The sequence below is a fragment of the Mauremys mutica genome, chromosome 25, assembly GCF_020497125.1.
Source record: "Mauremys mutica isolate MM-2020 ecotype Southern chromosome 25, ASM2049712v1, whole genome shotgun sequence".
Classification (NCBI taxonomy): Eukaryota; Metazoa; Chordata; order Testudines; family Geoemydidae; genus Mauremys; species Mauremys mutica.
The window spans coordinates 6,699,349-6,756,109 of NC_059096.1; the positions used below are offsets into that span (position 1 = coordinate 6,699,349).

Sequence of the window (56,761 nt, forward strand, 5' to 3'; positions counted from 1 at the left end):
GCTGGGAATTGAACCCAGATCTCCAGAGTCACAGGCTCTGAGAATAAGACCATCTTTCCTTGGTTACTCGGATGATTAAGACATTTTATTAATCTGTCTGAGCATGTCTCGTATTGACCCCAGGCAGTATGGCCATCCTCTATACTCTCGGCCTCGGGGCTGCTCTCCCATGGTGATCAAGCCGGCAAAAAGAAGGCATTGCCATCCCTCATACTTCAGCCTTTGTGATTCCTTTCCGACTGAGCAGCTAGTCATGGTACACTGAAAGCTGTCGTAAAATTACAAGACATCACATTTCCCTGTCCCGCTCGAATGCTAAGGGTTGTGTGATCTGAGTCCTGTGCAGCCAGTCTGCAGAGAGCCAGCCTAGAGTAAGGTGGGTTGAGCTGGCCCTTAGGGAGCAGCCTGCTTTGTCTCTCTCTGTTTTGGGGTTCTTGAGTGTCATTCTGAATTCCAAGAATAACAGTCATGTTGCGTTGCCGGCTTCCAGCAAGAGTATTTTAGATTTTTACCCAGCTTCTCTGGGTGTATGCTATGAACAAAACACTAAAAGTTGGCAAGAGTGCCCTCTGCTGCTAGCTGCCATCCCAGAAGTCTCCATTCCCAGATCCCGTCCTCTCCAGTGAAGCTGTTGACGATGCTGATAAAGCCGGGGAGCATTTGTTTTCATAACAGCCTTTCGTTGGGATCTATACTGGATCAATAGGCGTCTAGTCAGGAGGTGAAAGGTGACTACATTAGAATACATTTAGTAAACACAATCGTTGGAGCCAGCGAGCAAATGAAAGCAAGAAATCATTGCGAAATAGCCCAGGACGACATCCAGAAGGAGAAAGCTGTGTACGAGAACCTATAAAGTCTCCATCCCAGAGTCTGAATGTGGGGGAAGGGGGCTCTGATGCAGCCTGGGTGAAATGGAAGTGGGCATCAGCGTGGGAGGGAGAGGCTAGAGGTAGGCGGACGGCATGCGTGTGGGCTGAGCTGCACGGGTGTCAGGTGTACATGGATACCAAGGCCCTGTACAGTCAGGGCTGCGTGATGGTTGCTGTGAGCCCAGGAGCAACACTCTCTGCGGGTGTTAATCTGGCTGTTGCTGTCCTTACTCAGCAACAATAGGCAAAGTCACCGGGAGCAAATCAAACCAACAGCCCCGCGTCACGCCTGTCTTTCCTCCGGGAGGCTCTGGCAGGCCACAGGCTGGAGTCAGTGCCTGCTCCCAGCTCCTCTCACCAAGAGGGAGCTGGCAGTCTGCTCCCCCTCCCAGCCAGCCAGCTCCCAGCTGAGCTGGGCTCTTCACCACCCCACTCCCAATTTAACCCCTCCATCCCAAACTGACACTTACTGCAGCTGTAGCTGATCATTACCCTGTTCCTGGCCAGTGTGGGCTCTGCATGCCCCATCACATGCCACGTACAGCTATTTCCACCTACAGGCACAGACACACAGTCCCTGCCTCCTAAGAGCTTACAACATAACGAGACACAGCCCATATATCCCCAGCTTACAGATGGCAACCCCAAATTGTGAGAGATTAAATGACGTGCCCAAGGTTACAAAAGAAGTCTGTGGCAGAGCCAGGAATTGAAGCTGGATCCCATCCCAGTCTTCAATGCCTGAAGCCTGTCTCCTCTCCTGTAAAGAGGGTGTCCCTACCCATGGCTGGGCATAGTCTATGCACACTAGCGGAGAGGTGGGGGTGGGTGGGTTGTAAGTGGAATCGTAGCTAGAGCCTAACAGAATAGTGCTGTATAAAGGAGGCACTGCAGAGAGTATTTAGTATTATTTGTATTATAATAGCACCTTTAAATCTCGGCAGAGGGTCATTGTGCCAGGTGCCGCACAAAGACACTGAGAGACCAGCCCCGTCCCAAAGGGCTTATAAAACCTGGAGAGTCACAACAAAGGTTGGGAGGGGAAACAGAGGCACAGAGAGTAGAAGTGACTTGCCCAGGGTCACACAGCAGGTCAGTGGCAGAGCTGGTGATAGCACCCAGCTCTCCTGGTTCCCAGTTCGGTGCCCTTTCAATAGCCCACACGGCCTCCTTCAGTATAGGGTGGTACGGGAAAGAGGCAGCCATATGTTATTATATGGATCCCGGCCGAACAGCACTGGGCAGCATTAAAGTTTTTGCATTTTCCTTCCAGAACTGACACCTGCCTGAATTTTTCCATTTCCTGTTGGAAATGTCTCCGATTTCCCAGGTTGATTGCCTGGCAGATTGTCACATGAGCCCGGCCTCCCCTCACACAGATCCTCCCCGGTTCCCATCAGAAAGGATTTTTAAAGGGTTCAGGACAGATCTGTGGTTTGTAGGAAGCCTGGTGGGAGCTCTAACAAGACCAGCTCGGACAAGCAGACTCTGTTTGATAGCCAGCAACAATCCTGGCGAGAGCACCCGTGTTTTGAAACGCCTGCCACTGTCATCACGCCAGCAGCAGGGCTCAGGCTAGCTGACAGCCTCGAGCCAGTAACATGGTGTGGGAGGCTGCAGACCGAGGGGAAAGTGCCAGGCTGATAAAGACAAGACATCAAAGCTGGGGATGGGGATAGAATTTTGGCATCTTGCAAGACAGCCAGCGACAGCTGACGCCCAGCGACCATGAGCTCACACTGCTTCATAAGCAGGAAAAGAAGCATAAGATGGGATTCAGGTCTCCCCAGGGGCCACTGAGATCAGACCAGGTGTAGGGAAAATGCAGCTCACCATATCCTCACTGCTCAGTGCTGCATTCCAATGCATTACCCTGTCTGAGACAGGGAGTCGTAATCCACGGTCAAAATTGACTCATGATGTTGGGAGCCGGCTGAGGTCCTCTTAAAGAGGCCTGGTTTTCAGAAGGCCCTGAGCACCCACTCCTTTAAAGGTGGTGGAAGTCGGGCCCTCAAAATTGGAGCACTCTCCGTCGCTAATCTTTTTTGGAAAAAACTCAGTCATTCGCTGTGATGGCTGGAATCCTGCGTCCGTTCTGGGGCTCGCAACTCAAGGAGGATGTTGATAAATTCGAGAGGGTTCAGGGAAGAGCCACGAGAAGGATTAAAGGATTCAAAAACCTGCCTTATAGTGATGGACAAAAGGAGTTCAATCTCTTTAGCCTAGCGAAGAGAAGGTTCAGGGGTGATACGGTCACGGTCTAAGTACCTATACAAGGAATAACTATTTAATAATGGGCTCTTCAGTCAGCAGAGAAAGGTGGAGCAGGCTCCAGGGGCCGGAAGTTGAAGCTAGAAAAATTCAGACTGGAAATAAGATGTACGTTTTTAACAGTGAGGGGAATGAAGCACTGGAACAATTGACAAGGGTTATGGTGGATTCTCCATCACCGACTATTTTAAAATCAAGATGGGATGGGATGTTTGGGTTGTTTTTTTTTTAAAGCTCTGCTCTAGGGATTCTGTTGCGGGGAGTGGGATGTCCTCTGGCCTGTGTTGCACAGGTGGTCAGACGAGGCGATCACATTGGTCCCTGCTGGGCCTTGGGATCTACAAAAATGAGTATCCCAGAGGGCTGAACTCCAAATCCTGTCAGTAAGAAGTGAAAGAAAAAGCAAAGGAGGGCGATTCTTGAAGGAAAAAGGCAGTGGATTTGTGCGTCGGTGGGTTGGTGGAGAGGAGGGGTGCAGTGTGGAAATGGTACCAGAGGAAGAGTACAGGAGAGGAGGACAAGAGACAATATTTTTATTATGCTAAAAGGTACTAAGGGCTGCCATCAGATGAGTCCTGGATCCAAAGACAACCACAGACCTTGTTAAAGCCAGCCACACGGTGACCAAGCCCTTCCTTTCAGGCCCCTTTAAGTGGTAAAAACAGCTGCAGACAATGGTAGATTAACAGGGTTTTTCCCTGGCCCTGCCAGTAGTGTCTGTTGGAGGCAGAAACCCAGGAGAGGTTGTAAGAGTGAAGCAGAGAGGTGGCACTTCCTGGGCACAGAGCTCACGGGAATGGCAGACTTGGGAGCAAGGAAACTGCCTGCCTGATATGTTAGGGGAAACAGGACTTTATGTACATTTTTTGTAAATACGATTACACCAAGAATACATCAGATTCATGTCACCAGCTGAAACAACCTTGCAAGGCCCCAAATATTAGCTAACCGCTCGGGCCAAAGGGACAACATTACACTGAGGCAGGGGGGCTTTCACTGCATATGAGCTGAATGGTTTTTGGGCCCCCAACTCCCTTTGATGTTCAGCGGCGATGGAGGCCTAGTTCCCTTAAGACTCTTTGAACATCCCAGCCCATAGACATTAATAATTATCCACAACCACTTTCACGCAAGGATCTCACACAGCTTCTCAGAGATCAAGGCTTGCAATCACATTGTCAGGTAACAAGTATCCTCGCTTACTTCTGGAGACGTGGAGGGGCCTTGTGGACTAAGCAAAAAGGTTCTGGAGCCAGGAACTCCTGCCAGAGCTGGGCGGGAACTGGGTTTCCTGGGAAATTTCACAATTTCTAAATTTCCTGTGAAATGAAATCTCCCCGCCCACCAGGAACGGTCCCAGATTGAGGAGTCATTAGAGGAGGTTTTGGAACAAACTGATAAACTAAACAATAAGTCACGAGGACTATATGGTATTCACCTAAGAGTTCTGAAGGAACTGAAATGTGAAATTTCAGGACTACTAACTGTCATCTGTAACCTATCATTTAAATCAGCTTCTGTACCAAATAACTGGAGGATAGCTAACGTGATGCCAATTTTTAAAAAGGGCTCCTCAGGTGATCCCGGCAATTACAGGCCGGTAAGCCTGACTTCTGAACTGGTTGAAACTAAATTGAACAAAATTGTCAGACACGTAGATGAACATAATTGTTGGGGAATAGTCAACGTGTTTTTTGTAAAGGGAAATCATGCCTCACCAATCTACTAATATTCTTTGAGGGGGTCAACAAGCATGTGGAGAGGGGGATCCAGTGGATATAGTGTATTTAGATTTTCAGAAAGCCTTTGACAAGGTCCCTTACCAAAGGCTCTTAAACAAAGTAAGCTGTCATGGGATAAGAGGTTCTCTTATGGATTGGTAACTAGTTAAAAGATAGGAAACCAAGGGTAGGAATAAATGGTCAGTTTTCAGAATGGAGAGAGGTAAATAGTGGTGTCCCCCAGTCCTATTCAACATATTCATAAATGATCTGGAAAGAGGGGTAAACAGTGAGGTGGCTAAATTTGCAGATGATACAAAACTACTCAAGATAGTTAAGACCCAGGCAGACTACAAAGAGCTACAAAAGGATCTCTCAAAACTGGGTGACTGGGCAACAAAATGGCAGATGAAATTCAATGTTGATAAATGCAAAGTAATGCACATTGGAAAACATAATCCCAACTATACATATAAAATGATGGGGTCTTAATTAGCTGTTACCACTCAAGAAAGATCTTGGAGTCATTGTGGATAGTTCTCTGAAAACATCCACTGCAGCGGCAGTCAAAAAAGCAAACAGAATGTTGGGAATCATTAAGAAAGGGATAGATAAGACAGAAAATATCATATTGCCTCTATATAAATGCATGGTACGTCCACATCTTGAATACTGCGTACAGATGTGGTCGCCCCATCTCAAAAAAGATATATTGGACTTGGAAAAGGTTCAGAAAAGGGCAACAAAAATGATTAGGGATATAGAATGGCTGCCGTATGAGGAGAGATTAATAAGACTGGGACTTCTCGGCATGGAAAAGAGATGACTGAGTGGCGGGCGGAATATGATAGAGGTCTATAAAATCATGACTGGTGTGGAGAAAGTAAATAAGGAAGTGTTATTTACTACGTCTCATAACACAAGAACTAGGGATCGCCAAATGAAATTAACAGGCAGCAGGTTTAAAACAAACAAAAGGAACTATTTTTTCACACAACGCACAGTCAACCTGTGGAACTCCTTGCCAGAGGATGTTGTGAAGGCCAAGACTATAACAGGGTTCAAAAAAGAACTAGATAAATTCCTGGAGGACAGGTCCATCAATGGCTATTAGCCAGGGTGGGCAGGGATGGTGTCCCCAGACTCTGTTTGCCAGAAGCTGGGAATGGGTGACAGGGGATGGCTCAGTTGATGATTCCCTGTTCTGTTCATTCCCTCTGGGGCACCTGGCATTGGCCACTGTCGGAAGACAGGACGCTGGGCTGAATGGACCTTTGGTCTGACCCAGTGTGGCCATTCTTAGGTTCATTTTTTGACTAAATTGTTCTAAACAAAAACTTTTTTTTTTGCTTTGTTTTGGTAGGGGAAATCCTACCCTTCATTTATTTTTTGTTTAGTTCCCCCCCCCCTTTTTTTTTTCAGTGGGAAAGGCTTTTAAAAGCTAGCAAGAGAAAGGGAGCTTTTGCCCCACAATTTCAAAATGAAAAAGTTCAGGGTTTTGATGTCATGTTTTATTTTGAATTGTCATTAAGAAAACAAAAATAATTGTCAATGAAAACCAATTGTTCCTGTGAAAATTTTTGCTGTAATCCAAACATCACTTTGACACCCACCCCCACCCCCGCAAACTGAGCAGTTCTAATCATTATTATTAAAACTGGAGAACATGCCCAACATCACAGAGCAATTGAGAATAGAATGCAGGATTCCAGATTCCCAAACTCCTGCTAGAACCACTAGACAACACTGCCTTGAAGAAATCTGCGAGTGGCAAGAGCATGGGAGGGGAGGGACCGTGCAACAGAGCAAGGAGACTATTCTCGGTGAACCAATAACATTACATGGAGAAAGCTTTGAACTGAATCAATTCTTCTTCCATATCATGTTTTCTGTTGTCCTCTCCCCCTCTTATTTGGGACAGATGGACCTTTGATCCTTGTGTGGAGTTCACTAGCTCCCCTACTGCTGATTTCACACACACACACACACACACACACACACACACACACACACACACACACACTTGACTGTGTGACATCACAATTAGTTGCGGTGGAAATGGCTATGATGTCAGAACACGAGGATTATTACTTCAAGCGAGAAATAAGCAGCAGGAACAGATGACACCCAGAAGCAAGGGGGCTGCCATTGCCATGCAAATAACCTCATTAATTAAAACAATGGGAAATGTAGAACTTCAGTGGCCGGGGTCTTCGGCTGGGGCTGGGAGCTGCTCCCCATGCTAGACATTTCCCAGATCCGAAGAAGAGATCTGTGTAAGCTCCAGAGCTTGTCTCAGAAGTTGGTTCTGCCGTACTATCACAAGACCAGCTAGTCTGGCGTGCCACCTCCAGATACCCAGTACCACCTCAAACCAGGTGTTCACACCTGCTGTGGTATCTCATCTCCAGACCTACCATCAAGGTCCATTTAATCCCGCTTCCCGATAGGTTACTGCCAGGGCCCCGTGTACTCCATGACATGCTGGTACCTACATTCAGCACCAGGGTCCCTAGACCCTGGCAAACGAGGCACTTCTGGCAAGAGAGGCAATGTCTGCCATCTTGTTTAAAATGGAGGTTGTTAGTGAATTCGAGATGTACAGAGGAGTTGCCAGGGGGGATGAGATCCAGGCCCTGCCTCTGACAGTGGCCACTAGCAGATGCCAGCTCAGAGGCAGGTGTAAGAATCCTGTAGTAGACAAATGTGGGATAATCTGCCCCCCATGAAGGCCTCACCCTAATTTTAGATTAGGATTGAGAGACTGGTTTAGAGATGGTTTTAAAACCCAAAGCCTGAGATTTCTCTCTTTTCCAACTTTTTTTGTAAGTATTAACAGTTCTAAATCCAACTCTCCTTGTTATCCATGTAAATATCCAATCCCTCTTTCATCAGCAGCGATTGATACAATCTGTACAGTGTACTTTGACATCACATTCAATTTCCTTTTCACTACCCCACAGCTTCCCTTTTCAGTGTGGCACAAACACTCATCTTTGGCCATTTGTGTTAGGCCCACAGGCACAATCCCTTAGCGGGTTAAAGAGGGGAAGGATGGTCCAGTGATTAGGAGCACTAGCCTAGAACTAGGGAAACCCAGATTCAATTCCCTGCTCTGCCACACACTTCCTGGATGCCCTTGGGCAAGTCACTTAGCCTCTCCGTGACTGGGTTTCCACATCTGTAATATGGGGATAACTGGGCAGCCTCACAGAGATTCTGTAAGGATAAATGCATTAACGACTGCGAGGCGCTCAGATGAGGGCCATATCAGTACCTAAGATGGATATCTCAAACTCTCACTGCCTGTGGATCCCATGAGACAGACAGTCTTGCCTCTTCCCCACATCTGCTGCTCCCTCCAGCCTCCCTGCTTCTTTCATATTCCCATCCAAGATTGAACAGTATTTCTAAATCTCCTTCCTCCCACAGTCCTTTATCCGTCATGAGACTTGGGGGTCTTCAGATGAGACCCAGGCCTTTAGCACGGACATGTATTATTCTTGGCACCGCCGGCGCATGCTGGAGTGGACGTGCCAGTGAGTTTCCTGCCAGCGGGAAGCGAGCCCTGAAGCCCTCACTGACCTCAGGAGCAAACGCTGGAAACCAAGTGTCCTGGAATCAGAACATCTGGCGGACAGCAGAGACGGCCAAACATTTCCAAAGCTCCACGGCAGACTGGCTGGCAGCGCTAGGTCAGCAGAAGACTGGTTGGTGTTAGGGAGCTTTTCCAGCTGGCTCGACACAGCGGATGCCACTCCAGTGCCCACTTATTTAACGTTGGGGGGTGGCGGGGACGGAAGGGCTATGCTGAACCCTGATTCTTGCTCCGCAGTTCCCCACTTGCTCTTTTCTCCACTCTCCTATCCTCCCTGCTCTCTCCTCCTCCGCAAAGCCCATCCCTGTCACCCCATCCCCACCTCCGCTCTGCTACGCCCCAAGGCCACCCTCTTCCCAGCACTGCAGCAGCTGCTGAACTCCAGGCAAAGGCTGCAACCACAGCAGGGAGAGCAGCAGTGACCCTTAGATGTATTCTCCTCCCCGCATCTCCCAGCTGGCCATGAAACCAAGGTGGTTACTCCTGAGCTGTTGGGAAGGGGGCGGGTTGGAGAAGAAGCTGGATTCTTATTAATGATGCTCATTGTTATTTCTGCAGCATAATATTAATAATAGACGGCTCCCGTTCACCATTTCCTTGGCAAGAACCCAGTTCCCTCACCCCGCCTGAAGCTAGAGCCCGGCCCTGTGAGAGCTTCATTACAGCCTTGTAAAACTACAGCAACGGAGCCGCCTCTCTAATTATCCCGTCATTAGAGGACGCTCGGCCTTAAGTGTTTCACTTGGAACTTAACAACAACATTAGTGATAATGAGCTGGCATTTAACAGTGCACCTTTCATCCAGAGGGGCCCCCAAATGCTTTTACAAGGCTGTAAACTTCAGAAGCGCACTAGTGACGTGCAGCCACCTCTGGGGAGAGGCTCCGCAGCTGTTTACCAGTTGTGTGCACAGAAAGCTGGCCAAGGGAGCAACATGCTTTTGATGGCAGTTGGCCCTTTAAAGGATTTCTCAGGGGTGTCTCTTTCCTCTGCTTCCTCTTAATCTCCCTCCTCATTCTCCTTAGCTTCTATTATCATAGGTGGGTTTTGCACACCTGGGGTCCAAGATGATTAGATCAGAGTAGATCTTGATCGTCTCTGGTACCACGTCACTTAAGGTATGTCTACATGGGAGCTGGATGTGCAATTTCCAGCTTGGGAGGCCATACCCGTGCTCGTTTTCTGTGCTAGGGTGTATCTTAAAACTTGATGGAGGCCAGGTCTAAGGGTACGTCTGTACTGGAGCTGGAAGATACAAGTTCCGGCTCAGGTAGACATACCCAGGCTAGCTGTGATTGAGCTAGTGTGCTATAAATAGCCGCATAGCTGCAATGGCAGGAGGGGTGAGTCACCCTCAGTACAATCCTGTCCAAGATCCTAGGTACGTACTTGGGACAGCTAGCCACGGCTAGGCTGCTATTTTAGCTCAAATCACAGTTAGCAGGGGTAGGTCTACCTGAGCTGCAATTGACACCTTCCAACTCCACTACAGATGTACCCTTAGGCCTCGGCTACAGCGAGATTTAAGACACACCAATGTGAAGCCCTAGTGTAGACAGTTTACAGTGGTGCAGCAGAATTTTCAATAGAGCAAACGGAGCCTACACTAGGGGCTTGCTCCACTGCAGCAGCTACAGCCTGGGCTAAAATGCCAGCGTACACAAGGCTTCAGAAATAAGCACTGAAAATGCCTCACCTCCGACTCCTGTCAATTTCTCCGTGGGCGCAGATCTCCGAGCTGGAGGAGGTCCGGCAGCGAATTATGCAAATTCTGGATTCTAATCTCCAGACCTGTTCAGGCCCCATATCCGCAAAGGTTTTGGGAAAAGCCCCTTTTCTCCGCCTCTTTCCCAGGGTGCCTCTCTTGGACAGGGAGAGACCAGCTGTAACAGGAGCCAAACCCCAACAATTTTGGCTCATAAAGGAGGTGACAGATGGTGACCCGTTTTCTTCATTTCAGCCAACACAGACGGAGAGGAAGGGGGTCAGCCAGAGATGCACACCCCAGGGGCAGGCAGGGGGTGTAGAGAGAAAAGGGATGGGGAGGCCAAACACACAACCAAGCACTTCAAAGTGCGCACGCGCACACACAACCTGTACGTCGAGGGGGGTGGAAGACAAACAGATGCAGGGGAACAACAGGGAGCAGCCACAGGTTGGGGTGGGGACGGGCTCTTGGACAGTGGTCAAGTTTGGCGACAGAGAAAGAGCTGTGATCCTACAGGATAAATGGATGAAATTGCCTGGCAGCTGGATTCACTTTTGGTTAAGGAGCTCCAGATTGTGAAGAGAAAAAGAATAAAGCTGCTAGCTCAGAAGAAAGATAACTCGGTCACCCTTCTCCATCCGTCAAAGGGGAAAGACCGGGACATTAATTGGCAAGCCAAAGGAGCTTCAAAGGGTCCGTTGTTTCCAATGTATCATCATCACCATCCATTTGTTTCTTTCATCCATCAGATTCCAACGGGGGTTATCCCAACTCAGACCAATTCCTTGAGTGAATGACCCCGGGCCTCGGGCTACTCAGAGACCTGGAAAGAGAGGTGTAAATCCCTGAGTGGTTAGTGCCTGGACATAGCAGGGCTGGGGGCATTAGGAAGGGGGAACAATGGAGTCAGTCCAGGCTACTGATCCTGAGTGTCTTGGGGCCTTAGCATACCGGATGCAGGGAGGAGCCTCACGGCCCCCCATTTTGGGTAGACATGAATTCCTAAAGGCGGCATATTGGGAAACTGGTTAACAGTGACACACGATCAATACGGGTGAGGAATTTCCTGGTCCTGCTTGCAGGGCTCTGACAAAGGCCATGTGAACTGGGTCATCTGATTCAGTTTGGAAAAAAACGGGTTTAAAGCAAGGTGGGGTGAGTTGTGCCCTCACCGTCTTAAGGAGCAGCCTGTTTTCTCTCTCTCTGTTTTTGGTTTCTTGGGTGCTATCATTCTGAATTCTAAGAAAGAAAGTTGTGCTACATGGCAATCTTCCAGCAAGAGGGTGTATGTTTTCATCTACTATCTAATCACGCTGTGAACATAACGTTAGACAAATATAACAGAATTATGGCAAATGAGAAGAACCAAGCAAAGGGCATCAGCTCTGATTGCTATTTCCCAGCAAATGCTGGGAAAGCCTAGAATGCCAGGAAAATGGGACCAGGCCAAGATGCCAATTCTAGAGCAAGCACCCCAATGAGCTGGCCAACCTGAAACACCAGGGAAGATGGGGCTCTGCTGGACCTAGATTGCCAAGTTCTTCTTGGTCCAGACATCACTGTGCCACAGCACACCCAGAAAAGGCAGATGTCCAATCAAGAAGCCAGTTCTGGAGTGACGGGGGGGGGGGGGAGGGGCTGGTGCAGACTGCTGGTGACAATCCTAGATCCAGGGGGCCAGGTAAGGTAGAGCTGGGGGCCCAGTATATGCCAACTGCTCTGGGTGTCTGTGGAAATAGCAGGAAAAAAAGAGACAATCCCCAATACAGCTTAGTACCTCGATAGCGCTCATTCATCCCTGGCCAGCCACTCGCTTTACAAGGGGCGACTATCATACACAGCTGGGGGAATGAAGGCACGGGGAGATTAAGGGATTTGCCCAAGGTCACACAGCGAGTCTGTGGCAGAGCTAGGACCCTGGTCTCCCGACTCCCAGCCCAACCCACTAACACCACAGTTGCAGCCGGAGAGCAAAGAGTGGGGAATTATTCCCCACACAGAGAGGAGACGCTACTCACGGCCCCATCCTCTCTTTCCTTGGAAGGGGTTTTGCCTGCACAAGGATGCTGCCTCCAGCTATACTTAGATTGTAAGCCCTTGGGACAAGCACTATTTGTGTATGTACAGCACCTAGCACAGCAGGGGCCTGGCCCATGACTGGGACTACTAGGCGTTCCATTAACACAGCTAAATAATGAGTGAACATCCCCTTTCAGTAGGAGCTGGGGACTACTGCCCTTGGATGTCCATAGGGAACACATACTCACCCGGCATTAACTGAACATCCCGTCTCTCCCCTTCTGCAGCAATGGGCTTTCTAAGGCATCAGGGCCTGGATTCTCCAGCGCAACTGTGACGCCCCAAGAATCATGGCAACATTGGCCTTCTGGACCGGCCTTCCCCAGGGCTGGGAATTTATTGTTTGAAGGAGCCCAACAATCCTGGCCTGTTCTTTATTTTATTGATCCTTGGACGGAGTCCTAAATATTTCCAGCCTCCCCGGGAGGGTTGAATTTTGGCACCGGCAGTTCTTTTTCTGCCGGGAAGTGGAAGCCAAGGGAGTCAGATTGCAGCCTTCACATGTTTCCAGGCCTTTGGAATAGTCTTTCCCACCGAGGAGGAGGGCTGGAACTGTCAGGCCAACTTCTCCTAAACAGAAACACATGGCTGAACTTCAGCTTGCCAGGGAGCAAAAAAAATAAAAAATAAAAATCAACCTGTGTGAGGAAAAGGCCTGGATCAGGGATCGATTAGACAGGGCCAGAGCAAACCTGGAATACGAGAGATTCGGTGGCTCTTGGAGCCGGGGGGGGGGGGGGGGGGAGAAAAATGACTTTCAGAGCACAAAAAGGAGAGGAAATTAAAAACCTTAGTAAAACCATATACTGTTGTGAACTAGGCCAAATGAAGAGTGGGACAGATTTACAGATCTCCAGAGCCGATTTAGGGGGAGTGGTTTGCGTTAAAAATTCAGACACCCCTCCCGGACTTCTTGCACCTTAAGATTCATTGAGACCTATTCCAGACCCCCACTTCTACCCTTATGCACCGATCCAGCAGTGGATCAGAGCCACAAAGAACGTGATGTGATCGGGTAGAACTCAGCAGAGCGGTGCAGAGCGGATGTAATTGACTTTTCACCAGGGCCGGCTCCAGGCACCAGCTCAGCAAGCAGGTGCTTGGGGTGGCACGTCGGGCTCTTCGGCGGCAGGTCCCTCAGTCCCTCTCGGAGGGAAGGACCTGCCGCCAAATTACCGCAGAAGAAGAAAGCGGCGCGGTGGAGGTGCCGCCGATCGCGGCTTCCACCCCCCCACACTTGGGGCAGCACTGGGGCAAGAGGGGCAGTAACCGTAGTCTTCAATGCTAAGGAGATTCTGAGCTGTATTGCCTCCCAGAAAAGGTTACCATAAGTTGGAGCAGTTGGGGGCTGCTCTAAGTTATGCCTGGGACCATTCTGGCCCCTGCAGCAGCCTGATATCTGGGCAGCAAAGGTGGCATAAATCCACCTTGGCCCTGCCCGGATTGTGCCTTCTGTGCGTTCCATCTCTCTGGAGACACAGCACAGAATCCGGCCCAGTGATTGTCCAACAGGAGAAAACGCAGAGCGGACTCCCATGAAACAGTAGCTGCCGTACACGGGCCTTTTAGCTAAATGCCAAGTTCTAGGAGAAAATCCCACCGAAGCACTTAGAATATTTATATTAAACACCCAACGAGTCCATCAGGATTAAAGGCATTGCAGTAAATTCCAGCCAAATTAATAACCATTAGGCCATCATGTTAAAACACTCCTGAGCTGGCGTGCATAAGCCTCGTTGTAAATCATCAGTAGCCAATCCTCTTTTCACAAACAGATCTGTCCATTTGTCAGCCGTGCTTCATGATACAAATTAAAATGTTCGTGTAACATCATACAACAGCAAGGCAGAAACTCAGCAGGCAGTTAGAGCTCCCGCATGGAAATGCGGGCAGCGTCCTGCTATTCGTCATCCTTTAACACGCCACCTACTGGATAGCAGCCTGGGGAGGGACCGCTGACGTGCCACCGCTTTGTTCTGACGCTTTCAAAGTTCCTGGTGGAAATGGTGAAGCAGGCAACTGGTTTTATGCGCAGATAAAGGAGCCTACAAAATTCTACTGCCCCCTTAGGAAGCTGGTTTGCTGTTTTCGATTGGCGAGAAAACTGCTGTAGCCAAGATTGTCCATACATGACTAGTGATTGTGAAGTGCTCAACTTGACAGGCCTTCAAATAATTAAATAAATGAATAAATATCTAGCTCTTATCTAGTGCTTGTCATCAGTAGAGCATATTACAAAGGTGGTCAAGGTTCATCATCCCCATTTTACAGATGGGAAAGCTGAGGCACAGAGAGGGACCCGATTGTCAGCAAGCACTCAGGACCCGCAGCCTGAAAATTAGGTTCCCTTTAAGGTGTCTCAAGTTAGGCATCCAAAACCCAAGGCCACAAAACTGATCACTTTTGAAAATCTCAGCCTGTGCCATTAGTGGTTTCACAAGCATAAGACAGCGCTAAAACGGGCAGGTGGGCCCATCGCTACACATTTGCTTGTGTTACCCTCCTTGTCTTTAACCTTGACTATAAGGTCTCTGATGGCAGGGGCTACCTGATGTTTGCACAGCACCCAGCACATCCTGAAAAAACACCAGAGGATACTTTTGAGCTGCCAGGAGAATGAGGAAGAACGATTTTGTGGAAAAAACATAGTCAGGAGACCTGTGTTCAAGCCACAGATTTGCGGCATGACCCTAGGGCAAGTTACTTCACCTCCCTGGGCTCAGCTTTCCCCCACTTGCAACTCTGCAAGATGCTTAATTCATTGTTTGCAAAGGGCTGGAAGATCCTCAGTGGGAGGAAACAGCAGATGCTCAGTCTATGCATGTTATCGTCATCACAGGTACAAAACACTTGAGTGCTGGTTTTGCAGAAGTGAAAGATGGAAAAGACAGTCGGAGACTTTCAAAGTCAGCTAGGAGAGTTCATATTTTCAAGGGGAACTATGTGGCTCAGACCTCTGCCTAGCTTTGAAAATCTCAGAGCCTACTGTACTTAATCGAGATTATTTATATATGCTAATTGTATGTAACTATTTATTATTATTAGCCCATTCCCCGTCCATTGCTGGATCGTTCCTTCCCCCTGCAGTCTATTCTCCAGCGCTTTCTCCCATCTAAATTAAATGACTCAAGCAACAGGAGCTTCAACACCATTTCTTTGGAGACTCATTTTCAGATACAGTTAGCTGATGGGCACCCGCTTTCTTCAGCTGTTTGACGATGGCTTATCACTCCCCCGCTTCTTGGCAATCTAGTTAGTTACAGTGAAAGCATCAATAGACAGCTTCCATTCCTTAACCACATGAAACCCATCAGGGTGAATTTCGGCTTCCATTGAAGTCATTGGGAGCTTTGTTATTAACTTCAGTGGGGTCAGGATTTCATCCCAGGTATTTAGCGCCCAGAAGAAATTCAAGCTGCAGGTTCCATCATAGGCCAATTGTTCCCAGCAGTTACCCGCTTAGCTCCCAGACCCGCTGCCTCGGCACCAGTCCCCCACTGATGTTTCAGTCCCTCACTTGGTCTAATCCTGTACCTGGTGGGGATTAATCCACCTTTGCAGCATAGAAAATGGAAGACAAACCTGGATCTGCTGGGAGCTCCCAATAATCTAGGAGCAGAATTTCTTAAGAGGGTCTCTTAAGCAAAGGCAGGTTCCCACTTGGACAGATGTTTCCTATAAAAAAAACACAAAATAAGAAACATAAAAGCTGTAGAAATATGGAGAGCAAATCCAATTAAGTTCAAAAAAACATTTGCTGGGTTGGAAAAGGTCTTTAGTTAAGCAACCAGCATAGTATTTCTCTCTATTAAAACAACTAGAGGGGAGAGTTTGGTTTCGAGTGCAATGCCCTGTCCTTGAGAGCTGCACTTAGTGGAGTGGGAAAAAAGACAGCTGTTTGTCTGCAGTTCTTTGTCACTTGGAAAAGGAAATGTTAAAATCTGAGCCAAAAAGGGATTTGTGGAAGGAGAAGTACCGAGGTTCGTATTTTTAAAAAATGATTGATTTTTTCTCCCGCAGCTCTTTCGGATTTTGGCTTGGGAGCTCGGATTCCTCTGGGAGCGCCGGCAAAGTGTCGGTTTCACAGAAATGGACAATTTGTTGTTTTAATTCTCTAAAACCTCAAAAGCCGCAATGTGGCTCAGTTCTACAAACTGTTTCTTTCCTGTCTCGGGTCAAAGGTGATAACTGACAGGAGCCAGCCTTGAGCCCATCCCAGGAGCTTAAGAGTGATAAACAAAGAGATGGAGGTCTGCTTATAAATTATGGCCCACTTTTTCAAACGCAACTAGTGATCTTTTGGGGGGGGTGGGGACATGGTGTTGGTGGGGCAGTCTGAGCCACATTAATTTTCTCCCAATGGATGTTCTTTAGTCTAGCAGAAAAAGGCATAATGAGCTCCCCTGGCTGGGAACCTGAAGCTTGAGAAATTCAAGTTAGAAATAAGGCACACATTGTTAACAGTGAGGGCAAGTAGCCAGTGGAACAAGGTGGATTCTCCATCACTTGATGTCTTTAATATATGGAGATAGTTTTATCTCATAGAGCTAGAAGGGACCTTGAAAGGTCATCAGGTCTAGCCCCCTCCCTTCACTAGCAGGGCCAAGTACTGATTTTGCCCCAGATCCCTAAGTGGCCCCCTCAAGGATTGAACTCACAACCCTGGGTTTAGCAGGCCAATGCTCAAACCACTGAGCTACCCCTCCCCCCAGGACTAGGTCTCTTTCTAAAAGCTGTGCTCCCGCTCAACTGGAAGTTACGGGCTTGATGCAAAGATCATTGGCTGAGGTCCTCTGGCCGGTGTCATGCAGGAGATCTGACTAGATGTGAAGCCCAGACAGGGACCATTATAACATCTAGGCATCTGTGGCAGTCTCTTTCTGAAAATCAGCTCCCTTTAAGGAATCTCAGGTGGCGCACCCAAAATGTGATGGCCCCCCAATGTGCCAGTAGGTCTGCTTTTCAGAAGTGACAAGGAGAGGGTGAACAGTTGTGAATCACTGATCCCTTAGATTTAGTAGGTAAATTAGCTAGGGGAGCTTTTGGCCTTGAAGGCCTCTGTTGCTCACCAACTTGTCCATCTATCTCCTAAGCATCCCCACCTGTTGAGCTAATGAGCTAACTCCTCCTCCTTGGCATAGGCTACATCTACACTGTCCTTAAAACCCCACAGCTGGCCCATGCCAACTGACTTGGGCTTGCTAGGCTGGGGCTGTTTAATTGCGACGTAGCATTCGGGCTTGGGCTGCAGCCCAAGCTCTAAGACCCTGAAAGGTGGGAAGATCCCAGAGCTCCAGCTGCAGCTTGAACCTGAATGTCTACAGAGCAATTAAAACAGCCCCTTAGCCCGAGTCCAGTAAGCCCAAGTCAGCCGGCACGGGCCAGCCGCAGGTGTCCAATTGCAGTGTAAGCATACCCATAGACGTTAGAATCCTAGAAGCTCCTTGAATTATAGATACCAGAGATAGGCATCTTCTATCTGAACTTCTCCTCCATTACCAGGTCAATGAAGGATTGCTTCCAACCACCACAGTATGTTCTGCAGCAATTTGTCTCAAGAAATGCAGCTTCTGTTGCTTCCCTTGGGAGACTATTCCTCAGTCTGTGATCTCATTATTAGATAGTTGTTCCCCATCTCCAGTTTATCCTTGCCTTTCATTTCAATCAATCAGTTACCAACCGCAGGGAACAATCCTGCATTCACAAGGAAATGGATTGGATGGTCCAATGTTTACAGTGTTGTTGGATGGTTCCCATTTTTATCTTCTGCGATTCATCTCTCTAACTACTAAGACAGAGCGGGGTGAAGATTTTTTGGCCAAAATTTCTTTTTTTTTTGACAAAACGATGGAGATTCACATTGACCAAAACGGTTCATGAGCATGTTTCAATTTCATCAAACGGTTTCAGTTAAAACAGAAAAAAAAACAATTGTCTTTTGTCAAGACTGAGAGGGGACATGATAACAGTTTTCATGTACATAAAAGGTTGTTACAAGGAGGAGGGAGAAAAATTGTTCTTCTTAGCCTCTGAGGATGGGACAAGAAGCAATGGGCTTAAACTGCAGCAAGGGAGGTTTAGGTTGGACATTAGGAAAAACTTCCTGTCAGGGTGGTGAAGCACTGGAATAAGTTGCCTAAGGAGGTCGTAGAATCTCCATCATCGGGGATTTTTAAGAACAGGTTAGACAAACACCTGTCGGTGATGGTCTAGATAATGCTTAATCCTGCCATGAGTGCAAGAGACTGGACTAGCTGAACCCTCGAGTTCCCTTCCAATTCTATGAAGTGTCAAAGTAAATCATTTTCCTAGATTCATGAGCAGGTTTTGGTGCCATTGACAAAAACTGAGGTGTCAGTTGTGGCAAGACACCCTTAGGCAACCTTCCTCAAGTCACCTGCCCTACCGTTGTACCCACCAAAGGTCCACGTTCTCAGCTGGTGTAGATTAGCATTACTCCAGTGGCTGCTACCAGGCCCGGACCACTGGGGCAAAGTTCAGCAGCCCCAGGCTGGTCCGGTTTCCAAGCAGAATGAGTAATTCCACCTTTAGAACAACACAAACAAATATAAACGCCTGTATGACATATAGGCAAGAGGCAACTAATTGCAGCTAAACATGGGCAATCTGAGTGGCTTATAACTCTGAAATGTCTTTGCCTATTAAGCCGAGGCTCATTTCCCCAGTGTCTCACACCCCACCCGGCCTCCTTCATTTGCAGCAGGAAGGTTTAAAAGTCAAGTCAGCCAAAAAGGGAGACAAAGGAAGGGATTCCCGGGAAGCCCTTGAACAAACAGTTCTGAAATCGAGTGTCTCTACTGCCCAGGCAACACAGGGCAGAGGCTGGGTGAGCGTCACTCATCCATCATCGCTGTCTTAAAGCCATATCCACCCACAGGCAGCAGAACTGGGAGGAGGATGAGGGGTGGGAAATGTGCTTTCAACCCACCCATCGCAGCTGTTCCACTTCCCGGACCTGACCGGACTTCTCAGCGAAAGACAAAACCAAGCAGTAAGCGTGAAGGTGGAAGTGAAGGTGTCGGGGGAATGATTTATGCAGTCAGATTTACTGCACATCGGAGGGGAGAAACTAGCCCCGACCGTGGGTGGTGAGTGGAGTTTTGGGGAGGGAAGGTGCAGGGGGCTCCTTGCTTAATGGCAAGAGTAACATTTGTCTAGCTAACCTTTGCGTGACCTGCATGGAATTAAAATGTTTCCTTTTGAAGGAGCTGTCCAGAATTGCACATTTTTGCCTGTGTGCTCTCTCGGCACGTGGTTCTCATGCAAGTGGGCTGGAACAATTTGTATAGTGGGGGTGCACTGCTGAGAGCCATTGACCCAAACTGTAAACCCTGTATCTGATGGAGCCCACTTCAAACCAGGGGATGTGGCAGCCCCCTGCTTCCAGCACCTGTGTTCTCATGTTTATTCACACTCTAGCTTCTGGGAACACAAACAAGCAGCAATTCTGATTCTTTGCCTCTCCTCCCGGGGGCTGCGATGCATCCACCCCACTTGCATTCCAGGGCTTGGATGTGCAAAGGGCCATTTGAATCTGCTTGTGCAAGGGTGACCAGATGTCCCTATTTTATAGGGACAGTCCCGATATTTGGGGCTTTTTCTTCTATCGGCCCCTATTCCCCACCCCTACCCCCGTCCCGGTTTTTCACCCTTGCTGTCTGGTCACCCGAGCTTGTGCCAGAACGCGAGTGTCCATGCGCAGCGCTGGATACACCTATGAGCGTGTCAGGATCCCATATCAAAAAGGGCGCATGTCTAATGGTTAAAAGAAAGGTCTGGGAGCCAGGCTCTGTTCCCAGCATTGCCACTTGGCCCGGGACATTGGACGAGTCGCTTAACTTGCTGTGCCTGATTTTCACGATCTGCACAGGCCTTGATGACAATAGCTACTGAGTAAAAGGGGTGTTTTAAGGCGTCCTTAGCATTTGTAAAGCACATTGGAGACCACTCGCTAGAAGGGGCTATAGTACAGGTGTGAAATACTGCCCTGTTGTACAGCTGCCTCCCAGCAACTCCTGGCCTGTGTGAAGGAGAGTTGTGTGTGTAGCTACGCTCTTGACAGGTACTCGGCCTTTTAATGCCTATTTCTTCCAGCTATGCCTGAGGATACATGTCACCTGAGGCACCTTTCTATGCGTTTTTCATGCCCTTAAAAGCCAGCATTTCCCACGCTGCGGGTTTTTTTCACTGACTCATGAGCTGCTTACGCCTCAGACAATGCCTTAGATCAGTAAAGAAACTAAAGTGCCACCGTACATGGTGCATGGCTCAGCATACATGTGTCTGTCAAAACGTGCATATCTAAACTTGTCTAGCTGTGCTCTGCCTGTGTGTGGGGGACAGGAGGGCTGCCCGGGTCTCAGATATAGGGTTCTTGGCTGACTCATGCTCTGCACCTGTCACTAAGGGAAGTGACACATGGAGCCATGACTTAGGGACTTGCTTTTATGGAAAATACCATGCAAACCTCGTAAGTTGCTGCTAACATTCTGGCAAGCGGCACCCTCCTTATATGGGAGCATAGGCGCCGACTCCGGGGCTGAAGCACCCACAGGAAAAAAAAATAGTGGGTGCTCAGCACCTACCAGCAGCCCCTCCGCCCTGCAATTAGCTCCTTGCCTCTGGTCCAAGTGCCTCCTACCTGCCGGTGATCAGCAGTTCAGCAGTGTGCAGGAGGTGCTGGGAGGAAGGCTGGGGCAAGCCCAGGAGATGGGGTGGGAAGAGGTGGAGCAGGGACTTGGGAAAAGGAGTGGAGTGGGGGTGGGGCCGACCACGGGTTGAGCACCCCCCCTGGCAACTCATAATGACGGTGCCTATGTATGGGAGATAGGTAGCCCCCTTTCATGGTGAGGTCGGGAGGAACAGAGGTAGCTTCCTGCTAAGATTGATAGTTATCATAGAATATCAAGGTTGGAAGGGACCTCAGGAGGTCATCTAGTCCAACCCCCTGCTCAAAGCAGGGCCAATCCCCAGACAGATTTTTACCCCAGTTCCCTAAACGGCCCCTCAAGGATTGAACTCACAGCCCTGGGTTTAGCAGGCCAATGCTCAAACCACTGAGCTACCCCTCCCCCAGGCAGGGGTAAAGTTATCAGAAGTGCCTTAGTGACTTAGGCACAGAACAAAGTTATTTAGGGGCCTGATTCCCAATGATGAGGGCCGTTGGAGCCAAAGTCCTATTTGCAGAAGTGATTTAGCCACTTGGGGGTCTAAGGACATTGACTTTCAATGAGATGTAGGCTCCTAAGTGGCTAGGTCGCTTCAGAAAGTGGGACTTAGACACTTCTGAAAATTTCATCCATACGCTAGTGCAATCGGCGTGGAGCGGGACTGGGAGTGAGGAGCCCTGGGTACTGTTCCCAGCTCTGCACCAACCTGCTGGGTGACCTCAGGCAAGTCACTTCCCCTCTCTGGGCCGCTGTTCCCCCTCCCTCTGGCTCTCACCTTCCTGCGGGAGCGCCTCTTGCTTCCTGTTTTGTACAGCACCCATGCCGTGGCCACCCCACCCATCTTGATTAAGGCTTATAGGTGTTACTGTTACCTAAATAATAGGGCAGGACGGCGAGTGCGGACAACGCCAGCCAGCAAGATCACTGAATGACGCACATGCCAAGCAATTAATCCCCATTAAACAAGCATGCGCCCAGTTCTTTGCTAGGCACCGAGCACCTGCCCTCCTCTCCCCTGGTCACAACAACAAAGCCCTCGGCAAACATGCCAGTAACGCCAATGGAAAAACCCATCCCGCTCCCTCCAAGGTGTGAGTTCAAGACACCTGGCCAACACAGCCCTTTCTATGGGCAACATGATCCCCGGAACGGAAAACGGCTCTGTCCCAAAGATCCACACCCAGTGCTCAGCCAGGGCCAAGCTGCCCCCGTGTTGGGGACAGACCAGCCTGCTGATGGGGTGTGAGCGCTGGAAAGGCCATGCTAGCCTGCAAGCCTGGACCCGCTTCTTCCATGGGCCTGTGCTCTACCAGCCTTCTGCTTGCATTCACTGGCCCTTCGCCATGCTCCTTGGGAAAGCCATGCCTGCAGCCCACAGAGATCTCTCTTGTTCTGAAGCTTTTCTTTCCTCTTCTCTCTTTTTCTCTCTTTTCTTTTTCTTTTTTGGGTACCATATGAAACAAAACATCCCCCCGCATCATCGGCTTCATGGGGAGGAGGTGAACTGCCCCTCTTCGGGGCGGCTAGCCTGCCGGCCCCGCCCCTTCCACCTGAGGCCCCACCCCTGCCCACCAGAGCCTCCCCCCACAGCTGGAGGAGCCCCAGCCGGCCCACCCAGCGCTGGGCCAGCCCCTCCAGCACTGCCGCAGGTCGCCAGCTGGAGCTGAACCCCAACCGGCTTCAGGGTAGAGGGGAAGGGAGGGACGGGCCTCTGGATGGAATATGGGTGGAGTCATGTCCTAGGTCAAGGGAGGCTTAGCCTGCCCTGGCCTTTGATCCCCCCCGCCACAATCATCTTATAGGATCCAGCCAGATGTCACGGGGCTGAAACTGAGCAAGGGGAAATGGAGGGTGAATATCAGAACAAAGATCCCAAACAGTGAGGTCTTCTAGACCGCGGAACAGGCGGTTGTCCAAGGGAAGGATGTGGAAGCTCCATCATTATTTATTACTTGTATTACCATAGCAACTAAGAACCCTCGGTCTGGACCAGGTCCCTGCACTGTGTTAGGTGCTGCCCGAACAGAGAACCAAAAGATGGCTCCTGCCCCAGACCTCTTACAATCCACCTATAAGACAAGAGGCAACAGAGGGATCCAGAGATCGCTTCGTTCCTTTGCAGTTACACACCATAAGATGAGGATAATCAAGTCTTAGGCTTCAGGATATACACCGATGACCGGAGGGGTCGGACAGAAATCTGCACAGCTGGACTGTTACATCATGGGTTGGTTCGGGGGTTTCAGCTCCTCTGAAGCATTGCGTCTTGACTACAGTCAGGGGAACAGATCAACGATGTGGGGGCCAGTACAGCCATTTGGGGGAAGAGATGATCTCTTTTGGTGTTTGCACAGCACCCATCACAACGGGCTCCTCTTCCCATTTGGGGCCTTGGGATGCTAATAAAACAAAAGATTTAATAATAAATAAATAGCAGCAGCAAGAGGAGTGGTTCCAGACTAGATAGACCAATAGGGCAAACCTTCGGGTCTGATATTAAATATCGTACTGGGTAAAGCACTTGATGAGGGATTTAATACTTCTCTCTGAGCACGTGATACTGTCTGCTCTAGGAGACAGACAAACGCATCAGATGGGCCATTGTCTGATCTGGTATCTCCTATGATCCCAAACCCTTGAAAACGCACTAGAGGGAACAGTCTTGCCTTGGTCCCTGGTAGGATTCCCCGCTCCTCCACAACTGCGATCACAGGGTTTAGCTACCCAGCACTTTGCTTGACAGTGCACTAGCTTGCTGCCGTGCAGATCCTGCCACCGCACGCTAAAAGTTCAGTAGCGTGCTTTGAAAATAACCAGTACCTAAAGGGCTTTTCTGGACGTGCCACACCCCCTAGTCCTTTAGCACCCCGTGAAGTTCCCAGTGCAGCGTGCCGTGGAGATGGCAGCTCCAGCATGTGGCGTGCGCAGCGTCCATCCATTTCACCCCGGCTCCCTTCAAAGACAAGTAGCTTCCCAGGCTTGAAACAAAATGCAGATCCCCGCAGCCACTTTTACGAGCAAGGCAGAGGCAGCTGGCTGCCAACACAGTGAGTTTACAGCCACATGATTCACTCCCCCGCCCTACCAGATCAAGGGAAAACGAGGCCATTAAACCTATTAATGGCCCTACTTCAATTCGGGTCCCGTCCCCTCCATCACCTGAGCTAAAGCAGACAGGAGAAAAGGAGCCAGTCTCCGTTTTCACTCTGGCCTCCGTAAATGGATTGGGTGCCTTCAGAGTCCTGGCGTTTATTAGGGTATAAAAGCCTTTAGAATGGAATGGTTTTCCTGCCTCTGAAGGAGTGGCGGGGAGGAGAGCAGAAAGGAACGTGTCCTGGATAACATCCCGGCGCTGAATGGAACAGCTGCTAACGTTCCAGCCTGCGAATGAACACCTAACGGCTGCTCCAGGAAAGTGATTCTCCACTCGAGGTCTGGAGCTCGGTGTCAAGTGGAGGTGAAGCAAGCACTTCATAGGGAAAAGTGCAGGGATTCGACAGGTTTCCCTGGAAATAGTTTGAGAGTCTGCTAGCTGGTCACTCTGGGTACGTATGTCTATACTGCCTAGTAAGCCCATGTGTGCACATGGCTTGCGTTGGGTAAAGAGCAAGACACAACCAAACTGTGATTTTGGCCCTGAATATTACAGGCAGCCTCGCCTCAAAATGTGTCATAGGATCAGAGAATATCAGGGTTGGAGGGGACCTCAGGAGGTCATCTAGTCCCACCCCCTGCTCAAAGCAGAACCAACCCCAAGTAAATCATCCCAGCCAGGGTTTTGTCAAGCCTGACCTTAAAAGGAGATTCCACCACCTCCCTAGTGCTTCACCACCCTCCTAGTGAAAAAGTTTTTCCTAATATCCAACCTAGACCTCCCCCACTGCAACTTGAGACCATTGCTCCTTGTTCTGTCATCTGCTAACACTGAGAACAGTCTAGATCCATCCTCTTTGGAACCCCCCTTCAGGTAGTTGAAAGCAGCTATCAAATCCCACCTCATTCTTCTCTTCTGCAGACTAAACAATCCCAGTTCCCTCAGCCTCTCCTCATAAGTCATGTGCTCCAGCCCCTTAATCATTTTTGTTGCCCTCCGCTGGACTCTTTCCAATTTTTCCACATCTTTCTTGTAGTGTGGGGCCCAAAACTGGACACAGTACTCCAGATGAGGCCTCATCAATGTCGAATAGAGGGGAATGATCACGTCCCTCGATCGGCTGGCAATGCTCCTACTTATACAGCCCAAAATGCCGTTAGCCTTCTTGGCAACAAGGGCACACTGTCAACTCATATCCAGCTTCTTGTCCACTGTAACCCCTAGGACCTTTTCTACAGAACTGCTGCCTAGCCACTTGGTCCCTAGTCTGTAGCAGTGCAGTGTAGCAGTGTCGCCTCAACAGGGAGTAAAGGGTAATCTGCTTTCCAGGAAGCTCTCAGCCCTCTAGATTCAACGTTTCCTAGCAGTGAGAAGAGCCTAGGCCATGAGGAAATTGGAACTGCAAGAGGCATGATGGGGCTTGCCCCATGAACAGCTCTGTTGCTAGAAAGAGAAAGTTAAGTCAGGGTCCGGGATAGCCATACTGCTGGAGCCCTGGATGATATCAACATAAGAACGGCCACACTGGGTCAGACCAATTGTCCATCGAGCCCAGTATCCTATATTCCGACAGTAGCCAATGCCAGGTGCTCCAGAGGGAATGAACAGAACAGGGAATCATCAAGTGATCCATCCCCTGTCACTCATTCCCAGCTTCTGGCAAACAGAGCATGGTTTTGCATATCAAACCCTGCAGCCTCAATGCCACAGAAAAATTCAATCGGGAGTTCTGCAAACTAGGCATGCCAAAGGATCCCATGAGCACAGTGTTCTAGCATCCCCGGGTGCAAAAACAAGGGATGGAACAATACAGGCAGCACTATTATCGCGACCCTGTCTGCAAAATCCCCCAAAACAGCTCAAGCCACAGGAGGAATTGCTTACTGGGGTCAGAAGTTATTGTTCTTCCCTGGCCTGAACCTTGTCTCATGGGTACATCAAAAATAATCACCAAGATCTAATCCAATGCAGTGCAGTGTGCTTTGGGGGCTGGGAGTTCAGAAGGTAATCTGTAAAACCAAGTTCTAATGTGTGGGTCTCGCCACCTTCACTGTCTGTTCATTTTCTTCCCAGCATTTCTGACCACCCAGCCACGCAACCTCACCAACTCCAGCTCCCTTAACAAACACCCATCTTCCCCTCTCCCACCATCACTAGCACCAGATCTGAGCAAGAAGCCTACCTGCATTTATTATTATTATTTATTTATTTGTATTGCCGTAGCGTGTAGGTGCTCCAGTCACAGACCAGGACCCCAGTGTGCTAGGTGCTGTACAACCACAGAACAAAAACCACGTCTGCCCCAAAGAGCTTAAACTCTGTGAGAGAGAGAGAGAGAGAGAGTCAGAGAAGCACAAGGAAATAGTAATAATACCTAGCACTTAGATAGAACATTAGAATGGCCATACTGTGTCAGACCAAAGGTCCATATAGTCTTCCAACAGTGGCCAATGCCAGATGCTTTAGAGGGTGTGAACAGAACAGGAAATCACCACGTGATCCATCCCCTGTTGCCCATTCCCAGCTTACAGAAGCTAGGGACACCAACCTCTACCCATCCTGGCTAATAGCCATTGATGGACCTATCCTCCAGGACCTTTAGCTAGTTCTTTTTTTAACCTTGGCCTTCACAACATCCTCTGACAAGGAGTTCCACAGGTTGACTGTGCGTTGTGTGAAGAAATACTTCCTTTTGTTTGTTTTAAACCTGCTGCTTATTAATTTCATTGGGTGACCCCTAGTTCTTGCATTATGAGAAGGAGTAAATAACACTTCCTTATTTCCTTTCGCCACACCAGTAGATCTCAAAGCACTTTACAAAGGAGATCAGAATCATTACCTGATTTTAAAGATGAGGAAACTGAGGCACAGGGAGGGGCAGTGACTTTCCTAAAGTCAGAGCTAGGATTAGAATGCAGGTCTCCTGAGTCTCAGTTCAGCTTTATCCACGAGGCCGCACCATGTAGTCGATCCTGTGGCTTATTCACTTTTATGCTTCTGCTGACTTGCAGGGTCAAATGAAGACGACATTAACAGAGAGCAGAAAAAGCAAGCGGAGGAGGGATTACCTATGCGCAACACCTAGCACGTGAGGCTGGGGCCTCTAGCTCCTACTGGAATGCAAATATAATCACAAATTAACAGATTTGCTCATAGATTGAACAGCATAGGAATGCAGACACATAGGATGCACTGGACTGGGCAAAACTAATTCTCAGAGGCAGCCCTCTGAGATCCAGGGATAAAAGGTGATTTGTAAGAGCTGTGCAGGGGTGGGTGAAAGTTTTCAGCTGCAACGTCTTTGGATGGGAAATTGGATTTTTGACTAAATGGACGTCGCTACAGAAAAACCTGTGGATTTATTTATTTGGTTGGTTGGAAAAAATGAACACAAAACCCCATTTCTCCCCCTCATTTTTTTTAGCAGTTTTCAGCCACATTCTCTTTTGCAGGTTTTGATTTTTTCAACAAAAAGTCTAAATTTTCCGGGGGTGGGGGAGGGACACCCCTTTCTGACCCACGCTAGCACTATGTATTATTATTATATGGCTCCCAGTCCAGAGCTTATCTTCATTTTGCAGCCAGCGCAGGGAGGGATGGGAACACCAAGGACTGACATTGGCAGCTGAGACTGAAAAGAGACAGAGAAAGGCAGGGGTTGATGGGGAGACAAAGGAAGGAGATGAATGAAAGGGGGCAGCAAAAACCCACCTTTTCTCCGCTTATCTAAAGCCTGAGAGTGTGAAGCTGACTTTCTGGAGGCCACCTTCTGGCTAAGAGAAACAAAAACACACTAATGTGTTTGTTCAGAAAACAATCCCCCGCCTGGACCAGCTCAACCAGGATGCTGGAGATGCAGAATCTGTCCTCCATGGATCAGCACGTCCGTGCTGTTTAATTCAGACAGATGGACAGTTTCCGCTGCGCTTCACTGACAACAGTGGCACTCCCGGGGCTGACAGGACCTGCTCGAGATGGGGAAGAGAAAGCTGTAAACAAATATTGACAGCTTAGCTTCAGCTGTCAGCCCCAGGGGAAAGGGAAGGAGCAGAGAGGGGAGGAGTGGTATTTCTCATTGCAGCCTCCGGCTAGGGCACGGCTATACCATCTCAGCTGCTGTTTGACCTGCCTTGGCATGGTGCTGAGTACCACCACAGAGCCAGCATTTGCAGGGGAGAGGACTGCAACACTCAGCATACGTCTACACTGCAATCGGAAGTGCAAACTGCAGCTCTTACAGACGTACCTGCGCTAACTTTGACCTAGCCAGCGTGGCTAAAAATGGCAGTGAAAACACAGCTGCACGGACCCCAGTATGGGCTACCAAAGCAAGTACGTACCCAGGCTTGTACAATCCATAGGGAAACCTTCACTGCTGCATCTTTACTGTTATAATTAAGGCAGGCTAGCTAGAGCGGGTGCCTACCTGGAGCTGCGGTCATACCTCTGACTGCAGTCTAGACACACTGGATTTTAGGATCACTTCTTCCTGCCCCACTCTGACAGCCCCAGTATTACCAACCCCAACATTCAACTACTTTGAGTCAGGACCCCCAAAAAAGTCAGGAGATTGGCTTAAAAATCATGAGACTTACCAAACTAATTGTACATTCGGGGTCTTTTGTTTGACTTCGGGTTTCCAAACCTCTCGGGTGCACTTGGCCGCACGTTCAGGCCTCTCTCTGCAACCAGGAGAATTCAATACTTTTTTTTTAAATGAAAGCTGAGATTCTAACATAGTCACTTGACTCCAGCAGCTGGAGCTTTAAAGAGACCATTACCTGGCATGAGATCTGCAATAAAGCCCAAGCCTAACCCTATTTTATGCAATTCAACTAGTTTTGGCTGGTGCTGCTTGACCTTATTTAGCAACTAATATGTAACTAGGATGAAATTAAGATGGGGGAATAAAGAATGAATATATGGGAAAGTATTCGCCCTAATAATGAGCGCGAGGAGGGTGCGGAACAGTCTCCTAAGGGAAGTGGTAGAAGCTCAGCATGCGAGAGACATAAAACCACACCAGATTACTCACTTGAAAAAAAAAACGTACCAGAGGGAACAATCCTGCACTGGCCCTCTGGGAACTGGGCTGAATGGAATTTTATTGGTCTTCTCCATCCTTAGCTACTAAGATTCTGCAATTCCAGTACAATGAAAGACAGACAGATACATGAGCTGGTTGCATCAGAGAAATCGTACTGGACCTTTACTCCCCACACTAGAACTGGTTTGATGTTCAGGTTCAGAAGCATTTGGTGAGCTTCCTCACACGCCTACTTACATTTCAAGATGCCCTGAAAAAGGTTGTCCTCCTGAAGCCTCCATCCTGACGCCGCAGTATGCAGAGATTCATCCAAACTTCTGGGGCCCAAAGCAGCCTTCAACTCTTTGAGGTTCACTGCTAGGCGTTTTTCCATTCATAAGAACATAGGACTGGCAAGGACCTTCTGAGTCATAAAGTCCATTCCCCTGCTATTGAAAGCATCCACATTCATATAAACCCATTCATAAATTTAGCCAGCTCCATCTTAAAACCAGGTAGGTTTCTTGCCCCTTCTATTCCTGTTGGGAGGCTGTTCCAAAACCTCCCTTCTCTCATGGTTAGAGATCTTCTTATTTCCAGCCTTTCACTCCAGATCAAATTTCCAAGCTGCTAACTGTAAAGATTTCAGCCTCTTACCCTTCCAGACCAAACTGGCACTGATCACTCTTTGCCCTCCAAGAAACTGACCTTTCTTGTCCAGCTCCAGGAGAACGCAGTCAACCCTTTAACCCTCCCCAACGAAAGTGTCATCCTGTTTGACTGGCAAAGTCCAATTTAATTTTTTGCATTAACATCGTTATCACCACAGGAGGTGTATAAGAAATGCTGATATCTGCAAACTTTACGTCTTGGGGCCATTAGATTGCATCAGTGCATGCTTACCTGGCATCTTTATTAGAGCTGGCTGAAATGTGGGATTTCCGGTTCATAGGAAATGTTGTTATTTCAAAATGTGGTTTTGTTCTGAATTAGCAGTAATGAAAGCTTGTCTCTCTCGCCATCAGAAGTTGGTCCAGCAAAAGATATTACTTCATCCACCTTGTCTCAGTAATAAACGTCAATTTCACTCAGCAGCTGCTGGGCTCCTCGCTGGCCCCCGAGTCCCACACCCATGGACTGTGGGAGCTCATCCCAGGACTTCCACACTTCCTACTCCATGGCAGAGAACCTGGAAACTGGAAGAGGAAGTTCCCCGGCAGCCCACCCGGTGAGTTGGCAGGAAACCAAGCAAATTTCCCATGGAACCCAACCTTTGATTTGCTGAAAGTCCATTGAATCCAAGATGGTTCCAAGAAATAGCGTGGGTTCTACGAATTGGCATTTTCAAACTAAACTGTTTCATCCGAAAATTTCTGATCAGCGCTAATCGTTACGGAGGCGCGACAGTGCTGACTTGGTAGATGGCTCATAAAACGTGAACCCTTTCCTCTCTAGTTTGTTGGTTCAAATCTGGCCTCGTAACCAAAAGTTATTACCCTTCATTTGTTGACCCTGGCATGAAGTCAGCTGGTGAGTCGCTGTCCAATTCCTAATGAATGCACATCCACATCACATGATCTCCCATCCCAAATGGCACTATCCCCACAGAGAGACCAAGGATTGACCCAGCAAGGAGATCAAAGTTCCCTCTCCTATAGGTTTATTGTTAGCGCCATCAGTGTACACACGCTGCTTTACAAGCGAGACAGACAGATGTGAGGCCCTGCACGGAGGAATTAACAAATAAATGATCAAACAAACCTGCCCTGCAAATTCTGCAGTCTACAGATGAAATTAAGAGTGGGGCTAGCAGAGGCAGATGGCTCAAGTGATGAAGTTTGGGAGCACATTAAAAAAAAAAAGGCTGAGAGAGAAAACCCTTGAGAAAATAAAGCACAATAATGTGTGTGTCCCCCCCCCCACTGAACACAAAGAGGGAAAAGAAACCCATAGCATTTCCACGGGAAGCCAGAGGTTTGAAAGGAAATTAACGTGCTGGAGAGATTGTACTGCAGCCCTAGCCTGCTCAGCAAACAGGCAGAAGGGCGCAGGTCCCAAACTCAGCAGCCTTCTCTCCAAACCTGATATTTTCGCGAAAGCCCCTTTGGCACTGATTTGTTTTTCCCATAATTATTTTTTCCCAGAGCATAGTTGCTTTCTGTGTTATTTTTATGAAATGATACTCAGCCTCGGCGGAGGAAGGGAGGTGAAATTAGAGACATCATTCCCTCAGTACGGTGGGGGTGTGTGTGTGAAATGTAAGTCCCTTCATATCAGGGCTGGGAAGCCTCCAGGCATGGAGATGGGGGGGGGGGAAGGTGCTTTTCCTAGAGTCCTTGCTCCTGATGAAAGAGAAGTCAGATCCACAACCACCTTGGAGCAGAAGCAAGAAGTCTCTTCTCTCTACAGTTTTCTTGGACCAAGATTATCAAACGAGCCAATTTGTGGAGGAACCCACAGGGAGAAATAATTGAAACATTCTCCAGCATAGTAAATCATTCTCTTTACTACATTAATGCCTTAAATTTACCTCCATTCCAAAGCACTTTGTCAATTACGTATCTACCAGAACAAACAATGCAGCTGTCTCTGGAGTGGAACATGGGAACTGTTATAACAGTGCATAACCACTCTACACAACAAATCAGTCCTACATCCAGCTGACGCTGCATGGGGAATTTGGGGGTAGATAGAATGTAGCTACCCATATGGGAATTCGGCCAGGATACCAACATAAACATTCCTTTCCTATTTAAAAAAAAATGCTATGGGACCTTTAAGTTGCTACAGGCTATATATAATACCATGCTTCTGAAATAGTTTTTGGCCACCAAACCAAAATCCACCCCCACCCCCAAAAGGGGGGGCATCCCTGGTGGCATAGCACATTTTCAGTAATTCACCATGAAGAAATCCGGCTACAGTTCACTGATCTTCATCTCCACCAGCAGCTAGGTCCGTTGAGGAAGCAGACAGTCCCCCCAGATGTAGCCATACAGCAGCTCCCTGCTGCCCTCTAGAGTCACAAGTCGGGAAGGCCCATCGCTGGCTGAAATCCAGGGGCTTGATTCTGATGTCAATGCACCTCTGTAAGCCAGGAGTTACTCCACTGAAGTCCATGGAGAATCACACTGGCACCAACGAGAGTAACACTGAGTTAACTGGTGGCAAATGAGGCAGTGCCCCATCTTGTCGCATGGTATGTGGGGCAGCATCTGTGGCACGTGACATTTTGCCTCCAGAATTACAAGAGGTCCTTGTGATAGGTCACCTGTATTTTAACAAGGCACTCCCCAGCTGTGTCTCCCCTCCTCTCCCTTTACCTTTATGATAACCCCTGGGGTCTGTGTGTGCGCGCCCTGCAAAGACGAGGGAGGATGCAGGAAGGAATCTATTAACTGGTTTTGCCACTTAAAATCCAAACACGCTCTCTTAACCTTAGCAAGAAGGGAGGCCTAACCACTTGGCAAAGACATTTCATTTACGTGCCATGTGCGGGAAACGCTTAAACTTCATTCACACATGTTACACACCCACATATACACCCACAATGTATATCGAGGACAGAGCACCTCGCTGAAGCTGTGCAATATGAAACAGAGGGTGAAGACGTTGCAGAGGAATCCTGGGATAACCTTCCCAAGGGTTGTTTTTTCTAAAATCCCTGACACCTGTGCAGGCCAAAGGCAACAAAATTGCTTTTCAGAGATTATTTTTTTAATGAGCCCTGTGGATACAAATCTCACCTAGCTGGGATGATTCAGCTGTATCCAGAGAAGGGCTGAATGCTGTCAGAGACAGGGTAATCAGCCCCAAACCTCCCTTTAATCTGGTGGTGGAATTTTAGACAAGGGATTTATGATAACTCCCTCTATTACATCACTGGAACCTCTGGTTAGAATGGGAAATCCAAGGTCCACTGCCAGCTGCAAACCACGAGCTTGATTCTGACCCCATTTAGGAAATCCTCAATGGTGTGTAAGAGACAGATTATACGTGTAAGTCAATTTGGGGAATAAAGAATGTCGGCCATACTTACAGGATGGAGGACTCTATCCTGGGAAGCAGCGACTCTGAAAAAGATTTGGGAGGAACATGAGCTCCCAGTGCAACGCTGTAGCCAAAAGCAATCCTTGGATGCATAAACAGGGGAATCTCAAGGAGGGGTAATTTGACTTCTGTATTTGGCACTGGTGCGACCGCTGATGGAATCCTGTGTCCAGTTCTGGTACCCCCAATTCAGAAAGGATGTTGGCAAATTGGAGAGGGTTCAGAGAAGAGCCATGAGAAGGATTAAAGAATTAGAAAACCTGCCTTATAGTGACAGCCTCAAGGATTTAGCTTAACAAACAGAAAGTTCGTGGGGTGACTTGATTACAATCAATAAGTACCTACATGAGGAACACATATTTGAAAATGGGTTCTTCAGTCTAGCAGAGAAAAGTGTAACATGAACCAGTGGCTGAAAGCTGAAGCTAGATAAAAACAGATTGGAAATAAGGGGTAATTTTTTCCACCATGAGAGTAATTAACCATAGGAACAATTTATCAAAGGTCCCGGTGGATTCTCTATCACTGGAAATTTTTAAATTGAGATTGGATGTTTTTTCTAAAGGATCTGCTCTAGGAATGATTTTGGGGGAGTTCTGTGGCCTGTGTTATACAGGAGGTCAGACTAGATGATCACAATGGTCCCTTCTGGCCTTGGAATGTACAAACCTATATATACACATGTATACATACATACATACATGTGCACACGGTAGACAATGCAGCTAAGGAAACACACTCAGGTTTTATATCCAATATAGTGTGGTGAGTGGACTGGGTCTCTGGAACCCTTTTATTCCTGATTTTGCCACTGACCTGCTGATAACCTGGAGCAGGTCAGCTCACCTCTGTGTCCCTGTTGCTGGGGATAATGACGCTTACCTGCTTTGTAAAGAGCTTTGATCTTTACTGATGGAAAGCACAAAAAGAGCTAGGTGTTATTAACCAGGCTGCATTCCATCAGCCTTCATGTATTTCTTATACTACTGACTCTTTTTGTCTTAATCATGCATTAACTATTCCATCCATCACCTTTAGGAGAGTGGTAATAATTATCCCCATTGTACCAGGCTAGGGCCGGCTCCAGGTTTTTTGCCACCCCAAGCAGCAAAGAGAATAAATAAATAAATAAAAGCCACGATCGGCCGCACTTCAGCGGCTGCTTTACCGCGCCGCTTCACTTTTCAGCGGCCGGTCCTTCCCTCCGAGAGGGACTGAGGGACCTGCTGCTGAATAGCCGCCGAAGACCCGGATGTGCCGCACCCTTCCATGGGCCACCCCAAGCACCAGCTTGCTGCGCTGGTGCCTGGAGCCGGCCCTGACTCAGGTGGTTAAGTGACTTGCCCAAGGCCAAACAGGAGGCTGATGTTACTTCTGGGAAGTTCTAGCTCTCAGCCCTCTGTTGTGACCCCTAGACTGGGCTTCCTGCTCTGAGGAGGATTACAAAGCACATTCACAAAGTCATAGAAATGAGAGATGGAGAAATCGGTCAGCCCATCTCCCCCACCCCAATAGCTAGTGCAGGATTCTTCTCTACAATATGTAGTGCAGAGTCTTGTTTAGTCTTAAATTTTCAAAACCTTCGGGCTGCCACCACTGGCTGGGTGACTAGTCTAAAGTGTAAGAGCTCTCGCTGGCAGGAATTTCTTCCCTCCCCACAACATTCAGCACAATGCCCTCCTCAGCCAGAGAAGAGGAAGTGCGTGCGAGAAACTGGGAGCAAGAGGCGTGCAAGAAGCTGAGAGTGAGCAGGGATACTGCTGGAGGACTGAGAAGTGCAAGCGTTATCAGACATCAGGAGGAAGGTCCGGTGGTGAGGACAAAGAAGGTGTTGGGAGGAGGCCATGGGGAAGTAGCCCAGGGAGTTGTAGCTGTCGCACAGCTGTACCAGGAGGCACTCTAGACAGCTGCAGTCCACAGGGCCCTGGCCTGGAACCCGGAGTAGAGGGCGGGCCCTGGTTCCCCCCAAACCTCCCAACTCCTGATCAGACACAGGAGGAATTGACCTGGACTGTGGCTTCTACCAGAGGGGAAGGTCTCTGGGCTGTTTCCCGACCCACAGGGTGAATCTGTGAGGTGAGCAAATCCACCAATAAGCGCAGGACCCACCAATGTAGAGGAGGAACTTTGTCCCAGTATGTAGAAGGGGACTACTTGTAATGACAGGCCTCTGCATCGGCGGCCCAGAGCCACACAGGTCTTTTCCACTGCACAGTGTATAGGAATTGGGCAGTTTACCTCTAAATATCCCCCTACTAGGCCTCCCTGACTTCTGCTGCAGAAGCCACCAGAACCTAGCAGAGCAGTAGCGTGTATACGTAGGTAGGTCTTGCATGTTTGGATATAGTTAATAAACACAGTTATTTGGATCAACTGTGTCCACATGGTTTCCTCATATTAACGTTGTGTCGAGAGAAAAGACAATACACTACCCCGGTTGATTGCTAAGTCATGTCCAATTTGCTCTCCGCTATTTCCCCAAGGTCATTTTCAGCATCACAGCTTTCCAAGGTCCTTCCACCCATTGCAAGCCCCCACTCCAGTCACCCACAGCGCTTACATACACTTTGGTTTGGTTAAGTTTTTCCCAAGTAAAAGGGATCCACTAGAGGGCAGCATAAACCCAGAAAGGGAACCCATAGCTGGACAATTCTGCAATGATCAATGCATTAAAAAAATAATCCATTGCAACTGACATCCCTCTGTCATCCAGCTACCACTGTTACCTTTGTCAAACACTTCATTATCCATTATCTCTTCGTTACCCAGAACTTGCACTGTTGCCCTCATCCCTCGCCCAAGACCCACAGGAAAGGACCTCCAACCACAAGCCAGGCTTTGCAAGAGCAGAGACATTATTTCGAGCAGAGAATAGGAATCACTGGAGTTTTTCAACAAGCCAACCACTTTCCTATGGGCCAGGCTTCAGCAAATGCTGGCCTAAACAACAACATCAGAATGTCCCACTAGAAAGATCCAATCACTTGGTAAAACCAGACTGCACAAAATGCTAGAAACACGGTATGGGGAGCAATCCTGCACTGGCCCCAGCGACATGGACTGGATGATTACGATTTGCATGACAGTAGCACCTACTGTCCCTTTGTGCTAGGGGCTGTGCAAACACCTAGTAAGAGATGGTCCCTGCCCCACAATGCTGACTGTTGAAATAGACAAGACAGAGAGGGGAAAACAGAAGCACAGAGTGGGGAAGTGACTTCCCCACAATCACACAGGTCACTGGTAAAGCTGAGAATGAAACTTAAGTCTCAAAAATCCCAGGCCAGCACCCCTCCCACTGGCCAGGCTAGCTCTCTTAAGAGTGCTTTTCCATCTCCAACTTCTACGTGTCTGTCCATTTTTAAAATGTCCCCTGTGAGGAGGGTCAAGGCCCCATGGTGTTAAATGGATTCAGCAGGAAAAAGGAAGGAGTATCTTTTTCTAGACATCCGAAGAAGTGGGTATTCACCCACGAAAGCTCATGCTGCAAAACGTCTGTTAGTCTATAAGGTGCCACAGGATTCTTTGCTGCTTTTACAGAACCAGACTAACACGGCTACCCCTCTGATACTAGACAAGGAAGGAGTGTTTGCCATCAGAACTGTCCACGTTACAGGAATCCAGCAGGACTCATTCCAGAAAGCCTCTGACCACCCACCAGCTGGCTCTGCAGATCTGGATTAGACAAACTGGTCCTGAGCCTTGCTCAGCCAGCGCGTTCTGAAAAGCTAAAGGCCTCCATGCTGCAACTCTGCAAACAACAGGTGAAATGATTCGTGATGTAACATTGCACCAGCTCTTCCTGCTTACCAGAGGACACACTCAAAGTCCTCCACTTCCCCTCTCCACGGAACCCTACCAAGGAAAGAGCAGCAATTCGCCATGTAAATCGTAGTGGTTAGAAGCATCAGGAGGGGTAGCTGTGTTAGTCTGGATCTGTAAAAAGCAACAAAGAGTCCTGTGGCACCTTATAGACCAGGGGTGGGCAACCTTTCAGACGTGGTGTGCCGAGTCTTCATTTATTCACTCTGATTTAAGGTTTCGTGTGCCAGTAATTCATGTTAATGTTTTTAGAACGTCTCTTTCTATAAGTCTATAATATATAACTAAACTATTGTTGTATATAAAGCAAATAAGGTTTTTAAAATGTTTAACAAGCTTCATTTAAAATTAAATTAAAATGCAGAGTCCCCCCCCAGCTTGGTGGCCAGAACCCTGGCAGTGTGAGTGCCACTGAAAATCAGCTCATGTGCCGCCTTCGGCGCGTGTGCCATAGTCTATAACAGGGGTAGGCAACCTAACAGAAGTGGTTAGAGACATGCAAGCCATGAGGACAGGGATGAGGACAGGATCATTCACCAGTGCTCTGTCCGATTAAGTTTTAAATGTCACACTTCCACCATTTCTCTTGGAGGAGTATTCAGCAATTTAATTTTTGCCAGGAAGTTTTCCCCCAGGATTCATTCTTGGTTGGATCCCATTGCTCCTGGTTATAACTGCTAGGATCATCCAACACAGTTCCTCTCTCCCCTTTCAGTTTAGAGGGTGCTCTCGCTCACCCATCTCCTTCCTCCAAAAGAAAATCTCAATGCTGCCTGTAAACTCAGCACCAAAACCATAACCCGGGGTTTTAAGCTTCCATGACAAATTGTCACCCTATCTAAACATCGACGACAGGATGACTCAATCCCCAGGTATCAAGGTGAGATTAAAAATGTCCCTTATTTATTCACCTTCATTTAAGGTTTAAAAAGCCACAAGGTTATATACCCTCACATAAGCAGCAGAAAGAGCACCCTGAATGTATGACTAACTTCGCATCTGCTAAAAATTATGCCAGGTCTTTGTCCTTTTTGAGCTCCCCTGGCCCCTTCAGGATGTGCTGCAAGGCTCATCTTTTCTACCTGGATCATGAGGAGGAGGGAGATTAATGAGGATGCGAAGGGAGAGAGAGAGAGGCAACTCTGGTGGGATTGTTGTGGGAGACACTGTGGCTTAGTAGCTAGAGCACTAGACTGGGACTCAGGAGATCTGAGTTTTATTCTTGGCTCTGCCACTGCTCTGCTTCAGTAACCTTGGGCAAGTCATTTCCCCCCCTCTCTGTGCCTCAGTTTCCTCATCTGTGAAATAAGCATAATGATGCCACCTAGATCAACTGATTTAAACCACTGTTCCTTTTTCTCTCCTAGTTGTGCCTGGAAGCAATAGGTGGGGGCTGTTTATTTTACTGGGGAAGTTCTATATTTTTAAAGAGTGTCAGAGCCTGGGATGGCTGCTTTAATTTTGGGATAATATAAATACAAATAAGTGGCTTGGGGGGAATTAAGTTACCTTTCTTCAGTTCCTTGCCTCTTGTGAATTTCAGACACAGGAGGGAGAGGAGATCAGGCCAGAGCTAAAATGATCAAGCATTGGCCATTTAAATGTTATAGAGAAGGGGGTAGAGAAAATTACTACAAAAAAATGGGAAGGGGAGGGTCAAAGTTATGATTGTGCATTGGGGTAGGTTATTCCCTACGCTGATTTCATGTGGTGTTTTCCAAGCCAGTCAGTGATCAGCAGGGCTTACAGCTGAAATCCAAAAGAAATAAAGTCTTGTGAACTTCAAAGGTTTCTCCAGTGCCCAGGTCAACTAAACAAAAACACCACAAAGTTAACTACTGTTCTTTCAAGGTCTCTGGACATTGTAAGATATGATAAACTAAGGTCTACTAGCTAGATCTTATAGCTCTTTATATTTTATGAACAACCGACAAACTAAATGCCAAGCTGAACTGATGCCTACTTTGGACTTGAGCCTATGCACATTGAAGACAATGGCAAAGCTCTCATTGATTTCAATAGTACAGGACCAGGGCTTTCATAGGCAATATATTCACTAGTGGTAGTATTAGGGTAGTGCCTGAAATCAAGGCCTCATTGCACTAGGGGTGCTGTACACACACATAAAAGAGAGACACCTCACCCTGAGGAGTTTATAAATAGACAAGACACGCAAAGGGTGGCAGGGAAAACAGAGGGGGAAGTGATTCCCTCAAGGTCACACAATAAGTCAGACACACAGCTGGGAACAGATCTCCAGACTCCCAGCCCAATGGCCAAGGCACTGGACCGCACTGCTTCTCAAGTCTCTTAGAGGTATAGAGGTTCCATTCCTGGACTATTCACCAGGAGATCATCTCTCTGAATTTACTCCATGCTTATTTTTTCAAATCTCTTCTCTCCCCAGGGCTGCCCCGGGGGGGGGGCAAGTGGGGCAATTTGTTCACTCACTCCGGGGGCCCCGGAAAACTCTCGCGAGGCCCGGGCCCCCAGAGCTTCTTCTGCTCCGGAAATTCGGCAGCAGGGGGTCCTTCTGCTCCGGGACCCGCTTCCGAAGTGCCCCGAAGATCTGCGATGGGGGGTCCTTTCGCCCCGGGACCTGCCGCCGAAGTGCAGGCCCACCCCAGGCCCCCTGAATCCTCTGGGCGGCCCTGTCTCTCCCCCCCCACACACACACTTTATCCACTCTTGTGCAAAAAATAGTTAGTGACAAGGAACAATTCTATTGGGCCCAGTTCTGCATTTCCATACACCTAAGTCACTTACACTCGTATGCAAGGGGAGTGTAAAACACCTCAGAAATCAGAATGACAGCGTTTTATATCCACAACAACAACAAGTCGTCCGGTGGCACCTTAAAGACTAACAGATTTATTTGGGCATAAGCTTTCATGGGTAAAAAAACCTCACTTCTTCAGACGCAGAAGAAGTGAGGTTTTTTTACCCACAAAAGCTTATGCCCAAATAAATCTGTTAGTCTTTAAGGTGCCACCGGACTCCTTGTTGTTTTTGTGGATACAGACTAACACGGCTACCCACTGATACATACCCACAATGTGAGTTATTGCACAAAGCAGTCACAATTCAAGAACCAGTGATTTTAGAGGAAGGTTGTTTTCTTATTATTTAAGCACTGTTTATATTCCCCTTCTGTCCATTCTTATAGAATCACCCCTGAATGAGCCAAATAGCTTCTAAACACCACAGCTACCCCTCCCAAAGAGAGCTGTTTTCCTGCCCTGCAAAAATGTGAGATTTCAAATGTTTTTTTCCCCATCCTGAATGGGACAGAAAAATAGAGCTCAAAAATTTTCATGAACCAAAAACCTAAACAAATAACCTGCTTTTTACTGCAATTAGCTTAAACTTCTGAACAAAAAGTCATTATGAAAATGTCAAAACATTTGGACAACTCGGACTTTTTTCCAAGCCTAACAGTGTCAATTTCTGTGAATTTGCAGATGAAACACATTTGGGTTGAAAAATTCCCAGCCAGTTCTAACGGTGATCATTGAATTCAGAGGTTCATGAATAGGTCCCAGCCAGGTCGTGACTACCCTTCCCTGGCCTTGACGGTTACAGGAGCGCCCCAAACTTTGTTTCCTGTTTTGTGGCCCTAGGACTCAAAGATTGGAAGTCACTGCAGCAGGGCAATGGGAGACCTCCAGGTACTGAGCAAAGAGATAATCCTGGCTGTTGGTATTATCCTGGCTAGGAGGATAATCCGTTATCCTGGCTTTGCTTTCCCCAAACTTCACACACTTCCTTACCTTTCATAGTTCATCCTCCTTTGTTCAGCATTTGCATGTTGATCCCCTGGTGAGCTCCGGCGGACAAAGCCTTTTCCAGCTCACGATTCTTGCCTCCCCCAGAAGTTTCGGGCACTGATGGGGACGCTGGTCTCAAGTCATATTTGGGAGCATCCACACTGAGTGCCCGAAGCCTGCCAGGAATCCTGCCCTCTGGGGGGTCCAGCTGCGGTGCAGGCAGGGAAGGGTTAAGCCTGGAGCTGCTGCAGGTACCTGCCGGTGGGAGGGTGCGAACAGTGCCCGGGGGGGTGGGGGGGGGGTGTTGGAGAGTTTCACAGAGTCTGCCACGAAGCAGAGGGGAGAGATCGTCACATGGAGGGAGCCAGCGGCGGCGGCGGCAGCAGGTGTAAGGGGCGGCTGCTGGCTCCTGCCTCTGCCCAGCAGCAGATCTGGGAGGGAGTTGCCAGACAGATCGTGGGATGGGGGGGCCGTAGGAGCCAGGAGCCCCGCTTATAAGAGGACCAACCCCTCCCCGCCCCCCTTCAGTCGCAGGCACCGCGAGGCAGGAGGAGAGGCACCGGCTGAAAATGCAGCTGTCTCGCTGCTGCCTGCTGCTCCTGGTCCAGGGGAGCATCTCCCTGTTGGTGAGTGATGGGGGGGGGGGGGCAGAGGGAAGCTCCCGCAGGCCGGCTGGGGAAAGGGGATGGGGGGGGGGCGGGGAGAGGCTCTTTAAAAGTATAAGGAGGCATTTGCAAGAAGTCTGAACCCCCCCCCAAAAAAAACAAACTTGTGAGATTGTGCAGCTGGTAGGGGGCGGGGGGAGCGTCTGGCTGATGGGGAGGGGGGCTGCGGGGAAAGGAAAGGAGGCAGCTCCCCCAAAGTGTGGGGAGTTCAAAGACTCGTGGGGCCAATTCCCCCGCCCCCCCCCCGGGCCGAGGGTGGGATGAAGGGGGCGGGGGGCACCTTTCACCCCGCGGGAGCGTGCCCCGCTGTCCCCCCTGCCCGCCGGGGGGGTGGCACAGGGCGCTGAGCCTAGGTGGCTTCCCCCGCCCCCCCCTTCTCCGCCAGGTGAGCGCTGAAAGCCCGCAGGGTCCCACACACGGAGCTGTGTGGCTGAAATCACCACGGCAACCTGACTTCCCGGGGGGGGGGGTAGGTGAGCCACATCTGCATTTCTCACCTGCCTCCCGGCCAGATGTTGCCCCCCCCTTCTGCAACCTCAGCTCCCCTCCCACCAGCGAGACAGCTCCGCGAGGGGGGGTGGGGGGCAGAGAGCCAGCCTAGGGCTGAGATATCGCCAGACCTTGCAGTGGGGAGGGGGGGGGGAAGAAGAGGCGCCCCCACCCCCCGGCTTCAGAACTGGACCTTGCCCAGGACTGGCTGTGCCTCTGCTTGTCCACAGCTGGCCCTGATTCTGTCCCTGTCGCCCACTGCCTGACAGCCACAGCAGCTGGGAGACTGAAGGACCAGAGGATGGGGCTACAGTCAGCTGAACTACAGGGTGTGTGTGTGTGGGGGGGGGATCTCAGTGACTGAGGAAAGGCTATAAGACCCGCATTCTTAGGACAGTAGTTGGTGATTAGTCCATTACATCCAGCAAGCACTAACCCCATCCCCTGCCCATCTCTTCTATGCCCCTCTCCACCAGCTTTAAGCAGAGATCCTGGGGAACTGACCTCAGGTGACATTTTTGGAAAGCTGGAGGGATTAGGTGGCACCCTGAACAAAAGGGCACAGAAAATCCCAGAGGCTCACATGGAAGAAAGCCCGTTACTCAGGACACAAAGGAAGGATGAGTGTAGAGAGACAATAGGGTAGATGGAGCAAGGAGGTTATTCAAAGGAGGATCAGAGAGAAGCATATAAGAGAAAGAGGAGCAGGAAAACAAGAATGAGAAAGAGGGGAGAAGACTTGTGATGACATGTCTAGAGGTAAGTGGAAAGAGGAGAGTACAAGAACAGCGGGAGGGAGAAGATACATCTCTCTTATTCTCTCCTATTGTCCTGTTCAGGTGATCTCTGGACAAAAACAAGGGGAGGATGCGGAGCAAGGTGAAAATGAAGTTCAAGACAGATCCCAACTGCAAAAGAAGAGGGAGCACCTCTCCCCGAAGTCCCTACTAACTCAAACCCCACTGCAGAATTTGACTCACCTAGAGTTGGTCTCTAGTTCACAAGCGTTCTGGGAAGTCCTGGACAATCTCTCTGAGCTGGACCAGGGCGCACACTCTAGAGGACGCAGGGACCCTGTGGCGCAAACAGGCAAGTTTAAGAAAATTTTTGGCTGGGGTGATTTTTATTCCAACATCAAGACAGTAAAGCTGAACCTTTTGATCACTGGGAAGGTCGTTGATCATGGTAACGGTACCGTTAATGTCTTCTTCCGGCACAACTCCACTGGGCAGGGCACTATCTCCGTCAGCCTCGTCCCTCCCACCAAGACAGTGGAGTTTGATCTGGAGCAGCAGATCTTCATTGAGGCCAAAGAATCCAAGATCTTCAACTGCCGGATAGATTATGAGAAAGTGGATCGTGCCAAGAAAACCACACTCTGTACATACGACCCCTCCAAAACCTGCTACTATGAGCACACCCAGAGTCATGTCTCCTGGGTCTGTTCCAAACCCTTCAAAATCATTTGCATCTACATCACCTTCTACAGCATAGACTACAGGCTAGTGCAGAAGGTGTGTCCAGACTATAACTACCACAGTGATGTACCTTATTACCCCTCTGGATGATAGACCTCTTCCATCTCAGGGATAGCCCAGAGACGGGTGTCCTGGGGAAATAGTTTTGTAAGCTGAAGCAGAGTGCAGAGGTCTCTAGAAACCAGAGTTCTGATGCAGGACAGAAAAGGAAGGAGTACTGATTTTCTCTAAAAGCCTAAGCGTTGAAGAAAGGAATTCTAGACTCAGGGTACTGGCGTTTCTAAACCTGACCCAGAGCTGTGGTCTTTAGAGACTGGGCTATGTAGAAGATGCCTGGACACGAAGTACAGAAATCATCATCAGGATTTGGGTTTCTCAACACAAGAATATTTGCCTGGGCCTAGCTCATGTGGCCAAGAAACCAAGGCCTGGACATTGGGTCAAGGGGTCTACAGAGACATGCTTAAAAGCCAAACCAACTGTGGCCTGGATCTAGAGTAAGAGGTCTCATTGGAGATCAGGATATTAAAGGGGACTCATGTTAGTGTATTAAAGATGGCTGTTTGATAGCAGTGGATAACCATGTACTTGGAGCTCTACCAAAGTATGAGCTAGAGTTGACTATCAGGGTCTTATGTGTACAATCTGTATTTGGGAGTGCAGGTGTCTCCAGAGACTAAGCGCTAAAAGCTCAGAAGTAGAAATATTTGGAGGATCCTCTGCCACAACTAGGCAGTAATGAAGAAGGGAAATTAGATTGTCTGGGGATGACAAGTTTCCAGACGAAGTGTCATCTCTCCTTGCTATGGGGTTTTCAGACTCTGTTAGCCACTCCCGCCGGCTGGAGTTTTACAGAATCTCAGCCCTATGGATTGACAGATAAAGAAACTCTGGTCAACCCAGTTGAAAATGCTGGCACAGTATATAGGATTCATGAATTTCCCTTCATCAAATCCATGACCCACATCACGCCTCCTCTCCCCCTTGCATCTGCATTCTCAGTCATGTCAGCACCCCACATGCTTCCTGTTCTCCATTATTTCTCTACCTCCAGCAGATCTCTTCCACCCATCCCTGAGCCCCAAAGCATCTCAGCCCTATATACTATGTAGCTTCTGTATTTTTTTTTTTGGTTTAAAGATGTGTGAGAGAGAGAGAGAGAGAGAGAAGTCAAGTGCTGGCTGTATCATTTATTAAAAAAAATAAAATAAAATCTTGTCCTTGAAATGGAGAATAAAGTTTCCCCAGTGCTAAGAGGGCAGGGTAAGTGTTTTCATTGAGAACCATCTGGTCTTTAAAAGTCTCTCTTCCCTGGCTAAAAAACAAAAATCTTCACAGTTATGAATGAGAAATGCAAAATGCATGATCCAGTCTCCTAATATGGCCTCTCCCAACCCCACTGCCCATATATACTTTTCTGTTCAGGTTCTCCCCTGCATTCATTTTTCTATGATCTGAGCATTGGATACATTTTTATTAGCCTGCAGAACTTGAACTTGTGACCTTTAGCATTTTAAATCAGGCACCGTATGGGGTTTATACGCCGCAGTGGATGTGTGAATTCTGAGTTACTAAACGGGACTTTGTAGCCTCAAATCTCTCTGCCTTTCCCTATACATTAGAACAGGGATGGGCAAACTTTTTGGCCCGAGGGCCACATCGGGGGATGGAAATTATATGGTGGGCCATGAATACTCACGAAATTGGGAGTTGGGGTGTGGGTTCTGGGGTGGGGCCAGAAATGAGGAGTTCAGGGTGTGGGAGGGGGCTTCGGACTGGGGCAGGAGGTTAATGTGCAGGGGGAGGGCTATGGCTGGGGTGAGGGCTCTCAGGTGGGGCTAGAAATGAGGGGTTGGGGGGCAGGAGGGTGCTCCAGGCTGGGACTGAGGGGTTCAGAGGGTGAGAGGGGGATGAGGGCTGGGAAGGGGGTCGGGGCACAGGGGTGCAGGCTCTAGGTGGTTCTTACCTCAAGCAGCTCAGGGAAGTAGTAGCATGTCCCCCCTCTGCCTCCTACATGGAGGCACAGCCAGGTGGCTCTGCACACTGCACCATCCGCAGGCACTGCCCGTGCAGCTCCCATTGGCCGCGGTTCCTGGCTACGGCACGCACAGAGCGGAGCAAGCCCCAGACCCTGCTCCCCGGCTGGAGCTCAAGGGCCGGATTAAAATGTCTGAAGGGCCGGATGTGGCCGCCATGCTGCAGTTTGCCCACCCCTGCATTAGAGCCTCACAAACTTCACTTTGACGCACAGAGTGCGCAGACTGGCATTCTCACAGAAGACCCAGCAAGCTCTCCATTCTGTCCCTTCCCACCCCCACACTATGCCAAGGTCTCACATTACTAAGACTTCCTCACGTCAGTAAAATCCTATCCACGTACATTTACTAGTGTATATGCATTGAAACTGAATGACAGTTAAAGTAGGTTTTGTGACCCAGTGTGGTGCTGTTTTGCTTTTGTTTTTAAATCATGTTTCTTTACCTGGTTGCTAATTCAGAGTGGATCATCTGGTTATTACAGCAAGTCAGCGAGGCTCTATTACACGTATCAGAACATTTACATATAGAGTAACACCGAGAAGCCAGCCAACTACATCCATCAAAAAAGCTTTAGTTGAATAACCAGGAATTTTTACTCTTCACAAACCAGAGCATAAAATATCTTGAAAGCTCAGTTGTAAAAACCAAAACAACAAAAATAAACAGTCATATCATCTGATATTTTGAAAGGATTGCTTTCATCTCACAGGGAGCAAGCTAAGGTACATCCCCAGAAGGTTTCATGCTTCCTCTGAAAAGAAATAAAGAAAAATCTGTTAACCCCTTCCCTCCCACCGTAAGAGGAAAAAAAATACATGGAAGTTGCTCACTTGGAGATATTTCTGAAAATTTTAATTTTCAGAGCATCAAAAACAAACAGCCAGGCTATACAGGATGCAGCATTTTAGAAAGCGATAGGGCAGTTGGTGGTTACTAGGAGACCAGCACCATCTATTATTCTAGATTAGAATCATCTCCTCCCAACTAACCAAGCAACACAAGATGATCAAAAGAGAATTTCACTAAACTAAACGGCAAACAAAAGAAGGTAAAAACACATAAGTTAGATACACATTCTATCAGCTATGTGGCTCACCCCTCTTTGTTCCAACTAGACCCGAATGAGACCCTGTGTAACAATTTATTCAACCAATTGCACCTTATGTTCAAGGAAATGTCTGAGAATACATGGAGATTTCCTTGAATTTACTGAGCTCTATTTTGTTATTTATTTGGTTTGCTCTGCAGCTTACTCTTCAAGCTGTGCTGTGGAGTGGAGACTGGCCACACAATATTGTTCTTGTTCCCGGACTAGATGAGTCTAACACTCATGAAGGAACCTCTGCTGCAAATACATACAGAAAGTTTAAGTTATTTTCTCCATGAATATGTACACTTGAAATACACTATTATTACTGCAAATGCTAACAATAAAAAGTCAGTTCCAGGAACAACAGTGGAAAGCAAAACCAAAAGTCATGCATCCATGACAAGGGGAGTTCATTAAAAAAAATCATAGCAATATTTATGGAATATTTTTGCAGTTAATCATCCATCTCTGTTTATAAGCACAGGCTCCCATCATGCAGAGTAACTCAATGGGAGTGCTGATATCTATGTCTCAGGAGAAAGAACAGCTTTCGATTGCATCTGCTATTGGCTGAGATGTAGAACCATACAGTACATGGCAGTGATTTCCTCCATCTCCAGTATGAAATTCCCCAGTTGGCTAATAGAGTCTCTTCCTTCCCCACCAAATCCTTCTAATTGTTTTAATGAGTCTCAAAGATGCATCTAACTTTTGCTTTGGCTTGTTCAGAAACCCAGCCTCCCAGAATCAATTGGCCCATCCCCATGCCAAAGTCAACCACCCTCGCTCTGCTATTAACATAACTCACTTTTTCAACAGCTGACACTGTCAGAACTCCAGGGGAGAAAGAAGCCAGCTGGCCGCTGCACCAAGGACAAGAAGAATCAGAAAAATCAGAAGCTACTGAGAAACAAATCAAATGTAGTTATTACAGAACAGCAACATGACACTTTTCACTGAGGAAAAAGTACTACACAGAATCACAGGAATTTGAGATGGAGACCACCTACAGCGTTGCCATTTTCTCTCCCCACTACCCGCCACTGATGGCTTTTTCTGTACACTGTAAATTCTCTGCTTCTATCCTGTCCATTTTAAGTGGGTCAAATGACGGGGCTTCCACCATTTCCCTTACGAGACTGTTTTAAAATGAATAGCTAGTACGTCTTCCCCATCCCTGCATTCAGCCTAAACGTTCCTTTGTTTAGTTTCACATCTCACTACTCCTAATTACATCCCATGGTACCTGCCTAAACCAAACCCTAAATCCATCTCCGTTATGGGGGGCATTTAGACCCTTTACGTACTTGTAGATGTTGCTTTCCCTTGTCATTTAATTTTTTTGGTCTTTCAAGTCACCATACTCAGCTCTGCCACTGCTAGCTTTGGATATGTTAAACGGGATATTTATTTGAGACTAAGGGACCGATTATGCAACCCTAAATCATATTTAGTTCCTTATTCTGAGTGGTCTAATTCAGTGTTTCTCAACGACCGGTCGGTGGACCAACACCGGTTCCCGAGATGTCCCTGACATAGTTTAGGAAGGCAGCAAGCTGGTCCCTAGTATCAAAAAGGTTGAGAAACGCTGGTCTAATTGATTACAATAGGACTAGTCGCAAAGAAAGGCCCATCTCAACGGAAGGATGGCATATTCTGAAGCTTAATGAAAATATGGAACCCATTGAAACGCCAAGTCATCGAGACTCTTCAATAAATGTTCTACAAATATTCCAGCCAGATGCCAAGATTTTGAATGAGAAGGAATTATTAGTATTAATTTGTAAGTAAAGGTTTTTTGCCACAAGTGTCATAGTTAATGTGATACGTCTTTTTATAATCCTACAGTTGATGTGTTGCCAGTTCTTATAATTTTATCATGAGTCTTGCAGTATTTGGTGGTTTTTTGCACAACCCTGGCTACAGCAGTCATTTTATTGCCTAAGAATCTCAACTTTCAATTTAAAAATACCAAAAAGTTTCTAGCCCTGATGGTTGCAGGGCAAAAAGAAAAGAAAAGGAAACAAAAAAAAGCTTGAAAATATAACTTCTAACGGCTCAAACACCAACAAGCAAATTAAAAAAGGAAGCCCAAAATTATTTTTAAATGATCCTATTTTAAAAGTCAATATCATTTTTTGTGGAGCCTGACTCATGATTTTTGAACACTTGCGATTGGCGATACTGAAATTGGGTGAATAACTTTCTGGGGGGAAAAATGACTCCCCATGAGCTGCAACTTTCCATAGACTGTGTCAGCATAAAGAGGCTTTGTTTGCTTTTCGGAAAGTTTGACAAAATATCCTTCAGGTACAACTGAATAATCATAAAATGTGAGGAAAAACAAATTACCATATATACTTGTTCATAAGCTGAATATTTTTGGTAAAAAAGTGATGCATCAAAGAGCGGGGGTCGGCTTATAAATGGGTCTACACCAAAATCTGATGATTTTAAACTGTATGGAATCATTGAATTGAATATCTAATACATTGTCGTTTTGTTTACCTGGAGCATCTGCAGGCATGGAGCCCCTCAGCTCCCAGTGGCCGCGGTTCGCCGTTCCCAGCCAATGGGAGCTGCGGGAAGTGGTGCCACTTCCCGCAGCTCCCATTGGCTGGGAACGGCGAACCGCGGCCACTGGGAGTTGAGGGGCTCCATGCCTGTGAGCGCTCCCGGTAAACAAAACGTCCCAACCCGCCAGTGGCTTATCCTGATGGGCCAGGAGCCAAAAAGTTTTCCAACCCCTGAAATATACGGTCGGCTTATGAAAGGGTCATACAGGTTTTGCTATTTTTACCTATCCATTTTGGGGAGTCGACTTATAAACGAATGGGCTAATAAACGAGTATATACAGTGTACTTTTTCCACTTTAAAAACATATTTCAAGGGTCTTTTTCCATGCACTGAAACTGAGAAGTAGCACAACTTCAAACTACCCAGACTGCTGAACCTCAGCAAGGAGTGGTTATGCTAGTTTCATTTTAAATATTGAAAGATTTCTAAGCAGTTAAAAAGTTCACAGAATTTATTAACTTCAATTTCTTTGGGGAAAATGTCCAAGTCTCAGTGGTGGCTGCCCCTTCCATTTTGACCAGGCAGGGGCTGGAGAGCCACCGTTACATTGTACGCTCTTTGGAACAGGAACTGTCTTTTTGTTTTGTGTTTGTACGGCGTGTCATACGTCGCAGTCCTGGTTCAGAATGCGGTTCCTAAGTGCTCCCACAATACAAATCAGGGTACGTGACTGTTTTATATTCTTGAAATATCAAATGGTTAAGAAAGGCTTTGAAGATCTAGAGTCCATGAGAACTGTAGGAAATATATAACCCAATATTTTCATTGAGACTGTTAGCTTGAATTATGAGATCTAATGAATCATCCATATATTTATGAATTGTGTGGTTGTTTTTGTTTTTTTTTAAAAACCTGTAGGTGTCTCCATGAATTTATATTCTTTGCTTCAGTTGTTGCTCTGGTAACTTATTCTACCCATTTATTACTCTGCATAAAGCAGCTATGGCCAACTTTGTTTATTAACATTACCGTAGTGCTTTAAGATCCCAACCAGGATCACGGCCCCGTTGTGTTAGGCACTGTACATACGCACAATGAGAAAGTCCCTGCCTTGAGGAGCTTACAGACAAAATAGACAAAGGGTACAAGGGGAAACAGAAGTCACTTGCCCAAAGTCACACAGCAGGTCAGTGGCAGGACTGAGAATAAAACCCATATTGCCTGATTCCAAGGTCAGAGCTAAACCAGACTCAATTTTTCTAATTGTAAGGCTAAATTCCCCAGTTTTGGTGAAGTGACAAAATGGTGACATTTTCTTTCATGTCATTCTGGAGTGTTCCCTGTTACTTGACGTCATCCTTACCCTCCTCCTCTGCATTGTCTCTAATAAGGCAATATACTTCCTTTTCATATACCACATCTGCTGCAACACCTAGGCATAACTAGGACAGGATTTTATTAAGTCAGTAGCTCAAGAAGCACAGTTCCTGGGCCCTATTCCTGACTATGCTACTGGCTTGCTAAGCGACCTTGGACCAAGTCATTCTGTTTCTGTGTTTCTGGTTTGCCCGCATCTATATGGGGATAATACTCATTTGCTTTCCAGGGATGTGGTGAGGTTTAGAGTTTGTAAAGCACTGTGCAGATCCTCAGTGGAACGTGGGGAATGCAAGGACAATTATTAGTAAAACTCCAAACACTGTGGCTTGTTATTACACACGTCAGACCCGAAACATGTTTGTGTGTTGGAAGTATGGCGTTTGAGCTAAAAGAATGACTATGGCTTCGTTTGCCAATTATACTGAGCTACAGTCCCCACGTATGACTGCTTCCACCGCACAGCTTAACACCAGCTGCTCTCTCAGACACACACACGCTTTCCCTCGTCTTCCCATGCTTTAAACAAACACCAGCAGCAGCAGGTCTCTGATTGTTTTCTCTCCAATTAATGGCCGAGCAGCACTGCTCACTGAGAAAGAAAACGTGATGTCGCATTACGAAAACAATCATCTCATCACTGGAACTTCTTTCTGTGCAAAAAACATACCCATGGTTGGCTAGGATCAGGGTGAAAGAACAATCCTCCTCCCCCACCCCGCCCAAAACCACCACACTCTGACCTGGAAGGTGGGATGTTGCCAACCAAGCCAATTTCTGCGACAGAAAGGACAGAAGTTGACAGTTAAGAAAACAGCCTGTTTGCTGTTTAATGCACTGGTGGCAAGATGGCACCCAGCCAAGTGCTACAGGGATGGGGCATTCTAATCCCATAGGGGAGCTCAGCTTGTACATGTTGTTCTGCAAAATGAGGCTTGGAATCTTCTGGTGGGAGGAAAGAATTCACTTTGTGTGATGGATTCCCAGACCTCACAGAGCACCCATCTGCTACCAGAGTCTCCTCTTCCTGGTGACTTGTGCCCAAAGAGGTTAAGGGAGGAGAGGCTCAGAAATGTGTCCCCTGGTTCTTCCGTTAGGTCCCCAGCTGCACTGTGGCTTAAACAATGCTAGAAATAACGGCTTGAGCAGGTGTTATTAGCAGGATTGTAGCATGGGGTTCCCTTGTTTTCTTACATTGTAAACTGACAGGTGAAGTGTGTGTGTGTGTGTGTGTGTGTGTAAAAATCACCTCTACAGTGATTTTTCAATACAGACATATCCCTATTTAAGCACTTTCAGAGGTAGCAGCCAGCTCTTCAATTGTAACATACGGTCTTGAACAAAGCGGTATGAAAGCTTTGGAACTGATGTGGGTTGGGCAGATCAAGTGAGAAAAAAACTGTCACACAAGAGCTGAAACCTGCCCATGGGACTGGACAAGCCAACTCCAATAGATCTTCAAGGCTCCCGGACAATTAGAATGGGTCCACAGTGGAGCTGCACTCAGCATCCCTGTTTAACTGACATCTGCATCCCTCAGATCTTAGGGCTCCTCTCTGTACTCCAGTACAAACAGACACAACAAGGGGTGAAGAGTGTGTTGCCTTCAATATTCCAGTTACTGCTTAAAGCCCGTTAGGTGTCTGATGGGATCCCCCCGCGATGCAGCCTGGGACTGTGGGACCACTGTGCCCCCTTAACTCTCCAGCCTGGGCTGTCCCTCACAATGCCTTGCTCGTGACAAGCAGCAAACCCCGCCAGGTGCTGTGATCACTCAGAGCCCACACCCAGCTAGATTGCATGAATGCTCCCATAGCCACTCACGAATCACACAGAGAAAGGCATCAGCTAAATCCCCACCCAGCTCCCAGTACTGTACCTCAGGAATATGCTGTCTAATTTAGTAATTGGTTCACCACTTCAACAATGGAAAGTGGACATACACCAGCCTTTGTCAAACCTGAGCAGATTTGTCCCCACACTTCATACCAACTTACTGGTAAAGATAAACAAACAGTTAAACAAATTTATTGACTATAAAAGAAAGATAGATTTGATAGGCAAAACGTCAGAGTTACCAAAATAAAATATAAGCACGCAGTCTAAACTCTCAACCCTATTAGACTGGGCAGCAACTAGATGAAGCAGTTTCTCTCACCCCACTGGATATTGCAGTCCTTAAAATACAGGTTTGTTCCTTAAACCTGGGCCAATCTCCTCTGTTGGAGTCTTGTCTCCTTCTCGGCATCCTGGTTGTTTGCAGCATAGGTGTGGGCAGAAGGGTCCAGTATGTGTCCACTCCGTCTGTTTTATACCCTCAGTCCACGTGCTTGTAGAACACAAGTCCAGGCATGCCTGGGGGCATTGCTGAATCTCTCCAAGCAAGGTCCAGCAATTCCCCTGGTGTGGCCTCATGCTGATGAGCCATTGCATTGTAGCTCCCTTGCAGGACAATGGTTGTTGATGGGTTGATTCATATCCCACCCGGGCATTGGTTAGTTTCCTTGCTGTTGCCTTTGTGGAGCTAAGGTCTGGCTGATTCCCCAACTTACAGCATGTTTTAGTGACCACCATCCAACACAATTCTCATAACTTCATATGCATTAATGATACACATATATGGATAGAGAAATGACTTTCAGCAGGTCATAACCTTTCCCCTGATACCTTACAAGGCATGCTTTAATATATAAGATCATGATTATATTAAAATGAGGAATATGGGGGTTCCAAGATGCAACCCCAAGGTGTTCGCATACACCCTGACTCCTCCCCCACCAGCACTCAGTTAATAAAAGACACTTCATTGTTGGAAGTGCCTCCTCCCTTCACAAAACTAGATGACCTCCCTCTTTTTTCTAACCCTTCCTTAAGGGAGGAGAGGGAAGACCACCACTTCTCCTGCCAAGCCTTTACACCACTTCTTCTGCCAAACCTTTTGACATCTGCTCAATTTCCAGTTGAACAAGCATCGAGTGTACAGTATTGTGTCTGAAGTGCACTGTCTGTGTCTGAATTAGATTGCAAAGCCCTCGGAACAAGGACCATGTCTTCTAGTTTGTACAAAGCATCACAACTGCTGTCAGTGCTCAACGGATCGTTACAACAACTTCAGAAGAGTTGCTTCAGCAGGCGAAGTATCAGAAGAAAACACAAAGAGTGCGAGGCTTTGGGTGGGTGGAGGGGGGGAAGATAGGGAAGGAGAATTCAAAAGAAAAAGCTGCCAAGGAGGAGTCAAGACGGGAGGGATGAAAAACCCATCCTGTTCTTTCGAATTCCACAAGGCACTAACCTCTCCATAGAGGATTCCAGACCCAAAATTGTTTCATAGCATGCACCTGCTTGCACTAAAAAAAACCCCAACATGCTAAATAATTCAGTTTTACTTGTATGCTCTTGAGCTCTGGAATTCTCCCAGCTCCTGAAGCATTTGGACGCTTGTAGTGTTTTGGTGAGAGACTGGCTAAATGATTAACATTTTTCACTGGAGTGAGGCGGGAGGGAGAGTCAATGCATCTGGTCAATAAAACGATCTATGACAGCAGACTGGTTTGTTGTCACTGCTGTTCTCTGCCAAGCTATGTGACGGTCACATCACTGTGGTGACTGACACATGTAGGGAATGGAGATGTATCATGCATATGATAAAAGCAGATAGGGAGGGCTCATGTGTTTTCCATTTGCCAGGCTTATCTGATCTGAGGCAGATGTGTCTCTGCTTTCAAATGCATCAAGAAACACCCACTTTTATCTATTTTCCTCACCAGGAAATATTCTCATCAATTAAAAAAAATTCTCTTCTTTAGGCCGCATCTACTCTCTGGGGACACCAACATAGCTATTCCAACATAATCCCGTGGTCTAGACTCATCCTACAGCAACAGAAGGGGTTTTTCCATCATCCTACAAACACCACATCCCCAAGCAATGATCACTACATTGACAAAAGCATTCTTCTATCAGCCTGCTTGTGCCTACACTGTGGGGATTAGGTCTGCACAGCTACAGCACGAACCATTGAGGATTTTTCACATTCCTGAGTGCCCTAAGTATGGCAACCGAAAAATTTAAGTGTGGACCAAGACCGTCTACTCAAAGCATCTTTTCCTCCAAGGTCGTGTGCCTGGAACTTCTGCGCATTCCTTTATTACATTGTTTTAGCCCAGCGGTTCTCCATTTTCCCTTCCCCTTTTGCTAATTGTTCTGAAAAAGAAAGACCCTCTTCTTGGATCCCACCCTTACCCTCTCTTTTTGCTTCCTGAAAACACTTCATTCTGCAGGCCATAAAGCAATGTTGGACCGAGGGCTAACTATAGGAGTGAAGACAGCACAAGGAAAAACAGCCTGGGAGCCTATCATGCCCGATACCAGCCCGAGAGTTTGCTAGTGGTTTATGAGTTTTTCAGAAAGGCTACCTGAAGAGAGAGGAAAGAAAAAACAGCAGTTGATATTTTCCACCTCATCTCTGACTCCAGCCCACTAAGACAACGGTCTAATGCAGAGATACACTCATTGCTGTCTGACAGATTTACTGGAGGTGAAATCTCCATTAGTCTCTATGACAGGAGCCTCTCTCTGAGCACTTCTTAGCAAGCCTGCACTCAGCTGGAATAAACACAGGACCCAAGCAGGCCTAGCTGCTCTCCTAGCTGTTACCACAAGAAAACGTTGCTTACCTTGCATGTTCCTTTTTTGGATCTCTGTAGCCCTCGGGACGCTCCGGCAGTTTCTATTTAGAGGAAAGCTATTTGCTTCTACGTTTGGTAGCCAGCCTTCTGCTTCCAGCCTCTGTTACAAGACGTTTTGAGCTGGGAGCGATGTCTCTGCTACACTCACTTACTGCTGGGGACACTGGGCTGTCCCCCTATGCCTCTATTTTAAAATTTCTATTTCATACCAGAAATAAGGCATAGAAAGAGCAAGAGGGAGGTCGCCACATCATTGGCTGAAAGCCTTTGGCCCTCAGATTTGGCTAGCACAGAACTCTGTTTCACTCAACCCTACAGAAATAGTGTACTGGCCAAATGTACATCACCAAATTTTATTTTGCAGTATTATCTATCCAACCATCCATTTTCAGGGACAGGTGCACTTTGGACAGTGGCAGTACAAGCTTTCCCCACATTATCTATTGCAAGGAGTGGGTAATGGTCACCATGATCCATGCAAAACTTGGCCTCTCTGCTGCGATTTCAAGGGGACCATTAAGCACCAGCGGGGGTGGCAGTTGTGTGTAACCTATCAAGGACAGAGACCACCAAATTATTTCGGGTAAGCCACTGAGCAGCCAACAGGCACTAAAACAGAGTATCATATACCAAGAACATACAAATATATAATAGTACTCCTCCTACTTACCAATTCTCTGAGCTATCCTGCTCCCCTATTGCTTTCTGATCTAGCGTCTGTTTCTCTTCCTCTCTTACACACACACACACACACGTACATACATTGCCCCTAGATCACGTGGCACAAATATCCGATACTTGTTCACTCACAGGACAAGTTTTCTTAGATCTAAAATTTGGGAGCCATCTTTTTCTGTTTGCAATGAGCTGAGAGTGCTACACTGAGTAGCAGTTGCCATGGCCAACACTAGAGAAAAAACAGAGAAATGTGCCAGCCAAAACAGCTGCAGTTTTTTTAAACTCACAGAACGCTTTCATCTCCTCGATGTTACCCACTGCCAACTCCCGCTCTGTTCACATTCCAGAATACATAATTCTGCGTCATCAGAACTTCCATTCTAGCCCCCGTGGAGAACAGAGCTGGGTCTCAGGTAAGTGGCATTTATTATAGAGCATGGTTTTGCAAAATTAATTCTAACCACAAAGGGTATATGGCATTTTTTCAAAAACCACATCAATATAATAAAAATGCCACTTACCTTAGCTCCAAATAGCCTGGCTCCATGCCATAGCATGGTCGCAGGGATAATTATGACATCACCAAATGATGCATTCTAGGGCGTTAAAACAGCCCTGGAGTTGAATGGAAGGATTTCTGAGGGTGCTGAAATTAATAAAAAGGTTGGTTTAGAAACTCACTGCATGCTAAATGCCCCCTTTTATCTTTATCGTTTGAGGCTTCAGCACCTAGGAATACATTTAGCTCATTAAAGAAAAATTTGCAGTTCAGCTTTGTTTATAGGCCTCAGATAAGAGACTGCTGCTGCCTAATTCAGATTTTACCATCTGCCATACCACATTTGAGATCAGATCTGCAAGTTTGTTTGTTTTTACTTTTGTTTTAAATTGAGCAGGATAAGTGATGGCATTATCTAAGCCAGAACAATGCAGAAGATGGGGGAAAGCCATGAAGAAAAATAAACTTCAGGACCACTAGGAATGGAAAGGATTATAATCAGCAACACTTACAGCACTTTTCATCCACAGACCTCTAAGGGC

At 47.6% G+C, this 56,761-nt stretch overlaps 1 protein-coding gene and 1 long non-coding RNA gene across 2 annotated transcripts; one reads left to right on the forward strand and one right to left on the reverse strand.

The window, feature by feature from the left end:
• Nucleotides 1-26,298: 26,298 nt before the first annotated feature.
• On the reverse strand, nt 26,299-47,404 carry LOC123356561. Its single transcript, XR_006575387.1, has 11 exons — nt 47,268-47,404; nt 46,623-46,714; nt 45,812-46,120; nt 43,048-43,182; nt 42,833-42,926; nt 40,702-40,906; nt 33,099-33,132; nt 28,629-28,715; nt 27,745-27,998; nt 26,873-27,037; nt 26,299-26,351 (listed from the first exon to the last, which is right to left on the reverse strand). It is a non-coding gene; the product is annotated as an uncharacterized LOC123356561 (long non-coding RNA).
• On the forward strand, nt 41,213-44,421 carry NXPH3 (neurexophilin 3). Its single transcript, XM_044999928.1, has 2 exons — nt 41,213-41,324; nt 42,692-44,421. Exons 1-2 carry the CDS (start codon nt 41,268-41,270, stop codon nt 43,418-43,420), a joined length of 786 nt encoding a protein of 261 aa, XP_044855863.1. The 5' UTR covers nt 41,213-41,267; the 3' UTR covers nt 43,421-44,421.
• Nucleotides 47,405-56,761: the final 9,357 nt, after the last annotated feature.

Excerpts from the sequence above, each read along its gene's own strand:
- NXPH3 (XM_044999928.1), top strand. The coding sequence starts at position 41,268 with ATGCAGCTGTCTCGCTGCTGCCTGCTGCTCCTGGTCCAGGGGAGCATC. Across the intron at positions 41,325-42,691 it reads AGGGGAGCATCTCCCTGTTG|GTGATCTCTGGACAAAAACA; the intron begins GTGAGTGATGGG and ends TGTCCTGTTCAG.